This window comes from Salvelinus namaycush, chromosome 9 (assembly GCF_016432855.1).
Source record: "Salvelinus namaycush isolate Seneca chromosome 9, SaNama_1.0, whole genome shotgun sequence".
Classification (NCBI taxonomy): domain Eukaryota; kingdom Metazoa; phylum Chordata; class Actinopteri; order Salmoniformes; family Salmonidae; genus Salvelinus; species Salvelinus namaycush.
This window is the reverse complement of record NC_052315.1, coordinates 33,905,157-33,976,910: the sequence shown is the minus strand read 5'-3', so window position 1 is coordinate 33,976,910 and position 71,754 is coordinate 33,905,157. Positions and strand designations below refer to the sequence as shown.

At 41.8% G+C, this 71,754-nt stretch overlaps 3 protein-coding genes and 1 long non-coding RNA gene across 6 annotated transcripts; 2 read left to right on the top strand and 2 right to left on the bottom strand.

Moving 5' to 3' along the window:
* Positions 1-13,949: 13,949 nt before the first annotated feature.
* Positions 13,950-21,469, bottom strand: si:dkey-30c15.12 (uncharacterized protein LOC793186 homolog). The gene is made up of 5 exons (XM_039001345.1): positions 21,191-21,469; positions 15,444-15,635; positions 15,191-15,323; positions 14,915-15,057; positions 13,950-14,762 (listed from the first exon to the last, which is right to left on the bottom strand). The coding sequence occupies exons 3-5, from the start codon at positions 15,271-15,273 to the stop codon at positions 14,548-14,550; spliced, it is 441 nt and encodes a 146-aa protein (XP_038857273.1). The 5' UTR covers positions 15,274-15,323; positions 15,444-15,635; positions 21,191-21,469; the 3' UTR covers positions 13,950-14,547.
* Positions 21,470-23,955: 2,486 nt separating this feature from the next.
* si:dkey-30c15.13 (uncharacterized protein LOC558731 homolog) lies at positions 23,956-28,898 on the top strand. Its single transcript, XM_039001344.1, has 7 exons — positions 23,956-24,142; positions 24,415-24,576; positions 24,787-24,897; positions 25,146-25,202; positions 25,488-25,598; positions 25,704-25,850; positions 26,043-28,898. The coding sequence occupies exons 2-7, from the start codon at positions 24,415-24,417 to the stop codon at positions 26,097-26,099; spliced, it is 645 nt and encodes a 214-aa protein (XP_038857272.1). The 5' UTR covers positions 23,956-24,142; the 3' UTR covers positions 26,100-28,898.
* A 3,380-nt stretch (positions 28,899-32,278) lies between these two features.
* Positions 32,279-48,255, bottom strand: LOC120053251 (NACHT, LRR and PYD domains-containing protein 12-like). Its single transcript, XM_039000396.1, has 15 exons — positions 48,023-48,255; positions 47,643-47,693; positions 45,709-47,500; positions 45,355-45,528; positions 45,026-45,199; positions 44,765-44,938; positions 44,274-44,450; positions 43,955-44,128; positions 43,663-43,836; positions 34,112-34,285; positions 33,855-34,025; positions 33,554-33,727; positions 33,199-33,372; positions 32,924-33,094; positions 32,279-32,657 (listed from the first exon to the last, which is right to left on the bottom strand). Exons 1-15 carry the CDS (start codon positions 48,213-48,215, stop codon positions 32,642-32,644), a joined length of 3,963 nt encoding a protein of 1,320 aa, XP_038856324.1. The 5' UTR covers positions 48,216-48,255; the 3' UTR covers positions 32,279-32,641.
* A 2,623-nt stretch (positions 48,256-50,878) lies between these two features.
* LOC120053470 lies at positions 50,879-63,405 on the top strand. 3 transcript variants are annotated; one of them, XR_005477509.1, is made up of 4 exons: positions 50,879-50,990; positions 54,897-54,953; positions 55,240-55,350; positions 63,274-63,405. It is a non-coding gene; the product is annotated as an uncharacterized LOC120053470 (long non-coding RNA). The 3 variants fall into 3 exon arrangements; XR_005477510.1 differs by lacking the exon at positions 50,879-50,990 and adding an exon at positions 53,650-54,718; XR_005477508.1 differs by lacking the exon at positions 50,879-50,990 and having other exon boundaries at positions 53,650-54,953.
* Positions 63,406-71,754: the final 8,349 nt, after the last annotated feature.

Here is a 71,754-nt window from a genome sequence, read left to right as displayed (position 1 = left end):
GAGGAGATAGAGGAGCTACCAATCCACCTAGTTTCAAGATGAGGAGATAGAGGAGCTACCAGTCCACCTAGCTTCAAGATGAGGAGATAGAGGAGCTACCAGTCAACTAAGCTTCAAGATGAGGCGATAGAGGTGCTACCAGTTGACCTAGTTTTCAGATGAGGAGATAGAGGAGCTACCAGTCGACCTAGCTTCAGGATGAGGAGATAGAGGAGCTACCAGTCGACCTAGCTTCAAGATGAGGAGATAGAGGAGCTACCAGTCGACCTAGCTTCAAGATGAGGAGATAGAGAAGCTACCACTCAACCTACCTTCAAGATGAGGAGATAGAGAAGCTACCACTCAACCTACCTTCAAGATGAGGAGATAGAGAAGCTACCAATTGACCTAGCTTCCTGATGAGATAAAGGAGCTACAAGTCGACAAAGCTTCAAGATGCGGCGATAGAGGAGCAACCAGTCCACCTAGCTTCAAGACTAATACACACACAAACGTATGCATGCACACACACACTTACACACATATGTAACGTAAGCAAATGGTCATCATCTTCTGGCCATGTAAGAGTGCAAGAGACAACAGCTGTACACCGCCTTCTAATATCACATTTTCTCTCTCCTCTCTCCAGGAGTTGGACAATCAAATCAAATCAAATCAAACTTTATTTGTCACATGCGCCGGATACAACAAGTCCTTAACAAGCCCTTAACCAACAGTGCTGTTCAAAAAGAGTTACTAAAATATTTACCAATAAACTAAAGTAAAAAAAGAACACAATAAAATAACAATAACGAGGCTATATACAGGGGGTACCGGTACCGAGTCAATATGTGGGGGTACAGGTTAGTCGAGGTAATTTGTACATGTAGGTAGTGGTGAATTGACTATGCATAGATAATAAACAGCGAGTAGCAGCAGTGTACAAAACGAATGGGGGGGGGGGGGGGGGGGTCAATGTAGATAGTCCGGTGGCCATTTTATTAATTGTTCAGCAGTCTTATGAGAGTGTTGCTGTGCTCAGTCTGTTGGTGATGGTGGCTGTGAGGAGTGTTGTAGCCAACTATAGAGCTGCGGATGCAGACATACACTACAGGTTCAAAGTTTTAGAACACCTACTCATTCAAGGGTTTTTCTTTATTTTTACTATTTTCTACATTGTAGAATAATAGTGACGACATCAACACTATGAAATATATATGGAACCATGTAGAAACCCCAAAAAGTGTTAAACGAATCAAAATATATTTTATATTTGAGATTCTTCAAATAGCCACCCTTTGCCTTGATGACAGTTTTGCACATCCTTGGCATTCTCTCAACCAGCTTCATGAGGTAGTTACCTGGAATGCATTTCAATTAACAAGTGTGTCTTCTTAAAAGTTAATTTGTGGAATTTCTTTCCTTATTAATGCGTTTGAGCCAATCAGTTGTGTTGTGACAAGGTAGGGGTGGTATACAGAATATAGCGCTATTTGGTAAAAGACCAAGTCCATATAATGGCAAGAACAGCTCAAATAAGCAAAGAGAAATGACAGTCCATCATTACTTTAAGACATGAAGGTCAGTCAATACGGAAAATGTCACAAACTTAGAAAGTTTCTTCAAGTGCAGTCACAAAAACCATCAAGCGCTATGATGAAACTGGCTCTCATGAAGACCGCCACAGGAAAGGAAGACCCAGAGTTTCCTCTGCTGCAGAGAATAAGTTCATTAGAGTTACCAGCCTCAGAAATTACAGCCCAAATATATGCTTCGCGGGAGTTCAAGTAATAGACACATCTCAACATCAACTGTTCAGAGGAGACTGCATGAATCAGGCCTTCATGGTCAAATTGCTGCAAAGAAATCACTACTAAAGGACACCAATAAGAAAAAGAGACTTGCTTGGGCCAAGAAACACGAGCAATGGACATTAGACCGGTGGAAATTGGCCTTTGGACTGGAGTCCAAATTGGAGATTTTTGGTTTCAACCTCTGTGTCTTTGTGAGATGCGGTGTGGGTGAACGGATGATCTCCGCATGTGTATTTCCCACCATAGAGCATGGAGGAGGAGGTGTTATGTTGTGGGGGTGCTTTGCTGGTGACACTGTCTGTGATTTATTTAAAATTCAAGGCACACTTAACCAGCATGGCTACCACAGCATTCTGCAGCGATACGCCATCCCATCTGGTTTAGGCTTAGTGGGACTATCATTTGTTTTTCAACAGGACAATGACCCAACACAACTCCATGCTGTGTAAGGGCTATTTGACCAAGAAGGAGAGTGATGGAGTGCTGCATCAGATGATCTGGCCTCCACATTCCCCCGACCTCAACCAAATTGAGATGGTTTGGGATCGGTCGGACCGCGGAGTGAAGGAAAAGCAGCCAACAAGTGATCAGCATATTGTTGGAACTCCTTCAAGACTGTTGGAAAAGTATTCCAGTTGAAGCTGGTTGAGAGAATGCCAAGAGTGTGCAAAACTGTCATCAAGGCAAAGGGTGGCTATTTGAAAAATCTCAAATCTCAAATATATTTTAACACTTTTTTGGTTATAACATGATTCCATATGGTTTATTTAGTAGTTTTGATGTCTTCACTATTACAATTGCAAGAATAAAGAAAAACCCTTGAATGAGTAGGTGTTCTAAAACGTTTGACCGGTAGTGTAGGTCGCAAACAGAGTGTGATGAAACACACACACACACACACACACACACACACACACACACACACACACACACACACACACACACACACACACACACACACACACACACACACACACACACACACACACACACACAAGTTGTGGTCAGGTGTATTGACCCCCCCCCTCCCTGTCAGGTGATGTGGTAACCCTGAGCACTAAGAGACTGTTGTCGCGTGGGGAGTAACAGGTGTTGCTGAGTGTGTATCTCTGAGATGCTCTACCAGGAAGAGGTATGTCAGTGCAGGGGGACCGTAGACATCCGTGTAATGCTTCCGTTCTTTTACACGCATGTTATTGTCTATTTAACAGAATTGGGTGTTGGAATATACCATTTTTCCCTTTGGAAGAGAAGGCTATGTTGACAGTCCAACAACCGTAGTGATTTCATGTATGCCTATACAGTGTGCTAGGTCATTTATGTAATCTGTCTCCCCCTCAGTGTTGCTGCTGCTGCTGTTCCTGCGGAAGAGGGGACCAGTGAAGAAGAACGTCCTGCTGAAGGAAGAGGAAGTCAAAGACAACATTTACTACTGTGATGAGGAGGGGGAGGAGAGGATTACCAGGTGAGAGGAGAAGAGAGGAGAGGGGGAAGGAGAGAAGAGGACGGGGAAGAGGTGAAAGGAGAGAGCATAGTCTTACTATTGAGAGAGGCCGACATAGTCAGATCTGGCTTTCAAGAGAAGACAAGCTATGTTGGGGCGGCAGGTAGCCTACCATGTTGGGCCAGTAACCGAAAGCTTGCTAGATCAAATCCCCGAGCTGACAAGGTAAAAATCTGTTGTTCTGCCCCTGAACATGGCAGTTAACCCACTGTTCCTAGGCTGTTGTTGTAAATAATAATTTATTCTTAACTGACTTGCCTAGTTAAATAAAGGTTAAAACTTCTTCTCAATAGGGGGTGCTGTTTGCACTTTGTAATAATTTCGTTCCCAAATTAAACTGCCTCGTACTCAATTCTTGCTCGTACAATATGCATATTATTATTACTATTGGATAGAAAACACTCTCTAGTTTCTAAAACCGTTTGAATTATATCTGTGAGTAAAACAGAACTCGAGTTGGAGCATTTTTCCTATGAGGATGTGAGAATGCTGAATTCTGCAAGCTGTTCTCAGGTCAGTTTATTAATTTGCCTGTCTTCTATTGGTTGAGATGCACTGCATACGCCTTCCCCTGGATGTCAGCGAATAGTGAGAATTGAAATGGTGTTTCTAGGCAGATCTGAGAGCTTATAAATGGCCTGGCAACGTGGTGTACTCCCTTTGTCCTCTTCGCTCTGACGCAGAAAGGATCTCTGGCTGTCGTGATAGAAAGCTCCCTTTATAGCTCTTAGATATATCCGGCTCTGTTTTTATTTGATATAGGTGTTAAAGACATCATAATGTTGTTTTATTAACCTGTTTGGGCTGCAAGGGGCAGTATTGAGTAGCCTGATAAAATGTGCCCATTTCAAACGGCCTCGTACTCAATTCTTGCTCGTACAATATGCATATTATTATTACTATTGGATAGAAAACACTCTCTAGTTTCTAAAACCGTTTGAATTATTTCTCTGAGTGAAACAGAACTCATTCTGCAGCACTTTTCCTGACCAGGAAGTGGAACGTCTGAAATCGATGCTCTGTTCTTCTTCATGCCTATAAATGGGCACAAGACCTATTAGTATACATACACGTCATACACCTTCCTCTGGATTTCAAGAGGCTGTGAGAGAAGAAATGAGGTGATTATCTCGATCTGAGTTGGAACACATCATCTTGGAATCTCGTGTCCACCATTTTCGGTACTCTGAATAGCGCGAGCTGGACAGTGTGATTGCCTTTTGTTTAGCTTCCGTTATAGGCGACTACAATCTCCGGCTTTGATTTTATTTGATACATGTCACCATATCATCGTAAAGTATGTTTTTTCAATATGGTTTCATCAGATTATTGAAATTTTTTCGGGAGTTTTGCTGTGTTCCGTTCTCTTCCGTTTGTTGACATGGAGAGTGTCGTGGCACCCGGCTAGCGCGCTTGCTAAATGAAGAGGGAAAGTGTCCGTTCTGAATCCAAACAACGACTGTTCTGGACAAAGGACACCTTGTCCAACATTCTGATGAAAGATCAGCAAAAGTAAGACCCATTTTATGATGTTATTTCATATATCTGCCGTAGTTGCCGGCGCCCAAGTGTTTCTGGCTATTGTGCTAAGCTAATATAACGCTACATTTTGTTTTCGCTGTAAAACACTTGATAAATCGGAAATATTGTCTGGAATCACAAGATGCCTGTCTTTCAATTGCTGTACACTATGTATTTTTCAGAAATGTTTTATGATGAGTATTTAGTTATTTGGCGTTGGTGTCTGTAATTTTTCTGTCTGCTTTCGGTGCAATTTCTGACTGTAGCTGCAATGTAAACTATGATTTATACCTGAAATATGCACATTTTTCTAACAAAACATATGCTATACAATAAATATGTTATCAGACTGTCATCTGATTAATTTGTTTCTTGGTTAGTGGCTATTTATATCTTTATTTGGTCGAATTTGTGATAGCTACTGATGGAGTAAATAACTGGTGGAGTAATGAAAAATGGTGTCTTTTGCTAACGTGGTTAGCTAATAGATTTACATATTGTGTCTTCCCTGTAAAACATTTTAAAAATCGGACATGTTGGCTTGATTCACAAGATGTGTACCTTTCATCTGGTGTCTTGGACTTGTTAACCTGTTGATGATAGGGGGCGCTATTTACACTTTGGGGGAAAATCGTTCACAATTTAAACGGCCTCATACTCAATTCTTGCTCGTACAATATGCATATTATTATTACTATTGGATAGAAAACACTCTCTAGTTTCTAAAACCGTTTGAATTATTTCTCTGAGTGAAACAGAACTCCTTCTGCAGCACTTTTCCTGTCAGGGAGTGAGATTTCAGAAATCCAGGTCCCTGTTCTGAGATCAGTTTATAAGTCCCCATGCAAGCTATGAGGGTACATGCACTGCATACGCCTTCCTCTAGATGTCAGTAAGCGGTGAGACTTTGAATGGAGTCGATTGCGCAATCTGGGACCTTATATTAGACCGTGGAACAGGAAGTACCGTTCTTTTCAACAGTGCGCTTGACGCATGAAGACATCAGAATGGCGTCCTGCAAACGCTTTCGTTTTAGTATTTCTATATCTCCGGTCATGTTTTTATTCGTTATAGGTGTTAAAGACATCATAAGGTAGTTAATTTAAATCAACTTATAGCAGTTTATAGCAGTTTATTGCGATTTTCTGGGATTTCAATGCCATGCGCTTCCATTTGTTGGGCACCTCTCCAGTGGGTGGCTAACGTTTAGCGGCTAATTCGACTGGACAAGAGGACATCTTTCAGCCAAAAGACGATTGTTTTGAAGAAAGGACACCTTGCCCAAGATTCTGATTGAAGCTCAGCTAATAGTAAGCAGTCTTTATGCTTTTAATTAATTGTTCTGTTGTTAAAAGTAAAATGCATGAGACGCCATTTCTTGCAGTATAGCATTGCGTTATCGCAGCCTGTATTGCGCAGTAACGATAATTTTAAAAATGTAATTCAGCGATTGCATTAAGAACTAATTTGTCTTTCAATTGCTGTCCAACCTGTATTTTTTAGTCAAGTTTTGGAATAGTTACTGATTAGATTAGGCGCCTCTTCAAAGATTTCTCCTGCCATTTTCCTGGCAGCTTTGCTACTTTTCTCATTGTATAACACGATTTGTGCCGCTAAATATGCACATTTTCGAACAAACTCTATATGCATTGTGTAATATGATGTTATAGGACTGTCATCTGAAGAATTCTGAGAAGGTTAGTGAAAAAATTAATATCTTTTGGTGGTTTATACGTAATGGCTATGTTTGGCTTGAATCAATGCTATTGTGAGCTATTGTGATGTTTGCTATTGTGCTAAGCTAATATAACGCTATATTGTGTTTTCGCTGTAAAACACTTAGAACATCTGAAATATTGTCTGGATTCACAAGATCTGTGTCTTTCAATTGCTGTACACTATGTATTTTTCAGAAATGTTTTATGATGAGTATTTAGTTATTTGGCGTTGGTGTCTGTAATTTTTCTGTCTGCTTTCGGTGCAATTTCTGACTGTAGCTGCAATGTAAACTATGATTTATACCTGAAATATGCACATTTTTCTAACAAAACATATGCTATACAATAAATATGTTATCAGACTGTCATCTGATTAATTTGTTTCTTGGTTAGTGGCTATTTATATCTTTATTTGGTCGAATTTGTGATAGCTACTGATGGAGTAAATAACTGGTGGAGTAATGAAAAATGGTGTCTTTTGCTAACGTGGTTAGCTAATAGATTTACATATTGTGTCTTCCCTGTAAAACATTTTAAAAATCGGACATGTTGGCTTGATTCACAAGATGTGTACCTTTCATCTGGTGTCTTGGACTTGTTAACCTGTTGATGATAGGGGGCGCTATTTACACTTTGGGGGAAAATCGTTCACAATTTAAACGGCCTCATACTCAATTCTTGCTCGTACAATATGCATATTATTATTACTATTGGATAGAAAACACTCTCTAGTTTCTAAAACCGTTTGAATTATTTCTCTGAGTGAAACAGAACTCCTTCTGCAGCACTTTTCCTGTCAGGGAGTGAGATTTCAGAAATCCAGGTCCCTGTTCTGAGATCAGTTTATAAGTCCCCATGCAAGCTATGAGGGTACATGCACTGCATACGCCTTCCTCTAGATGTCAGTAAGCGGTGAGACTTTGAATGGAGTCGATTGCGCAATCTGGGACCTTATATTAGACCGTGGAACAGGAAGTACCGTTCTTTTCAACAGTGCGCTTGACGCATGAAGACATCAGAATGGCGTCCTGCAAACGCTTTCGTTTTAGTATTTCTATATCTCCGGTCATGTTTTTATTCGTTATAGGTGTTAAAGACATCATAAGGTAGTTAATTTAAATCAACTTATAGCAGTTTATAGCAGTTTATTGCGATTTTCTGGGATTTCAATGCCATGCGCTTCCATTTGTTGGGCACCTCTCCAGTGGGTGGCTAACGTTTAGCGGCTAATTCGACTGGACAAGAGGACATCTTTCAGCCAAAAGACGATTGTTTTGAAGAAAGGACACCTTGCCCAAGATTCTGATTGAAGCTCAGCTAATAGTAAGCAGTCTTTATGCTTTTAATTAATTGTTCTGTTGTTAAAAGTAAAATGCATGAGACGCCATTTCTTGCAGTATAGCATTGCGTTATCGCAGCCTGTATTGCGCAGTAACGATAATTTTAAAAATGTAATTCAGGGATTGCATTAAGAACTAATTTGTCTTTCAATTGCTGTCCAACCTGTATTTTTTAGTCAAGTTTTGGAATAGTTACTGATTAGATTAGGCGCCTCTTCAAAGATTTCTCCTGCCATTTTCCTGGCAGCTTTGCTACTTTTCTCATTGTATAACACGATTTGTGCCGCTAAATATGCACATTTTCGAACAAACTCTATATGCATTGTGTAATATGATGTTATAGGACTGTCATCTGAAGAATTCTGAGAAGGTTAGTGAAAAAATTAATATCTTTTGGTGGTTTATACGTAATGGCTATGTTTGGCTTGAATCAATGCTATTGTGAGCTATTGTGATGTTTGCTATTGTGCTAAGCTAATATAACGCTATATTGTGTTTTCGCTGTAAAACACTTAGAACATCTGAAATATTGTCTGGATTCACAAGATCTGTGTCTTTCAATTGCTGTACGCTGTGTATTTTTAAGAAATGTTTTATGATGAGTAATTAGGTAATACACGTTGGTCTCTATAATTGCTCTGGCTGCTTCGGTGCTATTTTTGACGGTAGCTCTGATGGTAGCTGCAATGTAAAACTGATTTATACCTCAAATATGCACATTTTTCGAACAAAACATAGATTTATTGTGTAACATGTTATAAGACTGTCATCTGATGAAGTTGTTTCTTGGTTAGTTTGGTTGGTTCTTGGTTAGTTAGGTTGGCTTTGTGCATGCTACCTGTGCTGTGAAAAATGTCTGTCCTTCTTTGTATTTGGTGGTGAGCTAACATAAATATACGTGCTGTTTTCGCTGTAAAACATTTTAAAAATCGGACATGTTGACTGGATTCACAAGATGTGTATCTTTCATTTGCTGTATTGTACTTGTTAATGTGTGAAAGTTAAATATTTAAAAAAAATATCTTTTGAATTTCGCGCCCTGCACTTTGAGCTGGCTGTTGTCATAAGTGTACCGACGTCGGGCTGCAGCCATAAGAAGTTAAACCGAGTTATATCAGTTTATATCGGTATATTGCGATTTTCGGATATTTATTTGTACTGCGTTTTAGTGAGTCGGACACGTCTTTGCCACATGGCTAATGTTTACTGCTAATTCGAACGTTGAAGAGGACAATCTACAACCAAGCAACGATTATTTTGGACTAAGGACACCTTGCCCAAGATTCTGATGGGAGTTCATCAAAAAGTAAGAACTATATATGATGTTAATTCGTTGTTCTGTTGAAAAATGTAGAACTCATATTCTGCCATTAATCTAGGTGCGGTCTCGCTTTAACGCACGCTGTATGTTGTAGTAACGTTAATTTTAAAAATCTAACACAGCGATTGCATTAAGAACTAATGTATCTTTCATTTGCTGTCCAACCTGTATTTTTTAGTCAAGTTTATGATTAGTTATCGATTAGAATAGGTGCCTCTCCCAAGATTTCTCCCGACATTTTGTTTGCATTTTGGCTACTATTCATATTGTATAACCACGATTTGTGCCGCTAAATATGCACATTTTCGAACAAACTCTATATGTATTGTGTAATATGATGTTATAGGACTGTCATCTGAAGAAGTTTGAGAAGGTTAGTGAAAAAATTTATATATTTTGCTGGTTTATACGTTATCGCTATTTTTGGCTTGAATCAATGCTGTTGTGTGGTTGGCTATTGTAGTAAGCTAATATAATGCTATATTGTGTTTTCGCTGTAAAACACTTAAAAAATCTGAAATATTGGCTGGATTCACAAGATCTTTGTCTTTCATTTGCTGTATGCTGTGTATTTTTCAGAAATGTTTTATGATGAGTATTTAAGTAATTCACGTTGCTCTCTGTAGTTATTCTAGTCGCTTTGGTGAGAGTTGTGATGGTGGCTGCAATGGTAAACTATGATTTATACCTGAAATATGCACATTTTTCTAACAAAACATATGCTATACAATAAATATGTTATCAGACTGTCATCTGATGAAGTTGTTTCTTGGTTAGTGGCTATTTATATCTTTATTTGGTCGAATTTGTGATAGCTACCTATGCAGGAAAAAATGGTGGAGTAAAAAAAGTTGTGTCTTTTGTTAACGTGGTTAGCTAATAGATTTACATATTGTGTCTTCCCTGTAAAACATTTTAAAAATCAGAAATGATGGCTGGATTCACAAGTGTATCAAGTGTATGTGTATCTTTCATCTGGTGTTTTGGACTTGTGATTTAATGATATTTAGATGCTAGTATTTACTTGTGACGCTATGCTAGGCTATGCTAGTCAGCTTTTTTACTGATGGGGGTGCTCCCGGATCCGGGATTGGGAGGAAGTAAAAGTAAAAAAAAAAATGTATTTTTATTTCACACTGCCCACAAAATGAGATGGAAACTGAGCTGCACATTGTAACCTCCCGCCAAATGTATGACCATATTAGAGGCACATACATTGACCCACAAAGAATTAGAAAACAAATCCAATTTTGATATACTCCCAAATATATTAGGTGAAATACCACAGTGTGCCATCACAGCAGCAAGATGTGTGACCTGTTGCCACAAGAAAGGGGCAATCAGTGAAAAACAAACACCCTTGTTGTCACGCCTGCTCTCGCTCTTCCCCCCTGGCGCTCGAGGACTCCCCAGCATTACATTTGCTCAGTACATTGTTTTCACTGAGGAAATGTACAAGTCTGCTGTTAATGATAATGCAGAGGATTTTCCCAAGGTTGCTGTTGACGCATATCCCACGGTAGTTATTGGGGTCAAATTTGTCACCACTTTTGTGGATTGGGGTGACCAGTCCTTGGTTCCAAATATTGGGGAAGATGTCAGAGCTAAGGATGATGTTAAAGAGTTTAAGTATAGCCAATTGGAATTTGTTGTCTGTATATTTTATAATTTCATTGAGGATACCATCAACATCACAGGCCTTTTTGGGTTGAAGGGTTTTCATTTATAATCTACCAGACTGTCTCTTTCCAGACTATGATCTGAGCCAGCTCCACAGAGGTCTGAATAACCATCCTGAGAATGTTGTGCCGTCGTGGCCCCTATGGCTGGACTCCTACCCTTGTGCATAAAAAACACCTTTATAATATGGTATTTGCAGGCTAACAACAAAATACAATTCCTAATGTGATGAGTAGCCTAAGTTTAGGACAAGATTCGGTAACAGTAGTCACTGCAGTCTAAAGTCAATTTCAATAAATGTGTCAAAATTATATAATTCCTCCTGTCTAGACATAAATAAATAAAATCATTAAAAATACTTCACCAGAGAGCATGACTTAGCCACAGAGGATCATTAGCTTTTTTTAAAGCTGTGGATTGTTTCAAATCACAAGCGTGTAGGCCTATATACACAGTTTGGGCAGCGTGCGTGGCAATAAGGGAAGGGCCTGGCTGATTATTGAGATGTGGCTGCCAGTGAAAAGCAATGCATCTAAAATATGTGTAAAGATAGTGTCTTCAGTATAATTTGAAATGTTGAGACAAGAAGAACAGGAGGGGGGTGTATGGCAAAGATATAGGCTCATCTCGCTCCAGAATGTGCTCAGCTCTCCATAATGCGCTGAGTTGTCTCCCACCAATTCTTGCACAGTCATTGTTTTATTGTGTTAATTGTTTGCCCTTTGATTGTTTATTTTCCCCATTACATTAACCACATGACAATGATTTTGAGAAACAAAAACATTATTATTGAAATGAAACTGTTCAACAAATATGCGCATATGAAAATCACAACTGGCAGGTAGATCGGTAGAAATGGTCAAATCAATTGTAAGCTTCCTCAAACTTGAAACTCAAACTTAAAAATCACGACTCTAGGAACAGACCATTGTGAAAAGAGAGCACATTGCTTTGTACTGCATAATTACAATGGGTGTGTGTGAGAGAGAGATAAGGAGAAGGTGTGTTGTCACTAAGATTGTGCCTATTAAAACTGAGCACAAATGATCAGCTATGCATCTTGCTTGCTATGGGCAGGAGCAGGCCTGCAAGCCGAGGGCAACAGAATGCCTTTTCCTTATTTTATATTTTTTCCGTTCCCTTTCACCAAGTTTAGAATTGTAAACTAATAGAAAAAAGTGAAGAACTAATTGCAAGCACTGTTCCAGATCACTTCATATCCACCACAAGCGGGAGAGAAGAGAAAGGGGAGAGGGACAGATAGGGAGAGAGACCTGACTTAATTCAAACTAAACTGTCTATACAGCAGAGCGTGTGTCGGACTCCAAACTCCCACAACTGAATAGATAAGAGCATATCATGAGCACACCGCTTACAAAACAGAGCTGAGAGCTCTCCATGCACAATGGGGCCCATATATAAATATTCTATGTTTTTTCCCCTCCCCTACACCAATCCCATTATCATTTAGATCAATAATGCAACACTAATTACATTTACATTTACATTTACATTTAAGTCATTTAGCAGACGCTCTTATCCAGAGCGACTTACAAATTGGTGCATACACCTTATGATATCCAGTTGTTACAGTTTTAGCACATCACCACCATGGAGTACTGCAGCACCTTCAGCACCCTTACTTCCTGCGGCTATGTACGACTGGAGATAATTCGATTTGGATAGTAGGGTTATAGAAGTGCCATCTGAATTGCAAGGGATGGGTAACCTGTTTAGCTGAAAAGCAGAAAGTACCAGTGACTTTCTCAATACGGAAGTGGTCAGATGACACGGATGCTACGCTACAGGACTGTTTTGATAGCACAGACTGGAATATGTTCCGGGATTCATTCAATGGCATTGAGGAGTATACCACCACAGTCATCGGCTTCAACAATAATTGCATCGACGACGTCATCCCCACAGTGACCATACGTACATATCCCAACCAGAAGCCATGGATTACAGGCAACATCCGCATCGAGCTAAAGGCTAGAACTGCCGCTTTCAAGGAGCGGGACACTAATCGGGACGCATACAATAAAGCCTGCTATTTCCTCAGACGAACCATCAAACACGCAAAACATCAATTTAGGATTAAGATTGAATCCTACTACACCGGCTTTGACACTCGTCGGATGTAGCAGGGCTTGAAAACTATCACGGACTACAAGGGGAAACCCAGATGCGAGCTTCCCAGTGATGCGAGCCTACTAGACGAGCTAAATGCCTTTTATGCTTGCTTCGAGGCAAGCAACACTGAAGCATGCATGAGAGCACCAGCTGTTCTAGATGACTGTGTGACAACGCTCTCGGTAGCCGATGTGAGCAAGACCTTTAAACAGGTCAACATTCACAAAGCCGTGGGGCCAGACAGATTAGCAGGACGTGTAATCAAAGCATGCGGGGACCAACTGGCATGTGTCTTCACTGACGTTTTCAACCTCTCCCTGACCGAGTCTGTAATACCTACATGTTTCAAGCAGACTCCCATAGTCCCTGTGCCCAAGGAAGCAAAGGTAACCTGCCTAAATGATTACCGCTCCGTAGCACTCACGTCGGTAGCCATGAAGTGCTTTCAAAGGCTTTGAAAGGCTTGTCAACAGCATCTTTCCGGATACCCTAGACCCACTCCAATTCGCATACCGACCCAAAAGATCCACAGATGACGCAATCTCAGTCGCACTCCACACTGCCCTTTCCCACCTGGACAAAAGGCACGACAACACCTTTTCCCCCTCAGGAGACTGACAACCCCCAAGCCATAAGACTGCTCAACAATTAGTCAAATGGCCACCGGACTATTTACATTGATACCCCCCCCCATTTGTTTTGTACACTGCTGCTACTCGCTGTTTATTATTTATACATAGTCACTTCACCCCTACCTACATGTACAGATTACCTCAACTAGCCTGTACCCCTGCACATTGACTCGGTACCGGTACCCGCTGTACATAGCCTTGTTATTGTTATTTTATTGTGTTACTTTTTATTATTATTTACTTTAGTTTATTTGGTAAATATTTTCTTAACTCTTTATTGAACTGCACTGCTGGTTAAGTGCTTGTAAGTAAGCATTTCACGGTAAGGTTGTATTCGGCGCATGTGACAAATAAAGTTTGATTTGATTTGATGACGAAGCCGGCCACCTTCTCACCTGTTTATCATGTTTCAACAATAACTGCCTGTATGTGTTCATTCCTGCTCTTGGATAAAATGAAAAAAGGATCGGGGAAACACAGAGAGACGCATGAGTTATCTTGATTTATAATTGTATTGTTGTAGAATGATGACTCCTAGTGCCTGTACACTTTAAGAACTTTATTCTCTATCTTTCTTTTTTATCATCTCTGTAACTCTGGATGTATAAATACAGAGTGTATGTATATTGTTTTTAGGAAACTGTAATTTATAATGTACCTGTGAATGTAATGAGGTGTCCTGTTAGAGGCACTCATTGTCGTAAACCCTCAGCACCAGGTCATAACGGCCCACCTTTAGAGATGACCTCATACTCAGAATGACACTGCTCTCTGACAACACATAAAACCCCACAATGTTGAATGCCAGTTTTCATATGGCAATACCCAAAAAGCACAACACAACAGTTACAATAAAATCAGACACACATACACTCGCTCACTCAGTCACTCACTCAGTCATTCACTCATGGCTGTCGTTCATGCGGACGCTCCAGTATTTCTGAGACAGTCCCACTTGCTCTGTTTTGAAGGGCTGGGACAGGCTGGGCCCGTCGGGGTCTCCGACGGAGATGTCCAGCGACTGGGGCTGCCGGCTGCGGAGGGTCAATGGTCGGAGCATTGTCGTTTACATCCTCCAGCTCAATCACTAGGGACCATGTGCCTGTGGCTGGGACCTCACCTGGAAGAGAGAGAGACAGTAAGGGAATGTGTGTCTGTGAGAGTTGCTGCCAGCATCCATCTATTACTGTATCTGTTATAATAAATGTCTGACTAGACGGCTGCATAGAAGATAGAGGGCAAGCTATGTCTATTGTGTGAATATTTCCGTACCATTGTCAATGGCTAGGATGAGAGCTGTGTATGTGCCATCTGTAACAAAAGGAGACTCTCTGTCCATAGGATTCCTGATCCGGAGCTGACCAGTGGTCTCGTTGAGGCTCAGCCACCCACCACGGTCACTGGCCATCTTGTACCTGAAACACACATGCACGCATACGCACACGGACACACACTAAAATAGAGCTAGGCTTTAGCTCAGCGAACTTATAGTCTTGTGTAGCCCAGACGACCCATGTTCAAACCCAGTTGTTCACATATATTGTATACCTGACCGTCTGTGCCATGGTGGTGTCTGGGTCAGTGGCTGTGTAGAGGACCAGGTCACTGTCCACAAGAGACCACCACCTCATTCTCCACCACCACCAACAGACTGAACACAGTAACACTCTCAGTCCAAATCCTGAGAGACATAAAAAGAGAGAAAGAATTGTCTAAATGACCACATAGGGCATACCTTTCAGAATGAATAAATAATGAATAAATAACCGGTCATAGAACATTGTTATATAACATTGTTAACCTTGGCGGTGGTGATGATTCCCTGGACTCCGGTAGGTCCAGTGGAGTTGTTGAACTTGCCATCGGTGTCTCCTTGTACAATTCTGAACCGGCTCCTCCAGGCTGGTGAATGGGGGTAGTCAGCATCTGTCACAGCCATCACCATCACCACCACTAAGGCAGGCATCTGGTTCTCTGGGACTGAGGCTGTGTACTGTCAAATAGATGGGAGACAGGGTGGGTGATTAACAGGAGAGTTTCTTGAATGCAAGCAGATGACAATAATCCCAAGAAATTCTAATTGGGTAAACTGATTTGTCCCAGTGTCGTTGGACTTGTATAGTTATATGAATTAATATCTGTGCAGCCTCAGGGTTGCTGCCCAGAAAGGGATTTTGGGTAAAATGTGTTTTTCTTGCAACTCTGCCTAGAAGGCCAGCATCCCGGAGTCGCCTCTTCACTGTTGACGTTGAGACTGATGTTTTGTGGGTACTATTTAATAAAGCTGCCAGTTGAGGACTTGTGAGGTGTCTGTTTCTCAAACTAGACACTCTAATGTACTTGTTCTCTTGCTCAGTTGTGCACCGGGGCCTCCCACTCCTCTTTCTATTCTGGTTAGATCCAGTTTGCGCTGTTCTGTGAAGGGAGTAGTACACAGCGTTGTACGAGATCTTCAGTTTCTTGGAAATTTCTCGCATGGAATAGCCTTCATTTCTCAGAACAAGAATAGACTGATGAGTTTCAGAATAAAGCACTTTGTTTCTAGACATTTTGAGCCTGTAATCGAACCCACAAATGCTGATGCTCCAGATACTCAACTAGTCTAAAGAAGGTCAGTTTTATTGCTTCTTTAATCAGAACAACAGTTTTCAGCTGTGCTAACATAATTGCAAAAGGGTTTTCTGATGATAAATTAGCCTTTTAAAATTATAAACTTGGATTAGCTAACACAACGTGCCATTGGAACACAGGAGTGATGGTTAGTGATAATGGGCTCTGTACGCCTATGTAGATATTCCATAAAAAATCTGCCGTTTCCAGCTACAATAGTCATTTACAACATTAACAATGTCTACACTGCATTTCTGATCAATTTGATGTTATTTTAATGGACAAAAAATGAGCTTTTCTTTCAAAAATAAGGACATTTCTAAGTGACCCCAAACTTTTGAACGGTAGTGTATGGCTTATAAAAGATAATGATACATACATCACACTTTACACAAAGATCTAAACATCCACGCTACATTAACTGGCATACTGTAAGTACTGTATGTCTGGTCCCAACTCTATATCACTCAGTATCACTCATACTGTGAAGGTCTACACAGTCAGTACACTACATCAGTCACAATAAACTACTGCCATTACTGTCACTGTCAATACTGTCACACTGATGAAAGTAAATGGGATTCCTCCATTTTGTTTTCCTATAACAGTGTGCCATGGTGTTACCGTACGGTCTATTTGGCCTGTTGCTCCCGGTCCAAGGGTTCCATGACAGACAGCCAACCAGTGTTCTTCTCAATTCTAAAACGGCCAATTGGAGGCTGGTCCTCCCCCTGGTCTGTGATCTTAAAACCTCTTAAGGATCGGACCCTTTTTAAAAATGTTTTGCCTAAAATGACATACGTAAATCTAACTGCTCGTAGCTCAGGACCTGAAGCAAGGATATGCATATTCTTGATACCATTTGAAAGGAATCCCTTTGAAGTTTGTGGAAATGTGAAATGAATGTAGGAGAATATAACACATTAGATCTGGTAAAAGATCATACAAAAGAAAAAACATGTTTTTTTTTCATCATCTTTGAAATGCAAGAGAAAGGCCCAAATGTATTTTTCCAGTTTAGGTGCAATTTAGATTGTGTCCACTAGATGGCAGCAATGTATGTGCACCGTTTTAGACTGATCCAATGAACCATTGCATTTCTGTTCAAAATGTTGTTTCAAGTCTGCCCACATGTGCCTAATTGGTTTATTGATACATTTTCAAGTTCATAACTGTGCACTCTCCTCAAACAATAGCATGTTATTCTTTCACTGTAATAGCTACTGTAAATTGGAGAGTGCAGTTAGATTAACAAGAATTTAAGCTTTCTGCCCATATCAGATATGTCTATGTCCTGGGAAATTTTCTTGTTACTTACAACCTCATGCTGATCACATTAGGCACGTTAGCTCAACCATCCCGTGGGGGGTTCACCGAAAAGCATTTTCACTGCCTTATTGTTACTGGACCTGATCTGAACAACACAAGAAACACACAGCAGTGTGTGTTTGTGTGTGTGCAACAGACACGTACCTGCACTATAGGATTGGGGAAATCTTGACAATTTTGCTCAGTGTTGGATTAAGGTCGGGAAAAAATGTTTTGGGGGGAATGTGTGTGATGATTGTACCTTTATATTCAAAATATTGGTTACAAAAATGTACCATTGTACCAGAGGCTTTCCTAGTCGATCAGCAAACATTTCTGTAAAATGCCCAACGATAAAGCCTTGTTTTCCTATTTTTTATTTGGTTCACGCTGTTTGCATTAGGTGCACTTGATTTTGTATTTATTTATTTATTTCACCTTTATTTAACTAGGTAGGCCAGTTGAGAACAAGTTCTCATTTACAACTGTGACCTGGCCAAGATAAAGCAAAGTAGTTCGACACAAACAACAACACAGAGATGGAATAAACAAACATAGAGTCAATAATACAGTAGAAAAAAAGTATATATACAGTGTGTGCAAATGAGGTAAGATAAGGGAGGTAAGGCAATAAAATAGGCCATAGTGGCGAGGTAATTACGAAATAGCAATTAAACACTGGAGTGATAGATGTGCAGAAGATGAATGTGCAAGTAAAGATACTGGGGTGCAAAGGAGGAAAATAAAAATAAATAAATAAATACAGTATGGGGATGAGGTATTTGGATTCAGCTGAAGTGGTTGGTGTTCCCATTTTGAACTATTGCATGTGTCAGAAGGTACAAACTCTGCCTACCTGGCGGGCATGGAGAGCAAATCAAGTGCACTTATAGGCCTACCGCTGGCCAATCAGATAGCTCAGATCACTGTGTCTGCAGCTTCCACGAGCCCACAGCGAAGTTAATTGTCAACTCACTGTGTGAGATTTCAAATCTTTAAGACTGTCAACAAATACAGAAAATATCTGCTGGTTTTATGAGTGAGTTAATGTATAAGATTTTATTCAGCACTGTCAACACTTTATTCAACACTTTTATAAGCCATAAAACTCCTCCCTCTTGTCCCACTCGTGATACAATGTGTATCAATAGACTTGTGTTGTTATTAGCGACTTGTGTCTTTCTAAAATCGAGTAGTATTTCACGTCCAATTGGCCCAGCGTCATCCGGGGTAGGCTGTCATTGTAAATCCGATTTTTTTCTTAACTGAGTTGCCTAGTTAAATAGAAAAAATCAGTCCAGTAAAATAAATGCAAAAGATTTATATTTATGCTTCACAAGTAATACAACAAATGATCAATTACCATTGTGATCATATACCTCACATTTGGAAACATTGTCAGGGCAATTCAAGAATAGCCAATATGCAGTGGTAATGTATTGAGCCTATAGCCTACTGCACAAACCTCATTGCAACATAAATATTTTAATAGGTTAAGGTTGCATAGGCTTAAGTTTTTTAAGTAATGTTTTTTTTAAAGTCTGAGCGGTAGATGATGTGTGTTTTGGCTCAGAAAAGGTTGGTGACCTCTATACTAGATTATCGCCACATGTTCCCTAAAAGGTACTGAACAGTACCATGAGAGATCATATGTGTACCTCTGAAGGAACATTATGTGCATTTTGATATTTTCGTACACAGCGAACAATATTGTAGCCTAACCTTACCCTTTAGTCTCAGAGTGTAGCATGTCAGGATACAACACGACACCACATAAACATTAAGATACATTATGCTTTGGGGCGGCAGGTAGCCTAGTGGTTAGAGCGTTTGGCCAGGAACTGAATGGTTGCTAGATCGAACCCCTGAGCTGACAAGGTAAAAATCTGTCGTTCTGCCCCTGAACAGGCCGTTACCACACTATTCCTAGGCCGTTATTGTAAATAAGAATTGATTCTTACCTGACTTGCCTAGTTAAATAAAGGTAGAAGTAAAATGCTACAAACATGAAAGAAAATCACACCTGAACTGGACCACTATTCCATGGTGATGGTCACAATGATCCTCAGGGTTATAGGTCACCAGTATCTGGGCTGCAGTGACCTTTTGACCACAGGAGGAAGACCTGACTGGGTTTGTCCTCCAGTTTCAGAGCTCTGTGAACTCTAATCTCCCCATCTGACACAACCTTGAAGTGAATGTCTGATGAGCTGAATTCCTGACAGTAGGAAAGACCCACTCTAAAATGCAAAGCAGAGTTGTGGATAGCTGAGGGATCTGATCTGACTATGCCTGATTGACTACTCAGACCTTGACATGAATGATGACTGAGTAGGCTTTAGTATTGATGAGGACATCTGACTTGAAATTGATACAATACTCAAATAATCCCTTCCCTCCTAACCTTTATCTGTTAAACGAGGGCCAAGGTCCTCTCAATGTTTTAGCAGACCTGTTAGACCATAAACATAATTCCCTCCAATCAGGGAGCATGTCCATAACATTCAAATCCTGAGCTCATTCAAACACCATTCATATTCATTTAACTTTTTATTGTGAATAAACTCTTACCACGATGATTCTCTCTGTCATTAAACTAATGGCGTTGAGTTCTATAAAGTCTGCTTTTGTGAAGTTTAAATACAATTTTCACCAATTTATGACCAGTAGTTCTTATTGTAGTGTCTGTAATGGATGTCACTGTTTGATTTGATTTGACCTTTGCCAAGAGCTCTGTCTCGGGGGAGGTGTCTGGTGTCCACTCTAAAGATGAAGTGTTCTGAACTGAAACCTGCCTGACAACGCTTGTCCTTTTCACACAGTCCTGGGGGGATGATAACCTAAAAGGGTGACAGCAGCATACGTACATCCAGTACATTTAAGGGGCAAAATGTCTGAAATATTATGTTGTGATGGAAATTTTTGTTTTTGTACTTTTCTAATAACCGTTTTCTGTGTTCATGCAAGTGACTGACTGAGCGAATCCTCACTATCAGTATCTGCAATTTGGCAGTACACCTAGACCCTTGTTTTGAGAACAAAAGATATCCCAGTTTCAAGGTCTTAGCTAAGAGAAGAAGCCTTGTGAAGTATTGGTCTGTCACATGGATGACCCAGTGTTGGTTGGTCACATGAATGAAGTAAACGTTAATGATGAATTATTTATGAATAAGCTAAATCATGCAAATATGACCTGTCTGCATTATATAAGAGAACTAACAGGACTGCCCCGGAAGAGCTCCTGACAGTTGTTCACTATGGTGCATCAAGTTTGTTGGAACCTCTCCAGCGTGCTTACAATAAACAATGATTAAGGTTGACTTTGAGTGTCCCTGTGTAAGAATTTCCATGACAATGTGATGAGAGAAGAATACCTACACAGAGCACACCAATTAAAACTCAGTGGTTGAAACTTGACCAAAATAAAAGCATTACAAGTGTAGCAATATCAAAATTCTGGGAAATTTAATTCGACCCTCACAAAATTAAGAGGAACCACAACAGGTGACAAGGGGGCAAACATGCATTTAAGAACAAATATTTCTATAAGCACAACTCCACACCAGTTACAATTTTTTTTTAAAGCTTATGAGATCAACAGTGACTTGTAAATGATTACTCTGGCCTTACCTGCAACAAGAAGAAGCTCAATCCAAAATGGGATCTGGCAAATCACAACATTTAATTTATGCATGAATTACCCTTTTAGTGACAAAGTGTCTTGGCTGATAACATTGACAATGTTGATAAATGCTGATAGGGTAACTGCCAAGGTAACATATAGTTCCTGTAGTGCAGAAAGTATGACACTGTCCTAGTTATTCTCTGTGTTACTGCTCCAAGGAAAGTTTAATCTCTTGGGGCGGGGACTACCTTGTTTACTGGACACATACTGTATACTGTAGTTGTAATGGTTAACTAGTGTTAACCATTAACTAGCCTACTGTGTGTAGGAGAAATTCAGAGAAACCCCTCAGTCTGTTTGTGCCAGCATAATTGCCTAACATTAGCACACTGCCTAGCCCTCTCACTGTTAATACATACATACGGCACTCATGCTTTGCTAACTCACTCCACCACAAGTTGTTGACAAGCTTTCGGAGTGTAATATTCAATCGGGTCTTTTTAGATATACAGTTGAAGTCGGAAGTTTACATACACTTAGGTTGGAGTCATTAAAACTCGTTTTTCAACCACTCCATACATTTCTTGTTAACAAACTATAGTTTTGGCAAGTCGGTTAGGACATCTACTTTGTGCATGACACAAGTAATTTTTCCAACAATTGTTTACAAACAGATTATTTCACTTATTATTCACTGTATCACAATTGCAGTGGGTCAGAAGTTTAAATATACTAAGTTGACTACCTTTAAACAGCTTGGAAAATTCCAGAAAATTATGTCATGGCTTTAGAAGCTTCTGATAGGCTAATTGACATCATTTGAGTCAATTGGAGGTGTACATGTGGATGTATTTCAAGGTCTACCTTCAAACTCAGTGTCTCTTTGCTTGACATCATGGGAAAATCAAAATAAATCAGCCAATTTGTAGACCTCCACAAGTCTGGTTCATCCTTAGGACCAATTTCCGAATGCCTGAAGGTACCACGTTCATCTGTACAAACAATAGTACTCAAGTATAAACACCATGGGACCACGCAGCCGTCATACCTCTCAGGAAGGAGACGCGTTCTGTCTCCTAGAGATGAACGTACTTTGGTGCGAAAAGTGCAAATCAATCCCAGAACAACAGCAAAGGACCTTGTGAAGATGCTGGAGGAAACAGGTACAAAAGTATCTATATCCACAGTAAAACGAGTCCTATATCAACATAACCTGAAAGGCCGCTCAGCAAGGAAGAAGCCACTGCTCCAAAACCGCCATAAAAAAGACAGACTACAGTTTGCAACTGAACATGGGGACAAAGATCGTACTTTTTGGAGAAATGTCCTCTGGTCTGATGAAACAAAAATAGAACTGTTTGGCCATAATGACCATCGTTATGTTTGGAGGAAAAAGGGGGAGGCTTGCAAGCCGAAGAACACCATCCCAACCGTGAAGCATGGGGGTGTCAGCATCATGTTGTGGGGGTGCTTTGCTACAGGAGGGACTGGTGCACTTCACAAAATAGATGGCATCATGAGGCAGGAAAATTGTGGATATATTGAAGCAACATCTCAAGACATCAGTCAGGAAGTTAAAGCTTGGTCGCAAATGGGTCTTCCAAATGGACAATGACCTCAAGCAAACTTCCAAAGTTGTGGCAAAATAGCTTAAGGACAACAAAGTCAAGGTATTGGAGTGGCCATCACAAAGCCCTGACCTCAATCCTATAGCAAATTTGTGGAAATAAAAGCTGAAACAAATCATTCTCTCTACTATTATTCTGACATTTCACATTCTTAAAATAAAGTGGTGATCCTAACTGACCTAAGAAAAAATAAATAAAAAAATAAATCACTGACAGTGTCACCAGCAAAGCACCCCCACACCATCACACCACCTCCTCAATGCTTCACGGTGGGAACCACACATGCGGAGATCATCTGTTCACCTACTCTGTGTCTCCCAAAGACACGTCGGTTGGAACCAAAAATCTCAGATTTGGACTCATCAGACCAAAGGATATATTCCACTGGTCTAATGTTCATTGCTCGTGTTTCTTGGCCCAAGCAAGTCTCTTCTTCTTATTGGTGTCCTTTAGTAGTGGTTTCTTTGCAGCAATTCGACCATGAAGGCCTGATTCACACAGTCTCCTTTGAACAGTTGATGTTTAGATGTGTCTGTTACTTGAACTCTGTGAAGCATTTATTTGGAATGCAATCTGAGGTGCAGTTAACTCTAATGAACTTATCCTCTGCAGCAGAGGTAACTCTGGGTCTTCCTTTCCTGTGGCGGTCCTCATGAGAGCCAGTTTCATCAAAGAGTTTGATGGTTTTAGGCGACTGCGCTTAAAGAAACTCTCAAAGTTCTTGACCTTGTCCTGATTGACTGACCTTCATGTCTTAAAGTAACGATGGACTGTTGTTTCACTTTGCTTTACTGAGCTGTTCTTGCCATAATATGGACTTGGTATTTTACCAAATAGGGCTATCTTCTGTATACCACCCCTACCTTGTCACAATAGAACTGATTGGCTCAAATGCATTAAGGAGGAAAGAAATACCACAAATTAACTTAACTCCACACCCTGGAGCCAGCCCGGTTCCAAAAGGAATGCAATCAACTTTCACCAGGTGCAAAACGCGCCCAACCGGGCGCTCTGGCCAGATTAGTCAGATCCCCTCATTGATCAAGTCTCTCTCTCTCTCTGGCCAATCAGAACACATTATCCCTTCCTTAGAGGTGGGCCATATCAGCCTGGAAGTAAACTATGCTTCAGGTGAACTTTGACCGTGTCAGTCTGGGGTGGTGAGGGCGGAAGAGTGAGACGCTGTGAATGACTGACCAACACTAAGCCTATATGATTTCAGGTCCCTATCTTTTTTCCCTCTATGAGGTTTAGAAGGCTGATTCTATTCTTTGTGGATATGAAAGTTGTTCATGAGGAAGCCAGGCTGTGGACCCATTGCTGCTGAAGGTAAGATAGAGAGAGAAAGGCTGTGATCAGTGTGTCTGCATGTGATAGTGTGTGTGTGTGTGTGTGTGTGTGTGTGTGTGTGTGTGTGTGTGTGTGTGTGTGTGTGTGGGTGTGTGTATGTGAATGTGTGTGTGTGTGTGTGTAGCCTTATATGCCCATTAGATGAGATACGTTTTCCTAATATCTTCAGCTGTAGCTATTACATCATCAAACAGCGACATGTCTCTTACATCATCAGACTGCAACATGTTTTTGTTGTCTGCCTTTCTCAGATGACTCAGAACATGTTCCAAGAAGGGCTGTACCATGTTTTTTTTAAGGACCGCACCTCGGGCCACCCACTCACTGTAACCACCAATAAGGAAGAATTTAAAGATGTGCGGATTGGACGCTGGTTTGGGACAGTTGTTAACACCCGCCTCCTTGTCACTGGGGTGAGATGAGGAAAACAAAAAACAACTCTGTGGTTCCTAATCAGTGCCCTGTGACCAAATACTGTTATTAATCAGTTATAACTTTACCATGTAGTTTCGTAAATACGTTACCATTTCCTGTGAAATAAAGTGTTACCCAAAACCATCACTCTAGAGTACTTCTCCTGTCTCTCTCTCTGCCGCATCCCCCTCTCTCTCTGTCACTCTAAGGTTTTGCAGGTCTTTGGTGCCCTGGCCTCCATCCTAACCACAGTAACCTATGCCTGCGTGAGCTTCAACTGTTCCGTCTCCTTGACTACACCAGTCTGGTCCGGCCTGTTTGTGAGTCCTCGCTTTTCACTGTCTTATGCAAGACTGTGTTAGCCCACTGAGATAATGCCTAGGCATCCCCAGTTGACACTGTCAATGTTGTCACTACCTGTTTCAAAATGTTTTTCCCATGATGTGCCCACTGAACATGACCCTGGTATAGATGATGTCAGTAAGCATTTCACTGTAAGGTCTACACCTGTTGTATTCGGCGCACGTGACACATTTTTCACTAAGCTGGTTATTGTGTGATGTTACAGTATCTGGCCACTGGAGGGCTGGCAATGGAAGTTCAGAGGAAACCCAACAAACTCAATGTGAGTATATATATTTGTATTTATTTTGAATTTAACCTTTATTTAACTAGGCATATATCACACAAGAGCTTTATTCAATGAGTGATCTGATTAATCAAAAAATGATGATATACTTTTTGAATTCCTTATCCCAATTTTGAAGTCTCACCCTAGTGAATCTTTTGTTGTTTGCCACTGTTAGTAGTGAGACGCTAAATTCATTGCTTCTGTGATTGTGAAGTATTTCACCATTTTTTATTTTAAGTTAAGTTGTTATGCTCACTGTTCTGTTAACGTGTTGAACAGGTGACCACACTGATAGGCCTGAACATCTTCAGCCTACTGCTGGGGTGCTGTGCTCTGCTGGCCTACAGCCTCATCACTACACAGGCTAAAGCACTCTACACAGACCAACAGGTGTGTTGTACTGTCTGTGTATGTGTGTGTATGTATGTGCGTGTGTCTCTCGCTCTGTGTGTAACCCCCTCCTTTCTTTGTCTCCCTCCGTCGTCTCCCTCTCAGCGTGCGGGTGTGTACATAGCGAAGGGCAGCTCTATCATGTTCACAGTACAGTGTCTGCTGGCCTCTGTCTACACTCTCTTCCTGTCCTGGAGAGGTCTACGACGGTACAGCGGCCCCCACACTCAGACCTATAACCTTCTAGCACAGGCAAGATCAAATGCACGCAAATGCCAGCACTCACACACACAGCAGCATATATACATATACAAACACTAGCACATACGCATGGATGCACATATGCACCTGGCCGAATACACACTCACACAATCAAATACATATTGGCATGGTCACATGTTTAGCTGCACTGGACATACTAAACAAACAGTCTCTTTTTCACAGGGCCCGGATGAGGACACTAATGAGGCCCTAATGGAAACAGGAGAATTCAGCCTTTAAACCAGCAGACCTATGCGTGTGTGTGTGTGTGTGTGTGTGTGTGTGTGTGTGTGTGTGTGTGTGTGTGTGTGTGTGTGTGTGTGTGTGTCTGTTTGTGTGTGTGTGCACATGTGTGTATTACACACTATCTTAAGACATTCATTTGATGAGGATGTCAAAGAATATGCAAAATTATGTACCATACTAACATTGTATTTTATTCCTATGACATAAAATAGAACATCGACAATCTATCCCATTTTGTCTAAGTCACTGAACTTCAACAAGACCAATTGAATTGTAAATGTGTACACATCTATCCAGGAAAAAGATAGTCTATATAAAGTACCAGTCAAAAATTTGGATGCACCTACTTATTGAAGGGAGAGAGAATACAGTAGACGGCACGCGTCAAACGTTTGATTTATGACTCTATGTCCGGATGATGTGTGCATGCCCATATTTGGGCATCCGGTCAGGACATCCTGGCGGGAAGTTATCACGTGCTCTAGGGAGTGCCCATATTTAGGCATCCGGTCAGGACATCCTGGTGGGAAGTTATGTGGTTATGCCCATATAACGATATCCTTTTCCTGTTGTCACGTGTTAGAGTGTGTGTTAATTTATGCATATATTGCATCTATTCCTTTGAAGTTGTCATGATGATTGATGTGTAGGGACCTCGTTGAACTGGGGGGGGGATGTGTTTGAACATTTCAAAGAGGATGGCCCCACAGCCCCTATTTTATTGCCCTTAGGGCTGTTGTCTATGAAACAGGAATGTCCGGGGGTATTGTGTGGGGGCAGACGCATTATAAATAAGACCCAGAACAACACAAGTGACCACGATAAACCACTAAAGAAATTAAACATGGATTTTGTGATCAGTGGCAAAGCAGTGATGACCGTAACAACGGAAGCAGGACCCTGGTTGAAACATAGAAAAAGGTCTGAGTATAAAGCAACAATATACGATGCGACAAAAAAGCGGTTTCTAAATGTGTATAGAACCCAAATACTGCCAGCAACTGCGCTGAAAGATCAAGTGATGATGTCTAATGGACAGCAATGGGGTTATCAGTTTGATTACCAGGCCTGTAGAGTGAAACTCTATACTGTAGCCGAAGGAGAAGAAAATACATACCAGACTTTAGGAGTGGACTACGGGTATGAAGACTGGCAAGTTTTTTGCAAGGTGGTGTGTCCCGAACTGAGAGTTATCACAAAGGGGTATAGCGTGTTCACGGGCTACGAAACCCGTTGGGAAGGTGCCCTTGACTCCTCAGGAAGAGTATTTCACAGGGTGAAAATACAAAGAAAGAATGGACTTCCATGTGGGTGCGTGGAGTTCTATATCAGCAACGAGGAAACCCGCAACCAAAACATTCATGATGGTGGCCTGACTGGGGATTTTAGGTTGCACATGCTTAATCCTTTTAAAAGTTGGGATCTAATGGAATTGAAAATGTTAGAGTTGTTGGACGCTCTTTTTGTACAGAGCCAACAACGGCAGAGCATTGTTCGGCTAAGGAAGTGCATAATATATACGAATCCTGAGGATTATGATTCAAAGGAACCCCAAGAAGTGTTATCCTCAGAAGGGTCAGCCCCCGAAGAAAACTAAGTACGCGGCTGCGTTAACCACACCCTGATACCAAAGGACTGGTTCAACAATAAAAGGGGTGACCATAAAGCCTCCGGTTCTTCATTTCAGCATATACCACATACCACGACTCCGATACGTCATGGGTGCCAGACCCTAAGGACTCTATGCCTCGCAGCCCACCATTCTACTCCCCCGACACCCCCTACATGTACACAGCCTGAGGATGTGTTTGATGGGGTGGTTAGTACTATTTTAGTGGACACCATCAAGGCCTCTGTAGCCACACTTTTAGATGTGGTAATTGGAGAGTGTATAAGAGAAAAATGCATCGGTTGTGAGATCAATCACCCCAGCCAATGACGTCATCCGTGTTTATACGAACCCCCAAGGTACTACTTCTTCAACCATTTTGAGGAGCTGGTGAAAAGACTTTGGTCCAGCCGGTTTATACCTTCGCTGGTCAGAGCCCTGGAGTCTATGGTCTTGTGCCGTCTATTCCCAGAGTTTACGGGGTAACCGAGGCTTTCGTACATGAACTGAAGGAGGCAATCTACATCCACGAGAAACTCAAAGAAATCCGACACACCCTGGTGGACGACAACAAATACAAGGAAGCTGTGGTGGCTGATGTGTTGACTTTCTGGCTCAATAAACCGCAAGAGACTGAGTAACAATACATATTTTTATTTAGATGTAAAGCAATGGGTAACTATATGCATACGATGTTAGAGAGAATAAATCATTTGTTTCTTTTGAGAGAACTTACAAATGTTATGCAGCAAATTATTTAAAATAAAGTGAACAATGTATTGTTCTACACAACACACAATACCTGGGTTAATGCAGAGCGTGTGCAAAAAATGGAGCAAATCATGAATCATGTACGACATACGGGCGAGAGCCTACAATGGACACAACTGGTATCCCGTCTTGTGGATGATTCTGAAGAACGAGAAACAACCTCGTCTAAGATTTTACTTTATTTGTTTGAATACACCGTTTAATTGTAACATGTATCATATTTGTTGTTTATATACTTATATAGCGGATGTGTGTGTTTTAAAAATTCAGCGACACAAGCCTGTAAATCTAAACCAAATATACAGGGTGTTGCATGCTTGGATCGTTCAGAAAACGGGGACTAGTATCCTGCTACGAATCCTGAATTGTCTGTATACATAATACTTGATGTTTGCAAAAATAAAACATCTAAATGAAAATGAAATGTTGTCGTTATTTGAAAGGGGCTCATTAACGTTATTGTACCTCAGGGAGGCAAGAAGGATGTAGATCAAGAGTATTTCCATATTGTTCAGGGTTAGGAGTTCGTTCAACTCTGAGACGATCCTGTCGACGGTTCTATAGAACCCTTTTTTAATCTTTATAAGTTTCGGAGGTTCCGATATCCTTTTGCAATAAAAATCACGGTCCTTATCCTTGATATTATACCAACTATGGGGGTATGTAATCTCGCTGAGACCTACTTCCCAGGCCTCTGATAACTCTATAGGCTTTGGAAAATTGGTTGTATAATTCGAACTTTGGTTATTCCTATATATACAGTATATGTGCAGACGCATTACTGGGGAGAGTCAGGTAGAATCCTTTGTGTTCCATGATGCACTCCTGTGTACACTCAAATGATGTTGTATTTATCATGCATGAGGGTTTAAGTTAACCCCCGATGCCTCCGCCACATCGTGCTCTAATACTCAACTGTTGAACTTTTGGGACCAGTTTTTTACCCTTTTCTCTCTTCTGATCTAGAATCTCCTCCACGTGAAAGACTTTGTCTTTACCCATCTGTACCTTCTGTAGTTCCTTCTCATAAAAAGATACCTCTATAAGTTCCCCGTCATAATCTTTTAACTTGTAGACAGGGGATATGCGCGGTAGACATTCAGTAACGATGAACACCTCATCGCTGTAACCTTGCTCATATTTTTTGTCAAAAACACCCCTCAACTTGGATATACGCACCAAGTCCCCCACTATGAATTTTAAATTTTAAAAAAATCTTACGGCGAAGGGGGAACAAACCATACAGAAAAAATGGACTTGAAAAGAGTTTTCAGAAGAGACCTCAGAGGGCTTCATCCGTATACTCTTATGGTAGCTGTAGTTGTACCCCTTTACTAAATCTTGAACTATATCGATATATCTATGCGTGTTGTGAGCTGTAAAATATTTCCACATCCGCTCCTTCAGAGTTCTGTTAAAGCGTTCAACAACTGAAGCTTTCAAATCCGAGCCTGTAGCAAAATGTACTATATTGTGCTTCTTCATGAGTTTCTGAAAAGTATTATTAAGTCAAAGGCCCGGGTCACCTCTGCCCCACTCTTATTTTTTAAGACCCTTACAAATGCTATTTTAGAGAAAATATCTATAACCGTTAGCATGTAGCGATTTCCATCATTTTTATCTGCAAGGGCCTGCATGTCACATAGATCCGCCTGAAACTGGGACATGGGATGAGTAGATAAAACTCTATTTCTTGGAAATTGTTTTCGCACAGGTTTATGCAGAGTGTAAGCATCCTGCTCTGCTAACCATTCATTCACTTGAGCAGCGCCTAACCTGTTATCTGTTTCTTCGGCTATAGCTCTCTCTAAACGCTCCTTACCCCCATAAGACCCTGGGTTAGAGGGGGTATAATAAATGTTTTTCAACATCTGCTCTGACAACTATCTGGTCCTCAACAACACCTTGGTGCATTTACGTCTCAAAGTGACCAAAAGAGATGGTACTAATATTGCAAACGATGCCAAAGTGAGTCTCATTAATTACCCCTTGGCCACCATCTTCTCCCAAGTGGATGTGACTTTGGGTGAACGCCTAATCAGTCAAAGCAGCGCCACATACCCTTATAGGGCCATCATGGAGTGTTTACTAAACTATCCTCATAGGGCCATCATGGAGTGTTTACTCAACTACTCCGAAGACACTCTCAAGACACAATTCAGCGCCGGGCTGTTTAGCAAGGATACTGCAGGAGTCTCTATGGAATCAATAGACCCTTCCACCGGTGCAAACAAAGGACTGGAGGCACGTGCTCGCTACTGTGCCGAATCTCGAGAGTTTCATCTGCTAGGGCCGATACACTGACATTTTCTTTCAAGAACGTTTACTCTTAAATTCAGTTGATTTAAAAGTAAAATTAACCAGGGCCAAGGATGAGTTTTGCCTGAGGTCTGCCCAAGACGGTGACTTTAGTTTAAAAGAGTTGGGGGCAATGCTTTTTATTAAAAAAGTGTCTGTATCTCCAGCAGTTCGTCTGGGTCACTCACAGGCTTTGATGAAAGGAAATGCCCTTTACCCTCTCCAAAGAATTACCATGAAAACCTTTAGCATACCTGTGGGCAGTAGAATCTGCAGTCAAGAAAACCTTTTTCTAGGCCCTGTACCCCGCTACATGGTTATAGGTTTGGTTGATCACGCCTGTAATACGGGCAGCTTACATAAAAACCCATTTAATTTTCAACACTTCAATGCATGTAGCTCTCTGTCAGGACGGACGTCAGGTCCCTGCTAAGGCTTTCCAACCGCAATTTAATAACATCATACGGTATCTGTGCGAGAATTTTACAATCTATTCCTGGCATCTAAAAGATCTCTCTTTACCTATTGACAGAAATGATTTTGCAGAGGGTTACACATTGTATGCTTTCAATTTATCACCTGATGATGACACCTCAGGAAATCTGTCTGTGGTGTCCCAAGGTCACCGCAGGCTGGAAATGCGTTTCCGTACACCTTAAGCCTGTACAGTTAGCATGATTGTTTATGCATGCTCTGATTCAATCTTGGAAGTGAATGCCCGAAGAAAAGTCTTAGTGGATTATTATTAAGGATCGTTGAGCAAAGACATGAATACCCAAGAGCTGGAAGGGCTCATGAGCCGCTTGATTGGAAAACAATTTTGTGGAGTGTGGGCTTGAGTTACCTCTGCTGGAGAGGATAAGTTCATTAGAGTTACCAGCCTCAGAAATTGCAGCCCAAATAAATGCTTCACAGAGTTCAAGTAACAGACACATCTCAACATCAACTGTTCAGAGGAGACTGCATGAATCAGTCCTTCATGGTCGAATTGCTGCAAAGAAAACACTACTAAAGGACACCAATAATAAGAAGAGACTTGCTTGGGATAAGAAACACGAGCAATGGACATTAGACTGGTGGAAATCTGTCGTTTGGTCTGATGAGTCCAAATTTGATATTTTGGTTCCTACCGCCATTTCTTTGTGAGACGCAGAGTAGGTGAACGGATGATCTCCGCATGTGTGGTTCCCACCATGAAGCATGGAGGAGGTGGTGTGATGGTGTGGGGGTGCTTTGCTGGAGACACTGTCAACCCAATTGAGATATTTTGGGATGAGTTGGCCTGCAGAGTGAAGGAAAAGCAGCCGACAAGTGCTCATCATATATGGGAACTCCTTAAAGACTGCTGGAAAGCATTCCAGGTGAAGCTGGTTGAGAGAATGTCAAGAGTGTGTAAAGCTGTCATCAAGGCAAAGGGTGGCTACTTTGAAGAATCTAAAATGTATTTTGATTTGTTGAACACTTTTTTGGTTACTAGATGATTCCATATGTTTGATGTCTTCACTATTATTCTACAATGTAGAAAATAGCAAAAATAAAGAAAAACCCTTGAATGAGTAGGTGTGTCCAAACTTGACTGGTATGGTATTTTTCAAAGATCAGTACTGTACTGCATACACATGCATTACATTTGTAAAGTAGATGTTGAGCGTCTTCCAAATTATAAAGCTTAATCAAAAAATGTATTAACGTCACTTGTTTGTAATGTTACGCTGCATCTGTTTGGTCTATTAGGTCTACACACAACATGTTTTCAGTTCAGTGGTTTCAAGAACGGTTGAGCACTGCGTCCACGTCACTTCTTGACGGTCTCTTCAGAATGCGGCTGGTTTCTCTGTCCTGTATGAAGATGGCTGTTTCACATTTGAACCAATCTAAAAGAGAGGATTTTGCAGAACAATAATAATGAGTCGTATGTATACAGGAGAGCGAAATACAGGATCATCAGAAACAAACATTGGGTAAAATGAGTGCAACACAAGCTCTTTATACCTTAATAGTGGCACAGTAAAATTATATTTGTTTTCAATCACCTTGCATTTTCAATGAAACTCAATGACTTGCAATATTAACAAACACAAACACATCTTGAATGACATTTGTGATACTCTTGACACTATACCACAACTATACCACTCACCCCACTTTCTCTAGTTTACAGTGTGGATCCTTCTGCAGTGCTTTGAGCAAGGCTTTTCCACGCCCATACCTGTTCTGGTTCAGATCGAGCTCTGTCAGGTGGAAGGGGTTAGAGCTTAAAGCTGAGGCCAGAGCAACACAGCCATCCTCTTTGAACTTACAGTTTGCTACCCTACAGGAAGAGAATACAGTTATTCCATGTCAGATCAAAAATGATTGTATAAAACTTTTCAGTATAAAGCCCACATTTGCTTTGGCTAAGCCATGTAAACCTACTTCAGTGTCTCCAGTTTACACTGTGTTTTCTTCAGTCCAGCTGAGAGTAGCTGTACTCCTGAATCATATAGGTTATTGTCACTCAGGTTCAGGTTTTTCAGACTACAGGAGTTTGAGCTGAGAGCAGTGGCCAGTGCTGCACAGCAATTCTCGGTGAGGTTACAGTTATCCAGACTGGAGGGAAAACAAAGAACACTGAAACTTAGGATGCAAACTGTAATATGACAGGAATTACTTTCTATTACTTTCTATATAATACATCTATAACCATACCGTTAACTAAATCAAACCCACAACATGGAATAAGCAAATTGCAGTGATTGTAATGTCACAAAAGTTTGTCATGATTAATCACGTCAAAATCTCCAGTTTACAACAGGGATCCACTAGCACAGCAAAGAACAGATTCATTCCTGGGTCTCCTAGAGAATTGGAACTCAGGTCCAGATCTTTCAGGTGAGAGGGATTTAACCTCAGCGCTGTGGCCAGAGAAGCACAGCCTTCTTCTTTCATACTACAATTACAGAGCCTGCAGAGGATGAAAGTAATTCACTTAGCCATTTCTGTAATTCAATTCAAAGGTTGAGAAAATCTAAAATAAGACAAATAATTGGTGACTTTAAAATCAATAAAAATAGTTAAATTAAATCCAATACCTCAGGATCATCAGTTTACAATGAGGATTGCCCAATCCTGCAGAGAGCATCGTCACTCCTGAATTCCCCAGATAATTGTGACTCAGGTCCAGCTCTCTCAGACTTGAGGTTGAGCTGAGAGCTGCTGCCATTGCCTCACAGCATTCCCAACTCAGTTTACAACAAAACAGGCTGGTAAAAATGTCAACAGATAATGAGAAAAATAATTTACTCTTAACCACAGTAATTAGTTAAACACTGCCGATTATAAAACTCACCTTAGTTTCTCCAGTTTACAGCATGGATCCTTCAGTCCAGCACAGAGCAGCTTCACTCCTGAGTCTCCTCCGTAATTCCTGGTCAGGTCCAGCTCTCTCAGATGCGATGGGTTTGATTTCAGGGCTGAAGCCAGAGAAACAAATGCTTCCTCTGAAATGTAACAGTCTGTAAGCCTGCAGAGAGAAATATAATGTTATAACCATAAAGGTGTGGCTGCATTGCTGAATTCTCTGGAATGCTCTTCCCGATAGCTAAACGAGCATCTGTGCATGTGCCAGATTCTCTATACACAGATTCAAATAAAATAAAATTGTATTTGTTACATAAGCCGAATACAACAGGTGTAGACCTTACAGTGAAATGCTTACTTACAAGCCCTTAAAAACCTCTCTGGGATAGCGGGACGGTAGCGTCCCACTTGGCCAAAAGCCAGGGAAAATGTAGAGCACCAAATTCAAAAAAATGATAGAAATCAAACTTTCATTAAATCACACATGTAAGATACCAAATTAAAGCTACACTCGTTGTGAATCCAGCCAACGTGTCAGATTTCAAAAAGGCTTTTCGGCGAAAGCATAAGATGCTATTATCTGATGATAGCACAATGTCAACAAAGAGAGTAGAATATTTCAACCTTGCCGGCACTACTCAAAACGCAGATATAAAATATAAAACATGCATTACCTTTGACGAGATTCTTTTGTTGGCACTCCAATATGTCCCATAAACATCACAAATGGTCCTTTTGTTCGATTAATTCCGTCCATATATATCCAAATTGTCCATTTATTTGGCTCGGTGCGCGGTTGATCCAGAAAAAAACAGCTTCCAATTTGCGCAAAGTCACTACAAAATATCTAAAAAAATTACCTCTAAACTTTGCCAAAACATTTCAAAGTACTTTTGTAATACAACTTAAGGTATTTGTAAACGTTAATAATCGATCAAATTGAAGACGGGTCTATCTGTTTTCAATACAGGAGATCAACAAACTAGTCGTGCGCAACTCTCAAACAGTACACATGACGTTACACTGCTTCCTGATGGCCTTCTTCTTCATTTCACAAATGAATAACCTCAACCTATTTCCTAAGACTGGTGACATCCAGTGGAAGCAGTAGGAACTGAGAACAGAGTGATTAGAAATCTGGCTTCCCAATGAAAACTCATTGAACAGACAGTGACTTAAAAAAAAAAAAAAAATCAATGGTTAGTCCTCGGGGTTTTGCCTGCTACATAAGTTCTGTTATACTTACAGACATGATTCAAACAGTTTTAGAAACTTCAGAGTGTTTTCTATCAAAATCTACTAATAATATGCATATCTTATGTTCTGGGGGATGAGTAGAAGGAAGTTGAAATTGGGCACACTATTTTTCCAAAAGTGAAAACTCTGCCCCCTATCCAACAATGCAGTTCATGAAATAGAATTAAGAAAATATTTACTCAATAAACTAAAGTAAAAATAAAAATTAACACAATAAAATAAACGAGGCTATATACAGGGAGTACCAGCACCGAGTCAATGTGTGGGAGTACAGGTTAGTCAAGGTAATTTGTACATGTGGGTAGGGGTAAAGTGATTATGCATTGATAATAAACAGCGAGTAGCAGTTAAAACAAAGGGGGGGGGGGGTATCAATGTAAATATTCTGTGTGGCCATTTGATTAATTGTCCAGCAGTCTCATGGCTTGGGGGTAGAAGCTGTTATGGAGCCTTTTGGACTTAGACTTGTCGCTCCGGTGCCGGTTGTCGTGCGGTAGCAGAGAGAACAGTCCATGACTTGGGTGACTGGAGTCTTTGACCATTTTTTGGGCCTTCCTCTGACACCGCCTAGTATACAGGTCCTGGATGGCAGGAAGCTTGGCCCCAATGATGTACTGGGCCATATGCAATGCCCTTTGTAGCGCCTTACGGTCAGACACTGAGCAGTTGCTATACCAGGCGGTGATGCAACCGGTCAGAATACTCGATGGTGCAGCTGTAGAACTTTTTGAGGATCTGGGGACCCATGCCAAATCTTTTCAGTCTCCTGAGGGGGAAAAGGCATGTTGTGGATGTAACAGTATAACTTTAGTACGTCCCCTCGCCCCGACCTCGGGCGCGAACCAGGGACCCTCTGCACACATCAACAACTGACACCCACGAAGCGTCGTTACCCATCGCTCCACAAAAGCCGCGGCCTTTGCAGAGCAAGGGGCAACACTACATCTAGGTTTCAGAGCAAGTGACGTAACTGATTGAAACGCTACTAGCGCGTACCCGCTAACTAGCTAGCCATTTCACATCCGTTACACTCACCCCCCTTTCAACCTCCTCCTTTTCCGCAGCAACCAGTGATCCGGGTCAACAGCATCAATGTAACAGTATAAATTTAGTACGTCCCCTCGCCCCGACGCGAACCAGGGACCCTCTGCACACATCAACAACGGTCACCCACGAAGCGTCGTTACCCATCGCTCCACAAAAGCCGCGGCCCTTGCAGAGCAAGGGGAAACCCTACTTCAGGTCTCAGAGCAAGTGACGTAACCGATTGAAATGCTATTAGCGCGTACCCGCTAACTAGCTAGCCATTTCACATCCGTTACACTCACCCCCCTTTCGACCTCCCCCTTTTCCGCAGCAACCAGTGATCCGTGTCACGGCACCAATGTAACAGTATAACTTTAGTACGTCCCCTCGCCCCGACCTCGGGCGCGAACCAGGGACCCTCTGCACACATCAACAACTGACACCCACGAAGCGTCGTTACCCATCGCTCCACAAAAGCCGCGGCCCTTGCAGAGCAAGGGGCAACACTACATCTAGGTTTCAGAGCAAGTGACGTAACTGATTGAAACGCTACTAGCGCGTACCCGCTAACTAGCTAGCCATTTCACATCCGTTACACTCACCCCCCTTTCAACCTCCTCCTTTTCCGCAGCAACCAGTGATCCGGGTCAACAGCATCAATGTAACAGTATAACTTTAGTACGTTCCCTCGCCCCAACCTCGGGCGCAAACCAGGGACCCTCTGCACACATCAACAACGGTCACCCACGAAGCGTCGTTACCCATCGCTCCACAAAAGCCGTGGCCTTTGTGGAGCGATGGGTAACGATGCTTCGTGGGCGACCGTTGTTGATGTGTGCAGAGGGTCCCTGGTTCGCGCCCGGGTCGGGGCGAGGGGACGTACTAAAGTTATACTGTTACATGGACACCAAGGAACTTGAAACCCTTGACCCGCTCCACTACAGCTCCGTCGCTGTGAATGGGGGTGTGTTCGGCCGTACTTTTCCTGTAGTCCACGATCAGCTCCATTGTTGTCCTGGCACCACGCTGCCAGGTCTCTTTCCTCCTCCCTATAGGCTGTCTCATCATTGTCGGTGATCAGGTCTACCACTGTTGGGTTGTCAGCGAACTTAATGATGGTGGTGGAGTCGTGCTTGACCACGCAGTTGTGGATGAACAGGGAGTACAGGAGTGTACTAAGGATGCACGCCTGAGGGGATGATGGTGTTGATGTGAGTCATGACCAGCCTTTCAAAGCACTTCATGGCTACCCACGTGAGTGCTACGGGGCGGTAGTCATTTAGGCAGGCTACCTTCGCTTTCTTGGGCACAGGGACTATGCTGGTCTGCTTGAAAAATGTACAGTTGAAGTCGGAAGTTTACATACACTTAGGTTGGAGTCATTAAAACTTGTTTTTCAACCACTCCACAAATTTCTTGTTAACAAACTGTAGTTTTGACAAGTGGGATAGGAAATCTACTTTGTGCATGACACAAGTCATTTTTCCAACAATTGTTTAAAGAAAGATTATTTCACTGTATCACAATTCCAGTGGGTCAGAAGTTTACATACACTAAGTTGACTGTGCTTTAAACAGCTTGGAAAATTCCAGAAAATTATGTCATTGCTTTAGAACTTCTGATAGGCTAATTGATGACATTTGACTCAATTGGAGGTGTACCTGTGGATGTATTTGTAAGGGGTGCGTACTGGCGGCAGAGAAGTCAGATGCAGGAGAGCAAAAACAGTGTTTCCAACGGCGCAGTGTAATAACAAAAACCCACCGGAAAACAGAACAATCAATAAATGGGTACATAACCCGACATGGGGGGGAACAGAGGGTTAAATACACAACATGTAATTGATGGAATAGGAACTAGGTGTGATGGAAGACAAGACAAAACCAATGGAAAATAAAAAGTGGATCAGCGATGGCTAGAAGGTCGGTGACTTCGACCGCCGAACGCCGCCCGAACAAGGAGAGGGACCAACTTCGGCAGAAGTCGTGACAGTATTTCAAGGCCTACCTTCAAACTCAGTGCCTCTTTGCTTGACATCATGGGAAAATCAAAATAAATCAGCAAAGACCTCAGAAAAAAAGTTGTAGACCTCCACAAGTCTGGTTCATCCTTGGGAGCAATTTCCAAACGCCTGAAGGTACCACGTTCATCTGTACAAACAATAGTACACAAGTATAAACACCATGCGTCCACGCAGCCGTCATACCGCTCAGGATGTAGACACGTACTGTGGTGCGAAAAGTGCAAATCAATCCCAGAACAGCAAAGGACCTTGTGAAGATGCTGGAGGAAAAAGGAACAAAAGTATCTATATCCACAGTAAAACGAGTCCTATATTGACATAACCTGAAAGGCCGCTCAGCAAGGAAGAAGCCACTGCTCCAAAACCGCCATAACAAAGCCAGACTGCGGTTTGCAACTGCACATGGGGACAAAGATCGTACTTATTGGAGAAATGTTCTCTAGTCTGATGAAACAAAAATAGAACTGTTGGCAAAAATGACCATCGTTATGTTTGGAGGAAAAAGGGGGATGCTTGCAAGCCGAAGAACACCATCCCAACCGTGAATCACGGGGGTGGCAGCATCATGTTGTGGGGGTGCTTTGCTGCAGGAGGGACTGGTGCACTTCACAAAATAGATGGCATCACGAGGAAGGAAAATTATGTGGATTTATTGAAGCAACATCTCAAGACATCAGTCAGGAAGTTAAAGCTTGGTCGCAAATGAGTCTTCGAAACGGACAATGACACCAAGCATACATCCAAAGTTGTGGCAAAATGGCTTAAGGATAACAAAGTCAAGGTATTGGAGTGGCCATCATAAAGCCCTGACCTCAATCCTATAGAAGATTTGTGCAGAACTGAAAAAGCGTGTGCGAGCAAGGAGGCCTACAAACCTGACTCAGTTACACCAACTCTGTCAGGAGGAATGGGCCAAAATTCACCCAACTTATTGTGGGAAGCTTGTGGAAGGCTCCCCAAAACGTCTGACCCAAGTTAAACAATTTAAAGGCAATGCTACTAAATACTAATTGAGTGTATGTAAACTTCTGACTCACTGGGAATGTGCTAAAAAAATTTAAGCTGAAATAAATAATTCTCTCTACCATTATTCTGACATTTCCCATTCTTAAAATAAAGTGGTGAGCCTAACTGACCTAAGACAGGGATTTTTTACTCTGATTAAAATGTCAGGAATTCTGAAAAACTGAGTTTAAATGTATTTGGCTAAGGTGAATGTAAACTTCCGACTTCAACTGTAGGTATTACAGACTCAGTCAGGGAGGATGAAAATGTCAGTGAAGACACTTGCCAGTTGGGCTGCGCATGCTCTGAGTACACGTCTTGGTAATCCGTCTGGGCCTGCAGCCTTGTGAACCTGTTTAAAGGTCTTGCTCACATCGGCTACGGAGAGCTTAATCACACAGTCGTCCGGAACAGCTGGTGCTCTCATGCATGCTTCAGTGTTGCTTGGCTCGAAGCGACAATAAAAGGCATTTAGCCCGTCTGTAAGGGTCAAGTCACTGGGCAGCTCGCGGGCTGCGTTTTCGTCTGTAGTCTGTAATAGTTTGCAAGCCCTACCACATCCGACGAGCGTCAGATCCGGTGAGTAGGATTCAATCTTACTCCTGTGTTGATGCTTTGCCTGTTTGATGGTTCGTCTGAGGGCATAGCGGGATTTCTTATAAGCGTCCGGATTAGTGTTCCGCTCCTTGAAAGCGGCAGCTCTAGCCTTTAGCTCGGTGTGGATGTTGCCTGTAATCCATGGTTGGGATACGTACGTACGTTCACTGTGGGGACGACGTCGTCGATGCACTTATGGATGAAGCGGTGGTGGTATACTCCTCAATGTCATTGGATGAATCCTGGAACATATTCCAGTCTGTGCTAGCAAAACAGTCCTGTAGTGAAGGATCCGCTTCATCTGACCAATTCCGTATTGAGCGAGTCACTGGTCCTTCCTGCTTTAGTTTTTGCTTGTAAGCTGGAATCAGGAGAATATATTTATGGTCAGATTTGCCAAATGGAGGGCGAGGGAGAGCTTTGTATGCGTCTCTGTGTGTGGAGTAAAGATGGTCTAGAGTTTTTTCCCCTCTGGTTGCACATGTGACATGCTGGTAGAAATTAGGTAAAAAGGATTTAAGTTTGCCTGCATTAAAGTCCCCGGCCACTAGGAGTGCCACATCTGGATGAACATTTTCTTGTTTGCTTATGGCCTTATACAGCTTGTTGAGTGCGGTCTTAGTTCCAGCATTGGTTTGTGGTGGTAAATAGACAGCTATGAAAAATATAGATGAAAACTCTCTTGGTAGATAGTGTGGTCTACAACTTAACATGAGGTACTCTTTCTCAGGCCAGCAATACCTCAAGACTTCTGTTATGGGAAATTTTTATTGTATGTGTCCACATAACTGAGTATGTGACTAACCTTGTGAAACTGTCCTATTATAATCTCCTGTTCTTCTGAGTATAACTCTAGGTTGCAAACCAGCTTGCTCCTATGTCCTTGTATAGATAAAAGTAGAACTGAATGTTCACCCAAGAACAGGAAACTGTAAAGATACAGTGGGGCAAAAAAAGTATTTAGTCAGCCACCAATTGTGCAAGTTCTCCCACTTAAAAAGATGAGAGAGGCCTGTAATTTTCATCATAGGTACACTTCAACTATGACAGACAAAATGAGAAAAAGAATCCAGAAAATCACATTGTAGGATTTTTTATGAATTTATTTGCAAATTATGGTGGAAAATAAGTATTTGGTCAATAACAAAAGTTTCTCAATACTTTGTTATATACCCTTTGTAGGCAATGACAGAGGTCAAACGTTTTCTGTAAGTCTTCACAAGGTTTTCACACACTGTTGCTGGTATTTTGGCCCATTCCTCCATGTAGATCTCCTCTAGAGCAGTGATGTTTTGGGGCTGTTGCTGGGCAACACGGACTTTCAACTCCCTCCAAAGATTTTCTATGGGGTTGAGATCTGGAGACTGGCTAGGCCACTCCAAGACCTTGAAATGCTTCTTACGAAGCCACTCCTTCGTTGCCCGGGCGGTGTGTTTGGGATCATTGTCATGCTGAAAGACCCAGCCACGTTTCATCTTCAATGCCCTTGCTGATGGAAGGAGGTTTTCACTCAAAATCTCACGATACATGGCCCCATTCATTCTGTCCTTTACACGGATCAGTCGTCCTGGTCCCTTTGCAGAAAAACAGCCCCAAAGCATGATGTTTCCACCCCCATGCTTCACAGTAGGTATTGTGTTCTTTGGATGCAACTCAGCATTCTTTGTCCTCCAAACACGACGAGTTGAGTTTTTACCAAAAAGTTCTATTTTGGTTTCATCTGACCATATGACATTCTCCCAATCTTCTTCTGGATCATCCAAATGCTCTCTAGCAAACTTCAGACGGGCCTGGACATGTACTGGCTTAAGCAGGGGGACACGTCTGGCACTGCAGGATTTGAGTCCCTGGCGGCGTATTGTGTTACTGATGGTAGGCTTTGTTACTTTGGTCCCAGCTCTCTGCAGGTCATTCACTAGGTCCCCCCGTGTGGTTCTGGGATTTTTGCTCACCGTTCTTGTGATCATTTTGACACCACGGGGTGAGATCTTGCGTGGAGCCCCAGATCGAGGGAGATTATCAGTGGTCTTGTATGTCTTCCATTTCCTAATAATTGCTCCCACAGTTGATTTCTTCAAACCAAGCTGCTTACCTATTGCAGATTCAGTCTTCCCAGCCTGGTGCAGGTCTACAATTTTGTTTCTGGTGTCCTTTGACAGCTCTTTGGTCTTGGCCATAGTGGAGTTTGGAGTGTGACTGTTTGAGGTTGTGGACAGGTGTCTTTTATACTGATAACAAGTTCAAACAGGTGCCATTAATACAGGTAACGAGTGGAGGACAGAGGAGCCTCATAAAGAAGAAGTTACAGGTCTGTGAGAGCCAGAAATCTTGCTTGTTTGTAGGTGACCAAATACTTATTTTCCACCATAATTTGCAAATGAATTCATTAAAAATCCTACAATGTGATTTTCTGGATTTTTTTTTCTCATTTTGTCTGTCATAGTTGAAGTGTACCTATGATGAAAATTACAGGCCTCTCTCATCTTTTTAAGTGGGAGAACTTGCACAATTGGTGGCTGACTAAATACTTTTTTGCCCCACTGTATGTGCTTATCACCCAATGCTTCGGAATTCAGACTGTCTGCACTGCACAGTGTAACTATGTTATTCTCCTGAGCTCAGAAAAATAAAGAATCTTAGTTTGACTTGGACTACAGCAAATCCTTATTTTATAATATCCACCACACTTCCTTAATATTAGACATTGAGCACCAGCTGTTATTGACAAATAAACACACAACAGCTACGTTATGTCTTGAGGATGCACGGAAAACCCAGCCAACTGCATATTATCCGTGTCGTCATTCAGCCACGACTCGGTGAAACACAAGATATTACAGTTTAATGTCCCGTTGGTAGGATAGTCTCGAAAGGAGCTCATCCAGTTTATTTTCCAGTGATTGCACGTTGGCTAATAGAACGGCTGCTAGAGACGGGTTACCCACTCGCGGATGAATTCTCATAAGGCACCCCAATCTCCGCCCCCTGTACCTCCGTCTTTTTTTCACATGAATGGCGGGGATTTGGGCCTGGTCTCGGAGAAACAGTATATCCTTCGCGTAGACTCATTAAAGAAAGAAACTTTGTCCAGTTCGAGGTGATTAATCGCTGTTCTGCTTTCCAGAAGCTATTTTGGGTCATAAGAGACGGTAGCAGCAACCTTATGTACAAAATAAGTTAGAAACAATGCGAAATAACACAATAGCACAATTGGTTAAGAGCCTGTAAAACAGTGGCCATCCCCTCTGGGGCCATTTTCTTTGGTCAGGCATTTTTTGTCTGGTATAGCCTATAAACTTCGACATGTTGCACAAAAGACATGATCGACATGTTGTACAACAAACTTAATTGTCTGTGGGCTATTACAACCTAAGCACGACACAGACAGGCAGTCTAAATAGCGATTTAATGGTCGTAACACATGCATAGACTCTAATTCGGTTCTTTAGCTCTGGGGAAGATGCTTCCAGTGGTGCTGGACGAGGAGGAACAGGGCAATTAACTTCGGTCACGCAGCCTCATCCTAATTTTAAACGCATAGCTTAGAGCCACAGACCTTCACAGTTTGACTCTTTCCAAATATAATAAGGAATTATATGAATAAAGTATTGTTGTAAGTCGTATAACTGTACCTCAGCGTCTTGATTTCACAGTGTGGGTCCTCCAATAAAGCAGAGAGCAGCTTCACTCCTGAGTCTCCTAGGAAATTGTTACTCAGGTCCAGCTGTCTCAGGTGTGAGGGGTTTGACCTCAGAGCTGAAACTAGGGAACAGCAACCGTCCCCCAGGACACTACAGAATGACAGCCTGCACAAAGGAAGGGAAGAGGCCTTCACTCCATCTTGATACCAGCTGTGACAGTAACTTTAGCTAAAAATCTAAACCCCTTTCCTGTTTAGTTACAAATGGTTACAAAAAGACTAACCTCAATTTCAATAGTTCACAGCCTGGATGCTCTAGTGCAGCAGAGAGCAGCTTTGCTCCTGTGTCTCCTGCTTTATTGCTGCTCAGGTCCAGCTGTCTCAGGTGTGAAGGGTTGGACTTCAGAGCAGAGGCTAGGGAAGAAAAGCCTTCTTCTGTGACTCCACAGTTTTCAAGCCTTCAGATAAGAGAGGGATATGTTTTTTCTGTTTCAGCTGAGTCTGTACAGTTTGAGTGTCAACCATCAGTATCTCAACTATCTGAAACTCAGATGGTGTCTCCAGGAACAAGATTTAACAACACTATTCTATATCAGCACTTGCCTCAGTGACTCCAGATTACAAAGTGGATTCCCCAGTGCAGCAGAAAGATTGGCCACTCCTGCATCCTGCAGGTTATGATTGTAGCTCAAGTCCAGTTCCCTCAGGTGTGAGGGGTTTGACCTCAGAGCTGAAGCCAGAGAAGCACAGCCTTTCTCTTCGACTTTACAGTTTGACAGCCTGCAGAGAAGTAGAAAAGAGTTTCACTCTTTCAGCATAGATACCAAAGAGCTGAGAAGCTACACAAGAATTTGTTTTACTCAACATGTCTACCACAAGTTCATCGTGTTTAATAGAGTTGGTAACAGAATCGGCCATGTACAGTAATGAATCAGTTCTAATTAATGAACATTTTAGAAATAAAAAGAGCATCTTAGACTGAGTCATTCATTCTGCTTCGTGAAATATCATCTTCTGGAATTTTTTACAAGAGATTTTTGACCATTTTTACAATTTATGAAATGCAAACGATTAAACATAATGACAATTGTCACCTCAGCCTTTCTAGTTTACAATTGGTGCTCCTCAGTCCAGCAGAGAGCAGCTCCAGCCCAATACTGTGCAGGTCATTGCGACTAAGATCCAACTCTCTCAGACTTGAAGAGTTTGAGCACAGAGCCGAGGCCAGGGCTTCACAACATGTCCCAGTTAAGCTGCAAACAAACAGACTGAAAAAAGAACATTGGTGCTGTATATTTAATCAAATATTACTCTAAAGTTAACAACGTAACCTGTTGAGTGGAGAGAATACTCACCTCAGTGTCTCCAGTTTACAGTGTTGAACCTCCAGTGCAGCAGAGAGCTGCTTCACTCCTGAATCTCCTGTGTTATTGTAACTCAGATCTAGCTCTCTCAGGTGTGACGGGTTTGACCTCAGAGCTGAAGCCAGAGAAGCACAGCCTTTCTCTTGGACTTTACAGCCTGACAGCCTGCAGATAAGTAGAAAGGGTTTTACTCTTTCAGGACACACAACAAATAGCTGAGAAGTTACAAAATAATTTGTTTTACGAGAAATAATTAATACATTGGATATAGATGTGTTACCTAAATAACAATAATATAATGTAATAGTCATAATACTCACTTCAGTGTTTCCAATTTACAGAGTGGATTGCCCAGTCCAAGACAGAGCAGCTCCACCCCTGAATCAGTCAAGCCATTGTGACTCAGGTCCAGCTTTCTCAAACTTGAGGTACATGATCCGAAAGATAAGGCCAGATTCTCACAACATCTCCAAGTGATATTGCAAGAATTCATCCTTGGGGAAATAAGGAACATTTGAAAATACCACTCAGTGTTTAAGTCCAGTGTTTCTAGAACTTTAGTCCATAGACCAGCCCAGGTTTGTATGTATGTTTTCCCATGTTTATGGGAAGAGGGAGAGAGAGATAGAGAGAGAGAGAGCGAGCGAGAGAAAGACAGAAAGCAGAGTACTTACAGAGCCGTTTTAGAGGCTTTGATCACTGGCAACAGCCTCATAACACCTTCGTCTGATCTGACAAATTTCTTCAGCTCAAATACATCCAGCTCCTCGTCTGAGGACAACATAACAAAGGCCAGAGCAGACCAATGAGAATATGAGAGTTCAACCTTCGAAACACCTCCTGACTTCAAGTAGATTTGGATTTCCTCCACCAGAGAATTGTCGTTCAGCTCATTCAGACAGTGAAAGAGGTTGATGCACCTCTCTGGAGAGGGATTTTTCCTGATCCTGTCCTTAATGAAGTCGACTGTGCCCTTGTTGCTCTGTGAGCTCCCTTCTGTCTGTGTCAGTAGGCCTCGAAGCAGTGTCTGGTTGGACTTCAGTGAGAGGCCAAGAAGAAAGCGCAGGAACAGGTCCAGGTGTCCACTCTGACTCTTTAAGGCCTTATCCACTGCGCTCTTGTAGATGTTGTCAGGACGAATTTCTTCATACAAGACAATTCCAGTCGAGGAGGATGGTAGTTGGGGTGTTATAACATCCTCATTGTTGTCTTCAAATGAAAGAAACACATACAAAGCAGCAATGAACTCCTGAAGGCTCAGATGAACAAAGCTGTAGACCACCTCCTGGTACATACACTCTTCTCTTAAGATCTGTGTGAACACTCCTGAGCACAAAGAAGCTTGTCTGATGTCAATGCCAAACTCTTTCAGATCTTTCTCATAGAAGATCAGGTTGCCTTTTTCAAGATGTTCAAAGGCCAGTTTTCCAAGTTTCAGTATGATCTCTTTATCCCAGTGGAGATCTGTGTCAGGGTCTTCATGATACTTCCGCATTGTCTGTATTATCTGAAAGATCAGAAACTGTAAGAACATTTGTGTCAGAGTCTTGGGCAAGTCTCCACTTTCTGCTTTACTCAACAGTTTCTCTAGAACAGTGGCTGAGATCCAACAGAACACTGGTATGTGGCACATGATGTCGAGGCTCCTTGAAGACTTTATATGTGCAATGATTCTTTCAGCTAGTTTCTCATCACTGACTGTCTTCTTGAAGTATTTCTCCTTCTGTTCATCCCTAAACCCTCGTACCTCAGTCACCTGGTCAACACACTCAGGAGGGATCCGATTGGTAGCTGCTGGTCGTGAAGTTATCCAGAGAAGAGCAGAAGGAAGCAGATTCCCCTTTATGAGGTTTGTCAGAAGTACATCCACTGTGGTTGACTTTGTGACATTACAGCAGATCTCATTTCTGTTGAAATTCAGAGGAAGTTGACACTCATCCAACCCATCAAAGATAAACAACACTTTGACTTTTTTTAAGTTGGAAAGTCCTGATTCTTTGATGTCGTCGAAAAAATTATGAAGTAGATCAATCAAACTGAGTTTATTTTCCTTCATCAAATTCAGCTCACGAAAAGGAATTGGAAATATGAACTGTATATCCTGATTAGCTTCTCTATCAATCCAGTCCAGAATGAATTTCTGCACTGAGACTGTCTTTCCAATGCCAGCGACTCCCTTTGTGAGCACAGTTCTGATAGTCAGGTCCTGTCCAGGTAAGGGTTTAAAGATGTCGTTGCATTTGATTGGTATCTCTTGTGTCGCTGGTCTCCTTAATACTGCCTCAATTTTCATCACTTCATGTTCTTTGTCGACCTCACCACTTCCACCCTCTGTGATGTAGAGCTCTGTGTAGATCTTGTTTAGGAGTGTAGGACGTCCTTGTGTAGCTATTCCTGGAAATATTCTTTCAAATGTTCTCTTCAGGTACGATTTCAATTCTGTTTGGCACATTTCATTATTCTCATCTGAAAAACAATAACATTGGTGAAGAATGCAATATTTATTTGTCCGTTTTAAACAATTTTAACACAGGACACAGTTTAATCTTGTAGGAAGTCAGTCAGTCAAGTGTTGATGATCGCGAAGCCAATATTTCACATAATTTACCTTTGTCTTTAGAATTCAGAGTTGTGCTGACATGGACTGCAGAGGGTTCACCTGGCATGAGAGAGCAACAGAACATTAATAGTAACCAATGCCTTCTCATCAGTGTTTTTGTTTTTTGGTGTGGATGTAGAGAGACTCAGCATTGTTTACCATTGCCTGTAGTGTTTTAATTGATGCATAATCAACTGATCCTTTACATATGGTAACCAGTTAGCCTAAACCTCAGCAATGACATTGCATCTGGGCTGAACTGCGATTGAGGTACTGGCTTTGGTTTAACTCATGGGACAGTGATGAATAGCAAATGTGTAAAAAGCCATTATATGCCAACTTTATACATTGTATTTCTGCAGCACACAGAGGGAGAGAGATGATCTTACCTAGATCTTGGACTAGTTGAGGTTGTTGTTCCAGTAGAATCCTGTAAAAGGCTGATTTCACCTTTACCCCTCCTGAATTCAGGGCCTCATACAGCAGTCTCATTTGTTCCTGGCTGGTCCTGGTAGCATGGATATTAGAGTACACCTCCTCATGGATCAGGCACCTCTGGAGTAGGTCATCTGCTATGGGCATCACTAAGGTAACCCTCTGAATGAGCTGAGCCCTGTGCTTATCCACAAACTGGGCATCTGGGAGTGATGTTAGATAAGAGAGATGCAAAGTTATCAAGCCAAGTTACCACATCATCTCTGTGAACCTGCTCCTAAGGGGGTAGGACCAGGAGGGAAGCTTTAAAGATGTGAATATCACATGTTCCACAAATATGACTTTGCAAACATCTGTCAACATCTCCGTTTAATAACAGTGTTCATCTTTAGGGACAATCATTGCTTTGATTTTGTACAAAACATGATAGCATTTAACTGTATTTACAATGTACAGAAGTATTCTTATAGCTAACCCAAGATAGTTTGTATGGGCTTTTTACAATGTAAATCGTTGTCAGGTTGTGGGGAAAAAAAGCAGAGCCAAGCACCACTCCAAGCTAGCAATATCCTATTGGCACATTTTAACATGTATTTGCATATCTACATCAGGGAACGCCTACTCTCTGTATGAGTTTGTGCGCAAGAACTTGAAACTACCGATGTACTCCTTCTGAATAACATAATTTCTAGAGAGTTTGGCAATTACCCAAGTCTAAAAACCTTAGTGCACTCTGTTCATAACACATTCTAGTTTTGGGAACGGAAAATTGTGTAGCGATCCGATGATTCCTCTATGAGAAAATAAGCAGAAGGTCGTGCTGCATCTTCTCCCTCTGCTTTGCCGCTGGACTCCCTCTCTTTATCAAATAGCGAAAGTGAAAGTGATCTTTTCCCTTTTTATTTTCCCATATACCATTCTTGGATAAATGTAATAAAACCATTCAATATTTGGTTAAATGTCCTTAGCCATATGAAAATAGATCAGTATCGTTTGTGAGTTAAGAGTTGATCACAAAGCCAGTATGTCACATACCATCTGAACTCAAGCCTGCAGACTCAGCCATGCTAGTAGTTTAACCTGGGGAGAGAAAGATACATTTTCTTCATCCTCTTTAGCTGTGCTACCAGGACTATTCAACACGGCTCTCAAGTACTGCAGTCATCTGCAGTTTCACAAAGGCTACTGTGTCAGCATGCATAGCTCAACATTGTTAAAACATAGGAAACTGTCCAAAAGCATTCAGTGTTAAATTATTTCCTTACCGTAGTCCCAGGATGTGAGATTTGAAAGCTAAATCATGTCTGTCTATGGATATCTCCTCGAACGTAAAACTGTTATGCTATGAAACAGTACATCGTCTGTGACTGTGTCCGGGATGGCTAATTATGTAGTGTTTCTTCTTCTCCAGTCATTTGTTTCTGTTGCCCTTCCCTGTTCAGAAATTCAGATACAGGGTGTGTAAATCGAGATAAAGGCTGACTGCAGAAAAGCTGAAGTCAGCCAACCAGTTTTGGAGTATGCCGCAGAAATTACGCAAAGATTTGCCTTCCCCCCTCTTTTGGACATGATCTTACAGCTCACTGTCAAATAAAATACAATTTTATTAGCCACATGCGCCGAATACAACAGCGAAATGCTTACTTACAAGCCCTTAACCAACAATGCAGTTCAAGAAATTGACTTAAGAAAATAATTTCTAAATAAACTAAAGTAAAAAAATAATAACAACACAAGAAAATTACATAACAATAACGAGGCTATATACAGGGGGTACCGGTACCGAGGCAATGTACCTGGGTAAAGGTTAGTCGAGGTAATTTGTAACGTGTGTATATGCTCCTACAAACCAATGAGGAGATTTGAGAGGCAGGACTTGCAGCACGTTGAGCGTCACAAATATAACAAAGTCCGATGCGAGCGGTGTGGTCAACTTGTCAGATGCCGAGCAGTTGCCATACCAGGCGGTGTGCAACTGGTCAGGATGCCCTCGATGGTGCAGCTGTAGAACTCTTTGAGAATCTGGGGACCCATGCCAAATCTTTTCAGTCTCCTGAGGGTGAAAATGTGTTGTTGTGCCCTCTTTACAACTGTCTTGGTGTGTTTGGACCATGATAGTTCATTGGTGATGTGGACACCAAGGAACTTGAAACTCTCGACCTGCTCCACTTCAGCCCTGTCGATGTTAATGGAGACCTGTTCGGACCTTTTTTTCCTATAGTCCACGATCAGCTCCTTTGTCTTGCTCACATTGTGGGAGAGGTTGTTGGTCTCTGACCTCCTTATAGTCTGTCTCATCGTTGTCGGTAATCAGGTCTACCACTGTTGTGTCGTCAGCATACTTAATGATGGTGTTGTAGTCGTGCTTGCCCACGCAGTCGTGGGTGAACAAGGAGTACAGGAGGGGACTAAGCACGCACCCCGAGGGGCCACTGTGTTTAGGATTAGCATGGCAGATGTGTTGTCGCCTACTCTTACCACCTGGGGGCAGCCCGTCAGGTTGTCCAGGATCCAGTTGCAGGGGGAGGTGTTTAGTCCCAGGGTCCTTAGCTTAGTGATGAGCTTTGTGGGCATTATGGTGTTGAACACTGAGATGTAGTCAATGAACAGCATTCTCACATAAGTGTTTATTTTGTCCAGGTGGGAAAGGGCAGAGTGGAGTGCAATTGAGATTGCGTCATCTGTGGATCTGTTGGGGCGGTATGCGAATTGGAGTGGGTCTAGGGTTTACAGTGGTGTTGATGTGAGTCATGACCAGCCAATCTGACTGTGAATGATTCTGTATTTTGATTGGTTTGTTTCCAAATGTCATTAGGTCCATGATGTGCTGCCAATCTGGAAGTTTCCAAAACTCACAGAAAAGTTTACAGCTTCAGTGTAACGCTCGTCGTTGGAATGAGGTGAGGACCAAAGCGCAGCGTGGTAAGTGTTCATCATTATATTTAGTAAACATAGAACACTAAACAAAATAACAAAGGAGAACGAAACGCAACAGTTCTGTAAGGTGACATCCACTACACAGAAAATAATCACCCACAAAACACAATGAAAAACAGGCTACCTAAATATGGCTCCCAATCAGAGACAACGACTGACACCTGCCATACTAGGCCAAACACATAGAAATATAACCATAGAACAAAACATAGAAAAACAACATAGAATGCCCACCCCAACTCACGCCCTGACCAAACGAAAATAAAGACATAAAAAAGGAACAGAACGTGACATTCAGTCTAAACTAAGTGTAAGTTTAGGGTTAACAAGATGGACCTACATATGGCCAATGCTATAACCAGTACATTTTTATATGAACTTTTTTAAATGTATTTTTTTTATCAAGCCTAGCCAATGTGATAAGACAACTCGCAACCGGATCAAGACGCTATGAGTGCCTGTTATAAATGTGATCTGTAAACCACGCTCCAGTAGGAGGAGCTAGGTATGTTGACGTTTGAGCACTGGGGCACATACTATTATTGAGACAGGTCTTTCATTTTTCCACGATGGTTCTGTCTAGTTAATTTAGTCTATGACTAAGTAAAATATGTTTGAGTAGCAAACAGGGAAACAACGGATTCCAGACAGTTCTCAATTCTCAATATGTATCTTTTTTTAAACCAAAGCCAGTACCTCAATTGCAGCTCAGCCCAGATGCAATGTCATTGCTGAGGTTGTTTTATTGACCAAGTACAGTACTTGAAATAAATTGTGATTCTTTACCCCAATGCAATGCTTACACTATTCCATGAGTAGAGAGATGGACCATCGGTATGCAGCCATCAGGGGGCTTCATTGACAGGCGGCATGCATCTCAAATGGCACCCTATTCCCAATACATAGTGCACTAATTTTAACCATGGGCTTCGGTCAAAGTAGAACATTATATAGGGAATAGGGTGCCCTTAGGGACACATTGGTCTGCAGATAGTCTGCAAACTGAAGAGTCATGTATCGTTGTGATTGATTAGTTGCATTGCAGTTGTGTGTGGTTTTTTGCCATCAAGCCTCATCTATTCTTGGTATGGAAAAACTGATGACAAAATACTTAAAACTTTAGGAAATCATTTGGGAAAGAAGTCACACTTCCAGTTCGCATGAACCTTTAAGTTACTGTCCAACACAGATACAATGGTCAAATCAGACTGTACAAAAGCATACATTCATTCTCAATGTCTTAATTGACATTGAAAGCATAGTCGTCCCTTTATACACCATTTCAATAAGGAAAGAGAAAGTCAGTTTCCCATCCAATATTAAATCATGGCTTAGACAATATCCATGGCTATAGAGGGAACAACCCCCCCCCCCCCCCCCCCTCAGGGGCGTCTCTCTCCCCCACCAGTTTTATGACTTAACATCCGGATCGTAAATACCTGGCAGGAATCTTCCCTTCTGCTCTGTAGTTTTGAGTTAAAAATCCTTTGTGTGTAGAGAAAGACTCTGGCCTTGTAAGGGGTGCGTACCTGGTGGCAGTGTGAATAGTGAATAGTGTTGTTCTGGACATCCAAAGTTTTCAGGTAAACAGCTCCACACTCAGACAGAAAAAAATGGTATGCTCTATCCTCTGAAGTGAGAACAAGTTGTTTACCAACTTGCTCTGATCACAAATTAATCTAATGAATGCAGATAAACAGCACCACACTCGGGCAGAAAAAAGTGAATGTTCTATCCTCTGTAAAAACAAGTTGTTTAGAATTTTTTATATCCATTCCCTCCCGGCTTTTGCTATATACCCTGTCAATTTGCTAATTTCCTACCATGAAACCACAAATGGATCCGCCAAAAAGGCGAGGATCCACTTTCTCCAAAAATGCCACTTCTACTTGACCAGATTCTTCTTTTTCATGTCCATTGATGCCAGTCTTGGGTTCCAAGATCTTCCCCTCACCTTCCACCTCATATTATATATACAGTACATATTATATATGTAGCAGTGGAGGCTCCTCAGAGGAAGAAGGGAAGGACCATCCTCCTCAGTGAATTTCATTTTTTTTAAATTGTAAAACATTTAAATCCTTTTTAATCCTTGTCATGTGAAGATAAATAATGAAGAGAAATGATAGATTAAACGTATATGTGCTCATTGGCCATTGGACATAAACATTACACAACAAGTTGGAAATAGCAAATTCAACAATGAGTGGTTTGGTTTGGAATGAATCAGTGGCTAACTGCAAGCATTGCAAAGCAATCACTAGCCTGCTATTCAGTGGAGTGGGTGTGTGGTCTGAAATCTGGCTTTAACGGTCTCTTTTCCAAGTTTAAAATGATACATTCAACATTGACCATACTGCCAATCCATGATGATTTTTGCCACGCTCAAAGCAACTGCTAAATTGGAACAGGGAAATCTGACTTCAGTGAGTTTAAAGACACCTGGGAACTTGGGAAAAAACGAGCTCTGACTGAACGGTTATCCGTTATCGGATAACGGTTATCGGAATTGTAAGTCGGGAACTCGGGCCTCTTTCTAGAGCTACGACCTGAAGATCACTGACGTCTTCATGATTCGACTTTGTTTTTTTCTGAGTTCCCACTTGTCTTGAAAGCACCATAAATCCAGAGAATGACAGACTTTGATGACAAAATTTGCCCACGTCGGACCGCCGCGCCATCTTCCTGTTCAAGTGAGCATAGCACAAAAATGTGAGTCCAAAAATAATCGTATTCTGCTGCATAAATTATGTAATATGCCAGGGAGATATGTATACTGTAGCTAAGAAAGTAATACTAAGTGTATGGTGTGTAGTAAACTGTTAGTAGCCCATGTGCTTCACCCTAATAATTTGGTCTATTTTCCTCACTTCATTTCGCCTACTGTATTGACTTGGTGGTGCACATGTAGCCTATAAACTGTTTTAGAGAAGTGTAATAACCAAATATTGTAAGAGCTTTCATTGTCTGCGTATTTGCCCTCTTTATTTGTTCTACGGTTCTGACTTGGTGTACAGGGAGAAGAACGTCCCATGTTCTGAATTCTGTCACTGTACATTTCAAAAGTGCTGAACAAATAGTTATAATGACTACGTCTGTCCTAACTCGCTCATTAATGTCTTTAAATTACGGATTGCCTCTTATTGTCCTCTTGTCGTCCTCTTAGGCCATAGTTTGTAAAACATTTTTTTTTTTGCCCCACCAAGATTTACATGCTCAAATCGCCACTACAGCTGTATACTTTTGAGTAACACTCAAAAATATCGTGCCAGAACATGTGCAGTTTGGGGCATGACCAGAAGAGGTGACCTAGGGTACCCTCGGCAGACTTGCACTTAGGGCATATCAGAGAGACCGAGGGGTAAAACGAGTAGTGGGGGGGGGGTTATAGTTATGGCAAATAGGAGTACAGACAGAGGACCGAATGTTTTCCTTACTTGATACCATTTTTTAAATGTTTTTTTTTTGGGGCATAAAGTTATTGGCAGTAATACCTGTAGGGAATTTAGTTGATGAAAGGAGAAGTGCTGGAAGAAAGGTGTTGTGCATTATCTTGTTCAATAGTGAGCCATGAATTGGTGGAGGGATCTACCACGCCAGGGTATGCATCCTGCCAATAAACCCTGGCCTCCATCCTAACCACAGTAACCTACGCCTGCGTGAGCTTCAACTGTTCCGTCTCCTTGACTACACCAGTTTGGTCCGGCCTGTTTGTGAGTCCTCGCTTTTCACTGTCTTATGCAAGACTGTGTTAGCCCACTGAGATAATGCCTAGGCATCCCCGGTTGACACTGTCTATGTTGTTTCAAAATGTTTTTCCCATGATGTGCCCACTGAACACGACCCTGGTATAGATGATGTCACTAAGCTGGTTATTGTGTGTTGTTACAGTATCTGGCCACTGGAGGGCTGGCAATGGAAGTTCAGAGGAAACCCAACAAACTCAATGTGAGTATATATATTTGTATTTATTTTGAATTTAACCTTTATTTAACTAGGCATATATCACACAAGAGCTTTATTCAATGAGCGATCTGATTAATCAAAAAATGATGATATACTTTTTGAATTCCTTATCCCAATTTTGAAGTCTCACCCTAGTGAATCTTTTGTTGTTTGCCACTGTTAGTAGTGAGACGCTAAATTCATTGCTCTGTGATTGTGAAGAGTGTTTCACCACTTTCTATTTTAAGTTAAGTTGTTATACTCACTGTTCTGTTAACGTGTTGAACAGGTGACCACACTGATAGGCCTGCACATCTTCAGCCTACTGCTGGGGTGCTGTGCTCTGCTGGCCTACAGCCTCATCACTACACAGGCTAAAGCACTCTACACAGACCAACAGGTGTGTTGTACTGTCTGTGTATGCGCGTGTGTCTCTCTCTCTGTGTATAACCCCGGTGTATAATAATGCTGCCATCTATGCATGGTTTCTTGTTGGAGTAGGTTTTAATAGTTACATTGGGAACAACATCCCCAAAATACTTCCTGATGAACTCAGTCACCGTGTCCGTGTATACGTCAATGTTATTCTCAGAGGATACCCGGAACATATCCCAGTCCGCGTCATCAAAACAATCTTGAAGCATGGATTCCGATTGGTCCGACCAGCGTTGAATAGACCTTAACATGGGTACTTCCCGTTTGAGTTTCTACCTAAAGGAAGGGAGGAGCAAAATGGAGTTGTGATCTGATTTGCTGAATGGAGGGCAGGGGAGGGCCTTATAGGAATTTCAATGGGGGAGTAGCAGTGATTGAGTGTTTTACCAGAGCGAGTACTACAGTCAATGTGTTGATAGAACTTTGGTAGCGTTTCCTCAAATTTGCTTTGTTAAAATCCCCACCTACAATAAATATAGCCTAAGGATATGTGGTTTCTAGTTTGCATAAAGTCCAGTGTAGTTCCTTGAGGGCTGTTGTGGTATCGGCTTGAGGGGGAATATACACGGCTGTGACTATAACTGAAGATAATACGGTCGACATTTGATTGTGAGGTATTCTAGGTCGGGTGAAATAAAGACTTGAGTTTCTGTAAGTTATCCACATTTTTTATATTTTTCCCCCCTTATTTTACCAGGTAAGTTGACTGAGAACACATTTTAATTTACAGCAACAACCTGTGGAATAGTTACAGGGGAGAGGATGGGGAATGATTGAGCCAATTGTAAGTTGGGGATGATTAGGTGACCGTGATGGTATGAGGGCCAGATTGGGAATTTAGCCAGGACACCAGGATTAACACCCCTACTCTTACAATAAGTTCCATGGGATATTTAGTGACCACAGAGAGTCAGGACACCTGTTTAACGTCCCATCCGAAAGACGGCACCCTACACAGGGCAATGTCCCCAATCACTGCCCTGGGTATTGGGATCTTTTTTTTAGACCAGAGGAAAGGGTGCCTCCTACTGTCCCTCCAACAGCACTTCCAGCAGCATCTGGTCTCCCATCCAGGACCACCCCTGCTTAGCTTCAGATTCAAACCAGCAGTGGGATGCAGGGTGGTATGCTGCTGGCAATCACACCATGAGTAGTTAATCATGAAACATACACCACCGCCCTTCTTCTTCCAGGAGAGTTCTTTATTCCTGTCTGTGCGATGTACTGAGAAGCCAGTAGGCTGTATGGATGGGGACAGTATATCCCGAGAGCCATGATTCAGTGAAACAGAGTATGTTACAGTCCCTGATGTCTCTCTGGAAGGAGATCCTCACCCTGAGCTCGTCTACTTTACTGTCCAGAGACTGAACATTAGCAGGTAATATACTCGGAAGCGGTGGATGGTGTACACGCCTCCTGAGTCAGACTAGAAGTCAACTCCAAATACCTCTTCCCTGCAGGCAGCATCTTGGAGCAGCCTCTGGGATAAGTTCAATTGCTCTGTGGGGTACAAACAAAGGATCCAATTCGGGAAAGTCCTTGTCATAATGGAGTTACCTCCGCTCTGATATCCCAAAGTTATTTCCGGCTCTATGTAATAACACAAAAAACGTTCTGGGATAATAATGTAATAAATAACACACAAAAAAACTAAATACTGTAAAGTTGCTTAAAGCTAGAAGCAAAGCTGCCATGTCTGTCGGCTCCATCTTGCATCCGATGACCATCAGAGCCGGTGTAGTAGGATTCAGTCTTAGTTCTGTATTAACGCTTTGCCTGTTTGATTGCTTGGAAGGTACTTTTAGCGGGATTTCTTATGTGTTCCCTATTAGTGTCCTGCTCCTTGAAAGCGGCAGCTTTAGCCTTTAGCTCAGTGAGGATGTTTCCTGTAATCCATAGCTTCTGGTTGGGATATGTAAGTACGGTCACTTTGGGGATGACGTTGTCGATGCACTTATTAATGAAGCCCGTGACTGATGTGGTAAACTTCTAAATGCCATCAGATGAATACCGGAACATATTCCAGTCTGTGCTAGCGAAGCAGTCCTGTCGCTTAGCATGCACTTCATTGGACCACTTCCATATTGAGTGCTGTTACTTCCTGTTTTAATTTTTGCTTGTAAGCAGGAATCAGGGGGATAGAGTTATGGTCATATTTGCCAAATGGAGGGTGGAGAGAGCTTTGTATTCACCTCTGTGTGTGGAGTAAAGGTGATCTAGAGTTGTATCTCCTTAGTTGCACAGGTGACATGCTGGTAGAAATTAGGTGAAACGGATTTCAGTTAACCTGCATTAAAATCACCGACAACTAGGAGTGCCGCCTCTGGATGAGCATTTTCTTGTTTGCTTATGGCCCTATACAGCTGTTGAGTGCAGTCTTGTGGCAGCATCGGTTTGTGGTGGTAAATAGACAGCTACGAAAAATATAGATGAAAACTCTCTTGGTAAATAGTATGGTCTACAGCTTATCATGAGGTATTCTAACTCTGGCAAGCAGAACCTCGAAACTTCCTTAATATTAGAGATCGCACACCAGCTGTTGTTAACAAAGAGAGACACCCTCCCCCACAGCTACCCATACTTGCTTGGTTTGCACCATTTCCATTGAAAAAACCATACTCCTTCGACCGTATATGGGATTTCCCAGATGTTCCCAAAAACAGATGTCCTGCCCCGGAAACGAGAGAAACCCCTATTACAGTAATATATATTACTCACATGCATGTCTGTTTTCTACTTTATTTTCTTTGCAAATGCTCCGCTACCCGTGTTAAAACTTTGCACGTGTCATTCATATGCTTCATGTGCAATGTTTGCCGGCAGCGGGGTTCGTGTGATGCTAATTGTATTGCGACGATCAATCAATTTGGCTGCTTTACCGTCATTAGTCAATAGTTGTCTACAAACAAACTTACAAATGTAACGGTATTATTTCAGTCACATGGTTAATTTATAACGTCATTATCTGTAGCAGTAGGTTTAGGGTTTGCATTTTATATTTTCTTTTACTCATGTGTCATGTATTTCACACAGGTACAGTAGTCCCTCCCTATCGATTCATCTGTTAGTTCTACCCAAGGGGCCAGGGTTCTGGTCTAGAAGCACAGTTTCAACTGCTCTTACAATCTTGCTTCGGTACTGCAGTTTAACTGATGCCAGGTCAGATGGGGCACGCCCCTCTTTCCATGGTTATGGTTCTGGAACTGACACACCCACTCACTTTTAGCATACACATTTTTGCAACATGCTGGTCTCGTGGCTTCAAATGTTGAATAGGTAAAATAATCTCCTGGGTGAATCATTTAATCGCATTTAAAAATAAAATGGTGCTATATGAAAGAAAAGACAAGGGTACAAGACTGTATAAATACCAGAGTTAGTTGGCAAACAAACGACCTATCCCATACAGCATTGCGGTCTGTATCGCCCAATCACAGAGTAGATACAAGTCATCTGGTCTGTAAGCGGCCTATGTTCGAGAGGATCAAAACCGTAATGTATGATGTGTAAATTGTGAGTGACTGATCTACAAATAACAATGAGTAGTTATTAATGATGCAAGGTTCTTTGTAGATCAGTCAGTCGGCAGTCTCCTGCACTGTCGGCTGTAATGTCGAACAAGCCTGATGGCACTCGATAGCTGCTGTATCGGCCAATCACAGAGCAGATACAGGTCACGTGATTTGTTAGTGCACAACATCACGTGTTCTCTAACAGATCACGTGACTTGTAGTATCTGCTCTGTGTTTGAATGATACAGAACGCTAGGCTCATGGTTTGTGTAGGTTTTGGTGCACTTTGAAACAGAAACTGATGGTAAAAACAAAATTTCTCAACAGCGATTGAAACATTCATAACCGATGGGCAGGCACTACATCAACATACACATTGTTTTGCAATCTCGGTAGAAAATAGAACGTCTCCGTTATACAGTAATATCGCAATCGCTAATATTTGATATCACCACGGGTTTCAAAGATTGAGACTCCACGTCTGGAACCCCTTGTTGCAGCCCTAGATATGGCCAAATAGAGAAGTCAGATTAGAAAAGTCATAAGACATTTAATCATCACCTCCGTGCACAAAACAGCCATTGAATTATTCAAATAATTGTCATGAGGCCTATTTTTTTGCCCAACACTCACAGCCGAAGATATTGGGCTTCTTCGACATTATAGCCGACAGTGCAGGCAACTGCCGACTGACTGATCTACAACGAACCTTGCATCATAAATAACTACTCATTATTCATCGGTCAGTCAGTCACAATTTTCCCATGATACATTACGGTTTTGATCCTATCGAATACATTTTATATTCATCCAATGGCTGCCATGTTTTCTGCTCGCGCTGCTCCCTTTGAGCATTGATTGCTATGTGATGTTGGTCTGTGTAAACCGGGTGCAACCTGGATATAGACAGTCCGAACATGAGTAGATTATCTTGAAAACAGCGGTCGGAAATCTTGGACTCGGTCTCCAGTGACAATTATTCCATTCATATTCTATACTGCATACTAGTAAAACAATGTTAGTGTTTTACATGAATAATCAGGCGTTCTCTTGATATGACTTGTTTTCACAATTATATTCTCATGTCAAGTGGCCAACTAACTTCTTCTTTGGATTTTAATGGTGGTGTGCATACCAATATTAGGTGCATTACCGCCACCTAACGGGCTGGAGTGCGTTGGAGACTATGGACATATTCTTTACTGTACTCTACCTTAAGGGACATACATACACTTACAATTCTAACAGCTTTTTTGTTAGTAGAGTATTTAATAGTCTTAAAATACAGTTCAATTTATTTTTGTAGGGTAAGAAATTTTGTTTTTTTGTTAGTAAATTTACATTTGTGTATATGAAATTTGGCCAAAAGAATAATGAAATTAATTACATAAAAATGTTTCAGCTTATTTTTATCGTATGTAAAGAATCCAAGCAGTACATCTCTCCACAATTGTGTAAAATCTTCATAAATATGTTCAATTATAAATCTACTGATGTCTTGCCACAGTTTTCTTACATGTATACAATGCCAAAACAGATGCAACACTGTTTCTGGGTGGTCATTACAAAAGGAGCAATTTGAATTGATGTTTTCCTTAAACTTCTTCATATAGTGGTTGGTAGGATAATATTTATGAATAATTTTATAGGAAACCTCCTTAATTTTGTTAACAAGTAGGTATGTGTGGCAACATCCAAACTTTTTCCCAACAGATATTATCAATAAATCCATTCCAATAAGGCATGACATAAGGTATAGATACAACATCCTGCTGAAACAAGGTTTGTATCGCTCTGTTGTTGAATGGGCCAAAAGAGAAACAAATCTTTCCTACTGATGAGTCAACAGGGTCAATAGAAGGTAGGCTCTGAGGGTCAGGTCTTGACACGTTCCTGAATAACAGAGCAACACCTGTTACAATTGCAAAATCTTTAGGTGTTACAGGGACCTTGTAAAGTGATAAGAATTCCTTATAACTGAGTAAAAGACCCTCTGCATTTACCAGTTGGCTCACCAATAGGATATTATTTCGGAACCAATATTCTAAAAACAAAGAAGTATTTTTATACAATATATCCCGATTATTCCATATATAATATCTGTGTGGAGAAAAATTGTGTTTATAAATTAAGGACCATGACAAGAAAACCTGCCGATGAAAAGCAGAAAGTTTCACTGGAATTTTGTCAATATTATAATTGCACAACAACATCAAGTTAAGGCCACCAAAAGTAGAGAAGACATGATGAGGAATAAAATTCCAGATAGAAGTGGGTCTTCTTAGGAATTGTTTTATCCAATTGATCTTAAAAGTATTATTTAAAGTAGTAAAGTCCAGAAAATTCAGTCCACCATTCTCATAAGTGTTCATTACAACAGTTTTCCTAATGTAATGGGTACGGTTTCTCCAAAGAAAGTTGAAAAGCATCTGGTCTATCTCCTTGCTGATTTTACAGTCAAGATATAAAGATAGAGCGCCATATGTTAGTCTAGAGATACCTTCGGCCTTGGTTATTAGGACTCAACCTTTTAAAGATAAGTCCCTCTGTAGCCATTGATTTAGCTTCTTCTGGGTATTTTTAATAAGAGGGTTAAAATTTAGTAAGCCTCTAGACTTCTGATCCTTTGTAATGGTTATGCCTAAATATGTAAGTTCTTCTTTTACTGGAATACCATAATATGAAGGTGTCACACAATCTTTGACAGCTATGAGTTCACATTTATTAATGTTAAGGTATAGACCAGATGCTTTGGAAAAGGATTGTATCACATTGATCGATATTCTGTACTCTACTCTACATGAGCGGAGGAAAGAAAATAGTGCTGAGTGTATTTCAGAAGTTCTGGATGGGTTTTGACGAAAATTGGGAAAGTTTAACCTTATTCCCATTGATGTGACTTTTTTCTGAGTGTCTGCCTTTGATGTTAGTATGCATGACATTGAAGGAAGACATGATCTGTGGTTTCTGCTGCTGGACAGTTGGGACATTAACCTGTTGTGTTTTCCTATTTTATGAAGAGAGTGGTTAAGGCCGTTGTGGCCTTTTCGCAGATGGGTGATGATGATTTCTCATCTTGATTGTCTTTTGTAGTTATTGCTGAGTGAAACCAGTGGATGGATAGAATGTAAATGCCTTCCCTTTTCCCTTTTTGTCCATTCCTTATGCCATTTTGTCGGTGATTTCAGCTAGCAACCAGATGATCACAACACTGGACTCGGAACTTCCTATTTTCTGTCTTGACACATTCTTTATTTCTTTCCACTAGGAGGCAGTGTACTGTTACACTAATTATATGATTGCTTCATTCTAGTCATGTATTAGCGTCTGTTATTTATTCATCATATGCTTGCATATTATAATCAATAATCTCTTACATACTGGTTATATCATTGAGATAAACTATATCTTCTTCCATTCGAATCAAGTAGAAGCCCCGAAGGGTATGTAGGGAGGACCATTATTACTTGTTTATTTTTGTCATGGTAATTATCATGTTTTACCCCCTTAGAATTATTACTTAAAAAAATAAAAAATAAAAACTTTCATTTGTTATGCAGCTAGTCTTACGGGTACATCACATTGCAGCGGTGAATGCTCATGCTAATTCATACATTAGTTTATGTGCCTGTATCATCTGCACATTATTGTCATGGCATGTTGCTTGTATCGTGGGCAGAGCACAGCTTGAGGTCGTGGTGTTATATTTACTAACGCTTTGCTCTTTTACTATTGCCCCATCAATGCCTGGCCTGAGCCTGGTTGGACATCTGGGCACTTGCTTGTAGTGTGTTTTTATTCTACTGTTGTAAACATGCCTTTGCATACAAACCCTGTAGCTCAACTATAGTTTTACTGTTATCCATAGCTGTTCATTACATTAGCGTTTATCCCAGATTGCCCTCTTACAGGATAAGACATGCTTTCTTACGTTTGTCTATATATTAGTTCCATCATCTTCATTCTCGCTGTCGTGCACATGAAACATTTAGGTTAGGCAATATCTTAGCAGTGTCCTATATTTTTGGATAGCAGTAAGCCTAGTTACATTCACATATGCTTGTGCACACATGCTTGTGCATTGTGTGTGTGCAAATAACTTATACATCCATATACAGCTCACTCTGTTATAGTCATTTTATCATGTTGTGGGTCATGAGCTTCGTGCAAGGTAGCTAAGCGTGACTCAAATCTGACACCATCCTCCTGGCCAAATGCTGTGGGCCAATATGTAGCAGCGTGATATCCTGTGCTAATTGAATGGTGTAAGTCTGTCACTGGCTAAACATGATTACTGGGTTGTTTCCATCACAAGCATATTCAGAGTACAGCTCATTTTATTACTCCTAACCCTAACCCAAAACCTTTTTCCTCAGATTTCAAGTTCTTACCCTAGACCTTATTGGAGAAGCTGACACTATGTCACGGAACAATGACGAACTGGACTACAGGAAAAGGCGGGCCAAACAGGCCCCCATTAACATCGACGGGGCTGTAGTGGAGCAGGTCGAGAGTTTCAAGTTCCTTGGTGTTCACATCACCAACAAACTATCATGGTCCAAACATAGCAAGACAGTCGTGAAGAGGGCACGACAAAACCTTTTCCCCCTCAGGAGACAGAAAAGATTTGGCATGGGTCCCCAGATCCTCAAAAGGTTCTACAGCTGCACCATCGAGAGCATTCTGACCGGGTTCCATCACCGCCTGGTATGGCAACTGCTCGGCATCTGACCGTAAGGCGCTACACAGGGTAGTGCGTACGGCCCAGTACATCACTGAGGCCAAGCTTCGTGCCATCCAGGACCTATATACTAGGCGGTGTCAGAGGAAAGCCCATAAAATTGTCAGAGACTCCAGTCACCCAAGTTCTAGACTGTTTTCTCTGCTACCGCACAGCAAGCAGTACCGGAGCGCCAAGTCTAGGATCAAAAGGCTCCTCAACAGCTTCTACCCCCAAGCCATTAGACTGCTGAACAATTCATAAAATCACCACCGGACTATTTACATTGACCCCCCCCCCCCTTTGTACACTGCTGCTACTCGTTGTTCATTATCTATGCATAGTCACTTCACCCCTACCTACATGTACAAATTACCACAACTAGCCTGTACCCCTGCACACTGACTCGGTCCGGTACCCCCTGTATATAGCATCGTTATTCTTATTGTGTTACTTTTTTTTTTTTTTTTTTTTACTTTAGTCTTTTTAGTAAATCTTTTCTTAACTCTTCTTGAACTGCACTGTTGGTTAAGGGCTTGTAAGTAAGCATTTCACGGTAAGGTACACTTGTTGTATTCGGCGCATGTGACAAATAAAATTTGATTTAAATTAGCTTCCAAATGCATTGGATGGCTGTTGATGCTAGCATTACCTAGCATGCTGAGGGCTTGTTAAACACCACATGGCGATCAGCAGTTTGCTATCAAGCATTTTACCACCTTTAATTAAATGTTCTGTTCAAGAGAGCTTATTCCAGGCTGTAACTTAACAAATTGTGGAAAAAAGAAAGGGGTCTGAATACTTTCCGAATGCATTGCATCTATTCTTCTCTCATGGCTTACTGGCATATAAGGGTTGACATATCCCTCAGCTCAGGTAGACTCTATATTGTAGGCCTAGGTTTTAGATTGTCATTATCACGCTCATTGTGCATGCTGTGGATGCACCAGCTACTGCTTAGCAGTATCAGTAGTGACATTAGGCTATTTAGATAGTGGATGTACGTAGCCACCATTAGTTGCTATTGTGTGGTTTCGTCAGTATATTTTATGTAGTTGTATGCTATGTGATGATATGTCATGGGTGAGCTGTGCTGCTCTGTAGCAGTCTGTCTGCTCTTCTCTCTTCATGATCTTTTCTGTTTATATAACCATGTATGCTTTTCTGTTCCAAATCTCAGTCTGGAAAATGCATCCTTCCTTATCAATGGCCCGATGGCAGGGTTTCAGTTCATCTTGTGTGTCAGGATTCTTCGGCATATAGTCTGCTCAGCCTACTCTTCATAGCCTATAGAGTAGCACAAGTTTGAGTTTCACGTTAAAGCAATGGTGTTGGGTTTACACAGGTGCTTTTCCAGAGGCGGTCTGTATGATGGCTTTTATGGGTTATTCATTCTGAAATACACTAAATGTTTAATCCCTTTAATGCTTGCATGATCTGGTCATTCTATGTACACACATGTTAACTCATACACTCCAATGGAACTTTGATTGTCATCACTAAATTAACACTGCCTTTGTCCTCTCTCATGTAATGCTACCTGCATGCTGACCTGGCGAACACTTGTTAAACATTAAATCAATGTTAAACATTGATGCTGGCAACAATGACAAGATACTGGAACTAATCACGGTTCTGGTTCCTTCACCAGCGTTGTGGGCTAGCTCTGAGCTATAGACAGCCCACTCCAGCATGGGTGCTGCTACTGCTTCTCAGTCGGTCCCAGCTCACCCTCAAGATCAAGGGCCGATGATCCTCTGTGGCTTACGAAAGTTACATTTGATTTAATATTCTGAAATTGTGGAAGCTAGATGAGTTCCTGCAGTTTTGCTAATTTTGTCATGACTGTCAGCCCTGTGGTCCAGTAGCTATGTTGCTTCTCTCTTACTGCAATGCAAACTGTTATATAACACTGTGTATGCAGTATATAGCTGCAGGTGGTTGGCAGGGTTCATAGGTAGAATATTGTCATGTACCAAGATGACAGCTCCTTCTCAGCAAGGACACCAGGCTATGCGTCACATGAGGAATAACCCCATAGTTTCTGAGAAGCTATCTCAGTTCGGTGAATTAAGGTGCAGTTCATTTTTATTTACCAAGATGGCATGTTCATCTTGCTTCAGCGAGGACAAGGTTGGTTGGATAACATGAGAAAATAAGCCTAAACCTTCTCAGTATGGTGTGATTTATAGCACAGTGTAGATGGGTGGCTTATTTTTTATTTACCAAGATGGCAGGTTCATCTTGCCTCACCGAAGACACCATCGGGTGAGTAACATTAGAAATAAGCCTATTCAAAGTTCTGAGAATCTAAGTATGGTGAATTACGGCACAATATTAGATGGGTAGCTTATTTTTCCTTTACCAAGATGGCAGGTCACCTGACAGTGAGTAACAATAGAAATAAGCCTACTTTTTTGAGAAGCTCTCAGTATGGCATGACTGTTGTAGCCTTCACATAGTTTCACCTTCATGCTACACATAGTATCAATCATATTATATAACAAACTAGCAGATACCCATAAGCTTCCAGTCATTGCACTAACACCAGTTAGCATTGGCTCAGAAAACTACCTCTAACTTCCTTCATACTGGACACAGAGGCAAAAACATAGTATCCACAAGTTCATTTGACTTTGGTGAAGTGGATAAAATACCGAAGTATCCCTTTAAAGCGTCATGGCGTGCATCTGCCATACACATAGTTTGTTGTCTAGCAGTGGTTCTGCTGTTTTGGGGATTGGGATAGCATACCTTGCACTCTGCCTGAAATTATTATTATCTTATCATTATGCATGCTCTGGCAGTGATACCCCGAAGGAGCCGAGCCTAACGCCAAGACTAACGTATTGCATGTGTTCTAATCTTTATTTAATAAATGGTTAACTGTGTTTACTCTCTGAACCTTTATTTAACCAGGAAAAGACCCTTGAGGTTAGAAACCTCTTTTGAGAGGGGGACCTCATTTAGCAGATATTCTTATCCAGAGCGACTTACAGTGCAGTTATCATTCATTGAAATGACCATTAATCAATGACGTGTTACCTGAAAAAGCTTCTGGCAGGCTCTCTTATGTATTGTCTTCGGTCTCTCAGATTGTTTTACAGTTTTTTTCAATTGCTTTGGTGCATTTTTCACAAATGCACATAGGTTTTTTTAAATTGTAATTTCAGAAAATGTCCATAATATATCTGCAGTAATAGTGGAATGATAGTCACAGTATTGGCTGTGATATTCTCCTATTAATTTCATTTATCAAAATAAGGAATCTGTTTTGACTTTATGGCTGTGTTATCTATTGGGAGTTGGGTCAAATGGCCAATGTAGAAATCGCTCTGTCATTTTCTGCTTGCTAAAATTCTACGCTGTTCGCTCAATTTCAGTATGTGTGAGAAAACAGTGTAGGGAATCATTGTACCATCTAAATCGCTGTGAAATCTATTTTCAATAACATTTTTTTGTTTGAAGTTGGTGGACCAAAACCGAAAGTAAAACCCAGCTAGAACCGGCTGAGAGTCGGGGCACTCGGCTGAGAGTCAGACTCGACCGACGTCATGTGGCCCGAGTTTGGCCCGCCTTCGGCAGTATTATTTATGGCTGGGATGCAGGGATTGAGCTCGGGCCGATTCCAGTGTGAGTTATCTGGCCCAAATGTATTACTTGGGGCTCGGGATGATTATGACTACTCTCTGGCAGATGATTACACGGGCTGCTTTATATAATTATAACATTTCTTAATTTTTCCATAAAATGGTAGTTCAAATAGAATTGATAAGGAAGACAAACTAAATTTAGATTTCAGTTTTGGGGATTCTTGTAAAATGCCGGCAAAGTCGGCTGAATTCCAGTAGATGGAAATGGCCCGATGTACTTGGGCCGATTCTGGGCAGTCAATCATTTTGATTCCGGCCGAGTTCGACACCCGATTCCGGGCAGATTCAATCAGTTCTGGCCCCTGGAAGAGGACTGCTTCTGGTCCGCTTCCTCATTGCTAGCTGGGAAGGCTTAGGTGCAATTCTCCACAATGTTATGGGAAAAAAGATGCGGGGGAGGGGAGAGATTGGTTTTGGATGCAGACTTGTGCTGTTGCAATTCACCTAGTTTCCACATAGGCGAGAAATTCTGTGTAGCACCTTTAAAGGCCCAATGCAGCCGTTTTTATATCAATATCAAATAATTTCTGGGTAACACTTAAGTACCTCACTGAAATAGTTTTCAATTAAAATTGTCAAAAATGGCCTTTAAGCAGAAAAAAAAAATTCAAGTAAGAATTTTGCTAGGACAGTCTGGGAGTGGTGAGGTGAATCAGATCAGTGCATGCCTCAGCTAACGTGCTAACTAACCTTGAAATGGAGAGAAAAACCAAAACCATAACACAGACACACACACATCTTACTCCTACAGTGGCTTGCAAAAGTATTCACCCCCCTTGGTATTTTTCCTATTTTGTTGCCTTACAACCTGCAATTAAAATTGATCTTTTGGGGGTTTGTATAATTTTATTGTGAAACAAACAACAAATAAGACAACAACAAAAAAGAAAATTGAGTGTGCATAACTATTCACGCCCCCCCAAAGTCAATACTTTGTAGAGCCACATTTTGCAGCAATACAGCTGCAAGTCTCTTGGGGTATGTCTCTATAAGCTTGGCACATCTAGCCACTGGGAGTTTAGCCCATTCGTCAAGGCAAAACTGCTCTAGCTCCTTCAAGTTGGATGGGTTCTGCTGGTGTACAGCAATCTTTAAGTCATACCACATATTCTCAATTGTATTGAGTTCTGGGCTTTGACTAGGCCATTCCAAGACATGTATATGTTTCCCCTTAAACCACTCGAGTGTTGCTTTAGCAGTATGCTTAGGGTCATTGTCCTGCTGGAAGGTGAACCTCCGGCCCAGTCTCAAATCTCTGGAAGACTGAAACAGATTTCCCTCAAGAATTTACCTGTATTTAGCGCCATCCATCATTCCTTCAATTCTGACCAGTTTCCCAGTCCCTGCTGATGAAAAACATCCCCACTGCATGATGCTGCCACCACCATGCTTCACTGTGGGGATGGTGTTCTCGGGGTGATGAGAGGTGTTGGGTTTGTGCCAGACAGCATTTTCCTTGATGGCCAAAAAGCTCAATTTTAGTCTCATCTGACCAGAGTACCTCCTTCCATATGTTTGGGGACTCTCCCACATGCCTTTTGGCGAACACCAAACGTGTTTGCTTATTTGTTTCTTTAAGCAATGACTTTTTTTTCTGGTCACTCTTCTGTAAAACCCAGCTCTGTGGCATGTACGGCTTAAAGTGGTCCTATGGACAGATACTCCAATCTCCGCTGTGGAGCTTTGCAGCTCCTTCAGGGTTATCTTTGGTCTCTTTGTTGCCTCTGATTAATGCCCTCCTTGCCTGGTCTGTGAGTTTTGGTGGGCGGCCCTCTCTTGGCAGGTTTGTTGTGGTGCCATATTCTTTCCATTATTTATAATGGATTTAATGGTGTTCCGTGGGATGTTCAAAGTTTATGATATTTTTTTATAGCCCAACCCTGATCTGTATTTCTTCACAACTTTGTCCCTGACCTGCTTGGTGAGCTCCTTGGTCTTCATGTGCCGCTTGCTTGGTGGTGTTGCAGACTCCGGGGCCTTTCAGAACAGGTGTATATATACTGAGATCATGTAACAGACCATGTGACACTTAAATAAAGTCCACCTATGTGCAATCTAACTAATTATGTGACTTCTGAAGGTAATTGGTTGCACCAGATCTTATTTAGGGGCTTCATAGCAAAGGGGGTGAATACATATGCACGCACCACTTTTCATATTTTTTTTAATTTTTGAAACAAGTTATTTTTTTTCATTTCACTTCACCAATTTGGACTATTTTGTGTACGTCCATTACATGAAATCCAAATAGAAATCAATTTAAATTACAGGTTGTAATGCAACAAAATACGGAAAACGCCACTGGGGATGAATACTTTTGCAAGGCACTGTATATCCATCAGTTTATCAAAACAGAAGAGGTCATGGGCCCCAAGATGAATCAGCCCTGGGTTGGAGAGACCAGAGCAGGGTCGCATGAATGCACACACACACATACACAAATCACGAGTTTGTGACGCTGTTGGTGCTGGAGGTTCTGGTCCATTTGAGTGGTAACGGGGGATCTCCAGGTATACTGCCTGTGGTCCACAAGCAAGGTCAAATATATACACACACACACTTTCAAACATGCACACACCATTCCTAAAGGATTCCTAAATAAAGTGAGAGAGGAACCAGTTTCTCACGGCATGCCGAGCTAACAGCTAACAGCTGTCTCTTGGCTGAGAGTGCTGCTATGGGAACACCAGCAGGGAAAATAGGGATTTATTAGAGAAGAGAGGGAGTATAGCGGGGGAGGTGGGGATAAAAAGAGAGAATGGGAGAAGGGGAAGAGAAAGGAGATGGAGGAGAGAAAATAGAGGGAGAGGGTGGAAGAAAAAGGACAAGGGGTAAGAGAGAGAAGGCAGAGGGAAGAGAAGGAGTGCTAAAAGCTGGAGTTTACTTCTCTGATGTGAGGGGATATTCAGTCTCCAGTTTCAAAGAGATGGGGTCCCCTAAAAAAAGGGGTCCCTCCCCAATGCTTCACTCCGTATATGTGTGTGAGGCTGAGCACACATGAATGTAAGTGTGTGTGTCTCCATTGTTCCCCCACAAAGGATATGAAAGTTCTTAGTTCTCGCAAGTCTTGCTTCTAAGTCTCCATTTTGCACACAGGAACAGCCAATGGGTTCTTAGTTGTAAACATTTCCTATACCACACTCGGCTTCAACCACCCAAAAGACAAAGCAGGGCCACACATAGTTTACAACATCACATGGCAGCTCAAGAGGGCACAATAAAGCTAAAGCAGACATGTTAGCCATGCAAACACACCAGCAGACATGTGAAACCTCTAAAACACAACAGCAGCTGGGATCCTTCTGTTTACCTTTCCTGTGTTCTACTGTTGCCAGTAGCGACAGAAAACCATTGTCCTCTGAATGGAACAGCCCCGCCCCCCTTGCAGGATGTTGCCCCCACCTCTCCTTGCAGGACATTCCTTCAGCAGGAAGTGAATAAGGCGGTATGACATAAGGTAGAGTGTGTGTGTGTGTGTCTGGGACAGAAGTGGGGAGTCAATATGAAAGGTCCCTCTGATAAGCCTGGCTGAGTCAGTCTCTGCTGACTCACACAGACAGGCTTCTCAGTGGATCTGTCTGTCAGCATGGAGACCACAGGGGTGGAGGGATCCACAGTAGTGTGTTCTCCTCTTCGTTCTTTTCCCATTTGAATGTGGCTTCCTCTCCTTCATTTGCAATATGGTGCGTGCCAGGCCAGACTATTGTCTTCAGATAGGTGGACACGCCTACGCGGATGCTCGTCCCTCAACCGACCCATCAGTCAGTGCAGGCAGAATCGTTATGCTATCGGATGAAAGATGAGGCGAGCCAGGTATTTACTTCCATTAATACAAATAGTTAACATAGCAGAATAAAGGTAAGGATGCCACTTTGGGCTACTGAGATGTGAGAGACACGCTGCTCCTAAAGCTGTAGAAAAACACAACAGACTTAATCTTCTTTAACTAAAAATGTTTTATGTTTCTATGGAGTACAGACAGTATGGGCGTAGGGAGTACAGACAGTATGGGCGTAGGGGGTACAGACAGTATGGGCGTAGGGGGGTACAGACAGTATGGGCGTAGGGAGTACAGACAGTATGGGCGTAGGGGGTACAGACAGTATGGGCGTAGTGGGTACAGACAGTATGGGCGTAGGGGGGTACAGACAGTATGGGCGTAGGGAGTACAGACAGTATGGGCGTAGGGGGTACAGACAGTATGGCCGTAGGGGGGTACAGACAGTATGGGCGTAGGGAGTACAGACATTATGGGCGTAGGGGGGTACAGACAGTATGGGCGTAGGGGGTACAGACAGTATGGGTGTAGGGGGGTACAGACAGTATGGGCGTAGGGAGTACAGACAGTATGGGCGTAGGGGGTACAGACAGTATGGGCGTAGGGGGTTTTACAGACAGTATGGGCGTAGGGGGGTACAGACAGTATGGGCGTAGGGGGGTACAGACAGTATGGGCGTAGGGGGGTACAGACAGTATGGGCGTAG

Coding starts and splice junctions, on each gene's coding strand:
- si:dkey-30c15.12 (XM_039001345.1), bottom strand. CDS start 15,273: ATGAGGTGGTGGTCTCTTGTGGACAGTGACCTGGTCCTCTACACAGCC. Junction 15,058..15,190: donor ACCATGGCACAGACGGTCAG/GTATACAATATA, acceptor TGTGTGTTTCAG/GTACAAGATGGCCAGTGACC. Junction 14,763..14,914: donor CATCCTAGCCATTGACAATG/GTACGGAAATAT, acceptor TCTCTCTTCCAG/GTGAGGTCCCAGCCACAGGC.
- si:dkey-30c15.13 (XM_039001344.1), top strand. CDS start 24,415: ATGACTCAGAACATGTTCCAAGAAGGGCTGTACCATGTTTTTTTTAAG. Junction 24,577..24,786: donor CCCGCCTCCTTGTCACTGGG/GTGAGATGAGGA, acceptor TGTCACTCTAAG/GTTTTGCAGGTCTTTGGTGC. Junction 25,599..25,703: donor CACTCTACACAGACCAACAG/GTGTGTTGTACT, acceptor TCTCCCTCTCAG/CGTGCGGGTGTGTACATAGC.
- LOC120053251 (XM_039000396.1), bottom strand. CDS start 48,215: ATGCCCATAGCAGATGACCTACTCCAGAGGTGCCTGATCCATGAGGAG. Junction 47,694..48,022: donor TCAACTAGTCCAAGATCTAG/GTAAGATCATCT, acceptor CTCTCATGCCAG/GTGAACCCTCTGCAGTCCAT. Junction 34,286..43,662: donor TGTGAAATCAAGACGCTGAG/GTACAGTTATAC, acceptor TTCTCTCTGCAG/GCTTACAGACTGTTACATTT.